The sequence below is a fragment of the Aphis gossypii genome, chromosome X, assembly GCF_020184175.1.
Source record: "Aphis gossypii isolate Hap1 chromosome X, ASM2018417v2, whole genome shotgun sequence".
Taxonomy (NCBI): Eukaryota; Metazoa; Arthropoda; class Insecta; order Hemiptera; family Aphididae; genus Aphis; species Aphis gossypii.
Window position 1 is genome coordinate 36711680 of NC_065533.1, and position 72089 is coordinate 36783768.

Consider the following 72089-nt stretch of genomic DNA (forward strand, 5'->3'; position numbering starts at 1 on the left):
GTCTGTATACGGCATAATAATAAAAAAACAACAATAAATTGTAATCAAACGTTACATCCGAGATAAGGAGTACGTATCTTGTACGTGTCTTTTTTACCCCCATACAGATAAGGATAATGAATTAAAGTCGACAGCCGACTGATGCCGTATACCGCGGCGGCGTATCACCGACAACTGTTCGTAGTGTAAACGTAGTCGGGATCTCGTCAATAGCTTTATCGACATTTCAAGCAGTTATTACTCACCTTTGCACTTCGTTCACAGTGGCATGACGTGTATGTGATAATGGGATCGGCTGCGGTAATTCTAAATCGTGATGGTTCATCGCCGCCAGAGTTAAGTTTTGAGGAACTTCTGCCGTGTTTATATCAAACATTTTTCGGGCTCACGGTTAGCATCTATCGTAGTCGCGTTTTTTTTTTTCGTTTTCGCACTGAACTTCTCCTGTGTTTCAGGTGCTGTGTGTAATATACATAAACTGGATGTTGTACTACAGGCGTTCCCCTTGCGCGCATGAGTATAGGGCTGACAATGAAAAACATTTCACGGACGAAAAAGGCAAGCAAGTGCCGTTTCCTAGTCTGAGTGATGAAAGCACTTTGGATTTGTCGGTCATAGTGCCTGCGTACAATGAACAGGACAGGAGTAAGCTAAATTTAATCATCTATTTATTTTATTTGTTTTAAAACTTTGTGTTTAGTAAGGCCTATGCTCGATTCATGCTTAAATTTTTTGACGGACGTCAGTCGAAAATGGACGTTTGAAGTGATTGTTGTTAGTGATGGGAGTACTGACGGGACATGTGATGTAGTTATGGAATATGTGCGGCAGTATGGTTCAGATCAGATACGTCTTTTAAAGTTATATGAAAATCGTGGAAAGGGAGGAGCAGTTTCCTTGGTGAGTAAAATAATTGAATTTTTACTAATAAATTAGATATTCCAATTATAAAGTTATTAAAATATGTCATTCTCACAGGGAATGCATAGTGCACGTGGACGTACTTTGTTATTTGCTGATGCTGATGGTGCAACAAGTTTTCAAGATTTAGAACAATTAGAATCAGCATTACTCCTCTTAGCATCAAGTAATAATATAAAAATATATAAGATATACTTTGCACTTAGTAACTAAAAACATAAATAAACACTTCATCAATTATTTCTTCAGTTATAAAATCAAGGTTTTATTTGTACATTTGTTGGCATTTTTGAGAAAACTATATGGCTAAGTTTTGTTACTCGTCTAAAATAAATAGTTAAAATATCTAAGGAATAATGAATAAAACATAATCAAAATATAATTTTTTAAATTACTTTTCCATTAATTTAATGTATTCATTTATTCATTTAGACAATTTAGAAGTCATTAGTGTGACAGTAGATTTATAAATATAAATTCAAATTATAACACAAATAGAAAAAGAAAGTCTAAGAATCAAGTTAAAAGTTTAATGTGTCTGATTGATTTACTATGATTTACTATGCTAGTGATTATATATAATTATATGTCCATTGTATTTTTAGATATGTAAAAGTTGAAGTATGAAATGATATTATTTTATGAAATATGTAGATACTTTATACACTAATCAAATTCATTCCACAAACCTTTTAATTTATAACTTAACTAGATATTTTATAAATTTTTCTCTGAATTTATTTAGATTAAAATTAAATTTATGTGGCCTGTGAACTAGTTTGTGTTGTTTTCGTTATCAACAACTTTATGACTATTAAGTTGGTTATTTTATTAAACAATAAATAATAATAATAATGATTCATACGATCAGATAGGTACTTCAACTATTGAAAATATACATTGTTACATATAACTTATAAACATTGATCTCGCTTCTATTTGCATCCACAATACTATTTGTTATTACACTTTATGTATTATTTACATTTTAGATAAAAAAAAAAAAAAAAAAAATGGAAATGGTCAGGATATTTTAAGTGTTGGTGTACTAATACTATGAACTGATGTGTTGTAAAAATTGTATGTATTATAATTCAAAATATCTCTGAAATTAATCTTCTAATAATAAATATGTATTCCACATTTTTAACATAGGTAAATAATAAATGAAATTTTAAATTTAAAAAATTTTATTAACAAGTTAAATAGACTTTGTATGAAATATGTTTATACAGTAGTCACCGCTTCTGGTAGTTCTAGAGTACTTTGATCACTATAACCGGAAATCACTATAAGCGGTGACTAGAAAAACAGGTAGAAAATAACGTAAAAATAATTAAATATTTAAATTTTATTTATTATTATTTTTTATTTATTATATCTTAATATTTTTAATAATTTTTTGAACACTTTATTTTGTACACAACATTCAATATACTTTGTAACATGTAAAAATAGTAAACACATACATGATTTAACAAACTTAGATTTTTTCAAAAAATTTATGAAACATGTACGATATGAAGTATCGCTCATTACGTGGGTTACATTAGATAAGATTAACTCGATTTAAGTTCACGATAATGATAATTGTCATTCGTATTCGTTTATCCTGTACACAAGGTACCTAATATTACTGTAAATAATTACTTATTTATGTTTTATATTTCTGACATGATTATTTCTGATCACAATAACCGAAAACCTAAATACTGTAAATGACAAAAAATGCACGTTTAACGGTTGTTTCTTCCGTTCCTGAGATTTTTTATCACTATAAATGGCAACCACTGTATTATATTGTTTATATTTTTATGTATTTATATAAAAATTGTCATTTTTTTAATTTCTATTTCCATTTTGATAAAATTATTTATGGAAAATAAGTAATAAGTATATTATTTCTCCTGAAAGTAATCAATATTTTTTAATATCAAAATAATGATTTTATATCTACTATACTTAAACTGTTCTTAATTGAAGATTATATAGAAGAACTATTATTCCATACAATTTTTATTGTAGATATTGTTTTTTTAAGTCAGTAGCGACATACGGTACTTGCTGTATTACACCAATTAACTGAATTCATTCGGATAATCTCTACTCTGAATGAGTTTTGGGTGGGTGAGTGGTAACCCCCCCCCCCCCCCCCCCCCCAAAAAAAAGAGTTTACCTCAGTGATTTAAAAACAGTTTCATGTCACTGCTTAAAGTTGTTCCTATTCTAATTTATAAGTATAGTATTAATTTAATTTTTATGTAAATAATTAAACTAATGAATTATGTACAATTTTACTTGTATTTAATGTATCATTTGTTAACACACAATGAGTTGAAATACTGTGTTAATTTACATAAGGTATTATTTTAATTTTTTTTAATACTTTATCCATTTTTATGTTTAACTAGATGATATGACTGAGTGTGCTAAAAAGTTACATGCAGTTGTGTGTGGCTCGCGTGCTCATTTAGAAACAGAATCTATGGCTCAAAGAAGTATATTTCGTACTTTTTTGATGGTGTGCTTTCATTTTCATGTCTGGTTATTTGGTGTACGTAGTATCAAAGATACACAATGTGGCTTTAAATTATTCACTCGGCCAGCTGCAAGAATTTTGTTTAATAATTTACATGTTAAAGGATGGTATATAATTAAATATATTTCTATAACTTAAATTTTTCTTACAAATGTTTGTTTGGTAATTTATTAGGGCTTTTGATGTAGAAATGCTATACGTTGCTGAAGAGTTGAAATTTAAATTAGTTGAAGTACCAGTTCATTGGACAGAGATTGAAGGTAAATATATAGTAATATAATATTTAATTTCTTAGATATTTTCATTGTTCGTTTTTTTTATAGGTTCTAAAATAGTTCCTGTATGGAGTTGGCTTGAAATGGGTTATGATGTCTTAAAAATATGGTTCAAATACCGCATTGGATCATGGGTGATACGCAAATAAAGGACAAATCTGCTAACATATTTGTATTATTTGCTTTTCTTTTAAGTTATTTGAATAGTATGTAAATTACATACTTTGTTCTGTGTAAAAATTTAGCAAATATTTTATCAAAAGAATTTTTATGGAACTACATAATAATTATTTCTTTGGCAGATTATCAATTGTGATAGTTGATAAAAAAACTCTTTATAAAGTGAACTATTAATACATTTTATTATTGATTTTTATTTTAAGAAACATTTTTTATTGAGATTTAATTTTAATTATTAGATTCTTAGAAGAAGTTTCTTATAATATTTGCTTTATAAAACAGAGTTAAACTAATCGTACAAAATGTATGAAAATAAACTTGATAAAATATTTGATAATAATATATATTAAGTTTAAAATAACGGGACAAATATATTTAAAACTGCATTCCATATTTATACTACAAAAAATGTTTTTATTAATGAATAATATTAATACTGTAATGTTTCCTATTTGATTATTACTTATTAGTGTATTATATTTACTTTTATCTAAATACACAAAAATAATTTTTGTTAAATAAATAATTAAGTATTGATTTTTCTTATTATATACTCATCTTCACTATACACTATATAAAATTAATATACTACAGCTTTATATAGACACATTTAAACAAAATGTATAAAAATTATAGGTTTTCAAGATTATTATTATTTTTAAGTAAATACAATTAGCGCATTTATAGTAATTAAAATACATGTGTGCATATAAATAAGTTCTTATTATTCATATAAATTTGCTGTCCATCTATTAATACTATTGATGTGTGGGTTTTTAATATTGATTGATTTTTACCTTTGATTCTCAACAGTAATATTAGTACTTATTTTTACAAATTTCTGAAATCTGTTTAGATTTAGATTTGTGAAATTGATATTTAAAACACTGGCATTTTTATCTATTAAATAATTAAGTTATATTTAACATACCTAAATAGATTATTCTAAATGTCTAAATAACTATTGTTTTTTAACTACAAGTTTATTTAAGAATTGTGTGAGAATTGATGTTTTCTAAGTTAAACTATTTTATAGTCCTAACATTGTAATTGATAAAATATTACTTATGATAAATATTATGCAAGTAAACAAACTAGTCAAAATTAATTGAATTTAAAAATACTTATTATTTTGAAGAATGAGGATTGTGTTTGTTATTTAATATGAAATTTATTTTATTGAATTCTGATGTACTATGTAGTATTATTTTGGGCGAATTCAAATTATGTTTTATATACATTATTTATTTTAAAACTAAAATAAATGTATTATTACTGATATCTAAAATGAAAGCTTATAGGTACATGATTGTGTAATAACAAACTTATTAATTTTATTTAAATAATGAAATGATTTTAATTTGTTTATTTATTTATTTTTTAAAAAGTTTTAAAGTTCCACAACTAATTTATTTGCATGTAAAAAATGAATAATCATCTTTTAAAAATTGTTTAAAAAATTATGAATTCATAATAAGCAAAATATTTTATTGTACAATTAATTTTAGTTTATTATAAATTGAATCTTGTTTATTATTTAACAAAACTTAAAATATTGTAATTTATATACTATTATTTTTTTTTTACTTGATATTTGATTTGTATATCTTATAAAAGTATGTATTTAATTTTCACTGATTGATATAATGTCTATTAAACTGGTTATAGATTTAATACTTAATATAATATATACATACTGCCGTCATAAGCGAAAACGCCGTAGGTCACCGAAAAACGATTTTGAAAAAAACGCGTTTTTGTATTTTGTATTTTCATAAAATCATAACACCTTGTACATTCTAATTATTTAAATATGATATATGGTTTCTTATGTAATTTTACCCAACGAATGCAATGAAACAATAATAAATATGATTAAATTAATAATTAACAAGATATTTTACTTTACTCGTTGTACCTTAGTATTGGTATAAACTTTTGCTACACTATTCAAAAGCAAGAATGCCGTAACTCGTAATTAACAATTTCTGATATGATAAAATTATTTATACATTTTAATTTTAAAGAATTCACAAAACAAAAATATTATTTTTAAGTCAATTTATAAATAAAAAAAAATACTTTATAATACATAATTTTTATAATAATTAGCATGTTGGAATATTTTCCCAAAAAATTTTTCTGTTGGCTGGGAGAACTTGAGACAGATTTTGTAGGATACTATCGCGTTTTTCTTGTAAAACCCCTCGTGGTTTCATTAATGAGATTGGATGCGGCATTCCATTGATTTTCATAACATTTTTTCTTAAAAAGTCTAATTCTAAATATTCTTCATCGTAATCGCTTTTAGTGAACAATATAAATTTCCCACGTTTAACTTGAACAGATACTACATCTTTGAGTAAAATACGATTTGTTGATTTGGTCAATTTTTGCTGAGCTTTATAATCCTTCCATAAAAAAAAATCCGAGTGTTCCATTTTTTTTACAACAACTTTAGATTTATTTGCGTTGCCAATAGCAATGGCAAAATCATCAAAGTCATACGTTTTCTTTTGGTGTTTCAGTGACAGCTCGACCTGATGGTGAAAGTGATCCGCTGACATAAAAGTATGGCCCGGCTCAAAATAATTTAAAATTATTTCATTAGCACAGATTTCTTCGGAATTTATAATGTAAATAAGAAAACTAAATAAGCACCAATTTTTATTTTGGCTGCTACAATTGTCAAGCCAAATCGTCACTGTATTTGCATCTCGATTACTTAATAGAAACGCATAAAATGTGCTTATCAAATCTTCTTTATTGCGACCATTAATGCCTTCGTGCCAAATACAAGCGAATGGAAATAATTTAGATTTTTTCCCCAAAGGTACGAAACTTTCATGATACGCAACAATTCGTTTTGTGAATATAACCTTTTTAAAAGAATCGACACGAGGTAACATAATTACTTTCTGTAAGTCAACGGACAAATAAATATTTGTTTCGTCGAATTCCATGTCTGCTTGTTTTTTGTATAAATCTCTAGCTTTTTTAGTTTTGTTTATATGAGTTGTATAAATTGTACAAACATCACATTCGGGCAAAATTTGAGTTTTGTGTTCATGAATATTAAAGCTTTCGCAAAGTTCACATTCTTCATGACCTAACTGCGCGAATGAAATATTTTTTTCTTTTACCTTGCATCGATAATATTCATACGAAATATAATTACGGTCTAATTCAGGGAACTTTTCTATAAAATGTTGGTGCATAAAAGTTATTGTGACATCACTTGGTAAATAACGAATGTTTGGTGCGTGTTCACGGCGATAATGTGAAATTGTTGGATTAAATGATTCAATGTGATCCATAACTAAGGTTTCATATTTAAATTTATTAATTGCTGGATGTTTACTCCGTTTATCAGAAGTCGGTGTAATTTGACCTTTGGGGGTTGAAACAAGAACATTAAGCACATGATCATTAGTCTTCTTAAATCCTAAAGTAGTTAAAAAAAAAGGCTTACAAACTTGCATTCGCACATCAAATTCATCATATAAAAATAATTTCAAACTATTTAGTCTTTTACAATTTTCATTATTTTTATGTGATTTTACGTCAAAACGTTCGCAAGTATTTAAAATATAAGATTTTCTTTCCGACCAATTCATTTCCCAATACTGTTTATTTATTTCTATTCTGCGATTTTCCGTTATTTTTTGTGTACATTTGTTTCTACATTTATCATGTTCACACCCAGGTAAAATAGTATGTTTATATTTCATAAGTTGTATTTTTTTTTCTTTACGAGTTTTAGGAGACGTGTTATATTTCTTACGTTTTCTTATTTGGCCACGTTTGGTATAGGACTCATTTTCGGAATTGTTCGAAGTTGATGTATTGTCGTGAGCTGGATCGACATTTTCAATTACGAATCCGTCATCAAAGTGTATGGGCAACGCTGCAATATCAATTATTTCATCAAGGTCATCTAATGTTTCAGTTGAATCTGTAATTGTATTAAGGAAGATGATATATTTCTGAAAGTTTGATTTGAAATATTAAAAAACATAATTATAACCGATGCTTACTTGGTGAGGCAGGTACAACCAGAAGATTTGGATCGTAAAAAAAAGGTTCATCATTTTCATTATTCATTTTAAAAATTTAAAAATTATTACATTTTAACGTGGCAACGATACAATGTAAACTAAACTCCACCGTAGAAAAATAATTAAATATCGAATAAGTTTATTATAAATAAAATGTTCCGATAGTGACTTGCTTTGCGATAAGTAAACTAGTCCGTGTTACTAAGCCAAAATGCCGCCAATTAAAATTTGTACTATGTACCAAGATAAAACGCCGTATCTTCAATATTACTTACTGCGTTAATGCTTAGTATGGTGATTTTACGGCGTTATTACCTAGTACCCATAAATTTTTCTACGGTTTACGGAGTTTAAGTTATTTGATTTTTGATTGTATTATATGTTTGGAGTAATATTTCAGACATACGGCATATTCATCTACACAAGCCGAATTTCACAATAATTTTTTGTTTATAACCTCATTTTTTATTTTTTTGGGACTTACGGCATTTTCGCTTATGACGGCAGCGATACATGTGTGTGTGTGTGTTTGGCTATTCTTAATATGTATAAGTTTACTTTTTTTTATTTATAAATTAAGGCATTATTGATTTTTTAATGAAAATGTTCTGTGTATACTCTCAAATCTCCCTTAAAAATAAGTTCAAATAATAAAAACATTCTACCTTCTTCTTTACCATATTAACTTTACCCAGTTGTCTTCTCTTTATTGATAAGAACCATTGAATGATATTATAGGGTGAGGTAGTGGCGTAACTTCATGGTTGCATAGGTGTGCATTGCACTGAGGCCCGGGGCCTAAAAGGTCCAAAAGGGGGCCCATGAATTTTGATACTTTGTTTAAAATATGTATATTAAAATTTGATATTTTGTTAATAATTTTAAACTATTTTATAATAAATAATAAATTACAAAGTTACAATATTTTATATTACAAAAAATGTTATCTATAAATGTTATACTATTATTTGGTCATATATATTACAATATTATTCCCGTGTAGAGTATAAAAATAAATCTTCCATGAAACAGGTAGAAATATTGTCATCAGAACATATTTTATCATTTACATCATAAATTGGATGTGTATTTTTTTAATTTTATTCAAAAAAATAAAATGATATTGCACATGGGCTAGAATTTTATAGTTACGCCACTGGGGAGAGGCTAAGCTTTTAAATGGCTTGTTTAATTTAAGTGCCTAAATTTACTATTTTAATCTTGTATGAAAATATTTCCAAGTTAACAAAGTTAAAATGTGTTGATTGTAATTCGTAAAAGACATTTTAACCTTGTGGTAAAAAATATTTGTCAAATTCTATAGACTTAAAATGAGTGTTATAAATCTAATTTACTCTACTAAAAACAGGCATTATTCTTTCTTGGTTAAAAGAAATGTAAATAATAAAAAAATATTAAAGTTGTTATTTCAGTATAGATTTATAAATCTGCCTGTCATAACTATATAAAAAAAAAATCGAATGTTTTAAATATTAAATATAATATATATTAAATGATCTTACTCAATCAGAATATTTTTATTATCATTATCATTATAATATATGTGTATAAAGTTGCCTATATTATTTGAATTTTTAAATTTCTGTGTTCTAATTAAGTTATTTAATAATTCTTTTTGGTGATGTATTCATTAATAAATATATTTTTACTTGTGTTACTTTTTAAAAAAGGTAGGTCCTTTTTTAATTTTAAAAGGGTATTCTAATTTTTAACGACATAATCTTTGATTGTAGCCTTCAAATTTAAAACAAAAATGGCTAAAGCATTAATTATTTTTTACTCGAAATTCACTACTGCAATTGCACTATAAATCATTTTTCAAAAAACCTAATCTAATACTTATTTTTTGTATAATATAATCCATGAAAATCAACATCAATAATATTTATATAAAACAAACAAATATTTTAATAATATTATTAGTTCCTATGTATAATATTATAACTTGTTATTTTACTCTAAACTAGTAGGCGCACATCAAGCACAATGTTCAATACTGCTTAACCACTGAGTGTTCTCAGGACTTAACTTTATGTGTGGAGTATGGACACAGAAAACTTTCTTAAAAGATGGCATATTATGCCAATATATTTAGCTTTTTTTTTCGTTTTTAAAGCTTAAGTTGGTACTTATTAATTTTATATTTTTTACTGTATGAACCTTCTTATAAGGAGCATTAATTAGACTTTATTGATACTATATAGATTTGAATTATGTACTAACTGAACACATTTTAATAATTATTTTAAATTAAATCTCAATCAACAAAAGTGTAATGAGTAGATGAGTAATTGATGGTAGTATGAAACGTTAATTATTTCTAACTTCTAGAGCAGGTAGGTACTTGTAAACTATTTTTGTACATTAACTAAAGCATGATTAACCAATAGGCTGAGTAGGCTACAGCTTAGGACGCTAATCGGCCAATAGTTAAATTGGGGGCGCCACAAAATAATTTGTTTTACGAATATAGAACGTGGGTGCGCTAAATCAACCTTAGCCTACTGGCGACCAGCTCCTTAATTAGGTATTGACATTAACTATCGAGTATAAATTTTACAGATGTGGGATGTTATTTTATTTTTTTTTATAAAAACGTTTTAGCCGTTTCAAAACGTAATGGGTACCTGCATTCGGGATAAATTTCGGCTGTTAGGGTCAACACGAATGCGCGTTATAAATATAAATACAAAAACGATTTTGACGTTAAAGCCGATTATATAATATAAATATATTGACAACAATAATAGACTCGCGATTGGAAGGTTCGCGGAAACTTTCCGACCATAAGTGGTAGGTACTTATCCATCGCGTCGGGTGGCGGGAAAACGGAAAATTCACTTCACCCACCAAATCGTGCGTGGGGCGAGCGCAACGAAAACGAAACGCGCGAAATCCCGAGACAGCGCGACCAGACGACGGCGAGCTGTCATTGGCCCGGAACTACAACGGGGAGCCGGTGTGATTCGAAATTTCGCGCCGTGCGGACCCGACGCCCGTTCATTTCGTTTCCCGTCGCCGGTCCGCTGACTCCGTCGTCCGTTCGATACGAATTTATCGTCCATAGCCACGACTTTGGGCACATCGTACAGTCGTGCAGTTGGTCTGCAGCTATTTTCCAAAAGCCTAATATAAATCCGTGGATAGTGGGATCGATTTAATTCGGAGACGACACAATAACAGGTTAGTTCGCAGTATAGGTATATATTATTATAATATTATAAGTACGGGCAATACAGTGTTGAGAACGTGGTTAAAAGTATTAAGCTATTATGATAGTCGTTTTCTATATTTCACAACGCGCTATTAGAAGAAAACAATATATATTATTCTCAGAATTCGGAAAAGATATAGGTAGGTTCAAGTGTGAAATCCCAGCTATATGTTATACGTTTAATAGTAGTGATAATCATTTGGTTTTTTTTTGGTTGTGATTAGTCACTACTACTCACTAGTCAGTGGGCGAGTAATAAAGAATGGCACTTCAAAATTTGCTATCACAATTAATAAGGAAAATTTATTGTCATGATAGGTGACCTATATAGTCTTTTATATGAATTAACGTAATACTCCGATATCTGTAACGGCAGTATATATAGCTATAGCTAGACGATAGGTAGGTACTTACCATGATAGCAAATAAATAAATACTTTGACTACCAACCGTTTTGTTGAAAATTCAATTGCATATTACAGTTTTGTTCCGTAAACTGTGTAGCTCTGCATTATAGTCGAAATACCTATAAATTCTAATGTGCAATATGATATTATATAAAATTTTTAATACACCTACGTTGGCTACGTACAATTTATGGAACAAATTAATTGAATTCGTACATAGCATTGACTATTCGTTAATTTGCATTTGTTTTTAATTTTAAATATTTAGGTATTTATCCAATTTAATTTAAATTAACTATTTTTGAAAAATTAGGCTTAAAAATTGATTTATTTATTATCTAACGAAAAATTTAAAAATATAATACTTTAAGTAGGTAAACCTATTCATGTAGAATAGCATATTGTTATTATTGTATATTTTTAGATGACACCTAAGTACAAACGGTAGGTATACCCAAGTATAATACTAAAATATATAAATATATTTGATACATAGATAAACATTTAAAATTAAATATTAACATATTTTTATAATCAAAATTACTATATTATTATTAGTAGTAGTAGTAGTACTTAGGTGTTGCCGGTGTTGGGTACCGTTAACTATAGGCACAAACAAAATGTTTAATGTAGCAGGTTTCTGAGGTACTTACCAATGTAATGGTAGGTATATTATTTGTTAATATATATCTGTAATCTGTGACTAAAAAGATTAAAAATATTAAATTATAATTGTATTTAAGGTAAGTGGTTTCATTTAAAATTTTAAAATTATTGTTTTATTAGCCAAGTGCCTATACTGTGAAATCATAGGCAGTACTTACCTACCTACAGCCACTATATAATATACCTATGTATTAATATTTCTATATTTTATGTAAGATAAAGAAATAATAATATAACTATGATACGATTTCGTAGGTAGGTATGTATAATGTATTTATATACAAAAAATGTACACTAAAAATATTTAAAATAAATTGATCTTTGTTTTGTTTTCTGTGTTAGAATATATGTATCATTGTTAATTTTATGGCGCAACAATATATAGGGTAGGTATATTATTTATCAATTAACCATAGTCAGCCATTAATGTAGGGTAGTATATAAAATAAATATTATACGTTAGTAAACTATTACACGATTTGTTTCAAATTTTTCAAACTTTTGTTAAACAATTTGGTGTTTTCTATTGTGTTTCATTTTCATACTGCAGTCTGCAGTGTTTGTTCTTTCAAAAAGTTTTTTAAATATAAATATTCCTTTGAAATACGGCCATTTCAAAACTTTAACTTATTAAAACTATTAACTGTATTTTAAAGTATATTTAAAAACTCAATTGTAACGTGGGAAGTAGGATGTTTTGTTTCAATCTTGAAATATACGTTCTGTAAACATTTTTTATTAATTATATATTTTATGGTTTACTCTGAATAGCGTAAAAAAAAACATATAATTGTAAAATCATTGCATTCATTACTTCATTCAGAATCTAAAAGTAAAAAAAAAATAATAATAATAAAAAATAGTGTTAAAATAATAGTGCGTTTTGTACTAATCAAGAAACGGTGTTTTTTTTAAACAGTTAATTAAACATAAGAATACCCAGTACCTACGTTTTAAGTTTTTAACAATATGACTATAATATATGTCTATATCTGACCATTATGTTTCCTGTAATGTTTAGTATTTATTATCAGACTTGGTGTATAACTCGATATTAATATTTTTGATATTAAGTAGGTAGGTAAGTACGTTTTGTACTTCATCCCTATTTCCTCAATTAGAAAGAATTTTTCTTACCCGATTTACAATCGTAGCAACTAATTTAATGATAGTGGTAGTTTAAATTTAAAGAGATTGTCACCATGAGGACAATATTATTTTACGTTTAATGTCAACAATGTTACAATATCAAATGTTTACATTGAATAGTTTTAAAATTTAACCAATATTATTTGATTTTGAAATAATATCATAATAATTATGTCATAAAACATTTGATTTATAAAATTAATAGAAAAAAGTCGGAAAAGTGGGAACATAAGGTTATTTAATTTTTATCTGTGAGCAACAGTACCTATACCATTGCTAACAAAAACAATTCTGAGTGAAGTTCGGTGGATAGCATTACATTAGCTAGTTTAAGTTTTTACGAATGTTTTTAACCGAATTACAACAATAAAACTTTCAAAATTAAAATTTCTATAAATAGCTCAAAAATTGCTAAAAATTTCCGAACTTCAAATCACGAGAAACAAAATCTCAAATAAAACAAATAAGTTCTTTTGTCATTTTTCATTTGAAGCAATATTTCTTGTAGAAAACGTTGTCCGTAATTATTTAATATTATAATATCGTGAAATCGTTCGTTTTTTCTCCTTTAACCGCTTTTATTTCAATAACCATTACGAAAATCGAAAAATGACCTGTTCAAAGTTCTAGCTCAAGAACATTACCTTTCAGAAAAGATGCTACACTTGATACTTTTGAGCAAGTTTAGGAGGAGAAAAAGTATTTTCAGAATAAAAAAAAAGAAAAAGAAATAAACATCATTGTAAAACCAATACATTCCTCGTTTCACTCAGAATCTAAAATATGATTTATTTTTGTAAATTTACCAAGTTGTTTAAGAGAACATCAGGTCAACAGTGGAAAGCGCTACATCGAGAGCTTTTAAATACTGTTTCTGGTACTAAACTTTTTTTTTTGGTTAATCGCAATACAATAATCTTAATATTGTTTTATAATATTTTATTAAGAAAAACAAAACACAATTTAAATTTTTATGATAAAGTTACCAATGAATTTATAAAAAAAGATAGACGAATGGATTTTATCTATATATACTATACATTATAAAAAAACTATTTTTTATTTACTTAAATAATTAATAATTTACCTTAATAAGTAACGGATTTTTTGGCGTTTACCCAGCTTTTAATACTACCACACACGGCTGGATGTAACATAAAATATTTGAAAATATTATTTTTTATTTATTTTATTGTTTATAAAATTATAATAATAAATTACAATACAATATAAATTAATTTATGCATAAAATACATAATTATGTATAATATATTAATTTTATATTTTATTGAATTGATGAGCTTAGTTCCTTATAAGATTTATAGCAGGTTTTTTCAATACATCGAATATAAGTAATGTCTTAGAGACATGTATTGAAAACAGTTATTCAGATGTTAATGTAAAAATACTAATAAGACTGTGTTCCACGCGTTGAGTCCAGAAATACAATGCTGTCCACGATTTTGGACACGAGCACGTGATTTTGCGCAATTTAGAAACTTTCGTGCGAAGTTTATGGCAAATTTATGTGTAGTAAAAAAAGACATTAGGTATTAATCTCTTTAATTTCAGTTAGGGTATACTGTTTGTTATATAGTTTATATAGTTAATTTTTTCTAATTTCATCTGTGTGGTCAAGAAGTTTTTCTATTAAAAATAATTTTTACTATAAGGAGTAAAGAAATGTTTTCATCAATAAATTGTATAAAAATATGTCCATGTTTTCATTTTATCACATTATATTATGCAGAGTAGTATTTACTCCTAAGCGAGAAAATTTTGTAAGAAGTGGAAAAAAAATCATATAAATATTTACTACATTTTTTTTCTTGGGGTAGATATATTTAAAAAGGTCTAGGGCGGCATCTGTTCTAAATTTGCCACTGATTATAAATATTTTTATTTACCTTTCTCTTGATTAAACTTTTGATACGTCTTTATGTGAGATGTGCATTGGTTATTAAATAAAACAATACATTCAATAATAATTGATTAGGTACATACCTAAACAAAATTGCATTGTATTTAGGTAGATAGGTACATTAAATTTAATAAACTATAGTACTATGCCATAGTTCACTATACAATAATTTAGTAAAAATTAAGTAGGTACCTATAAAATAAAAAATGAAAATTTAATTTTATATTTGTATATATAATTATATGCATGGAAAAATATTTCATATATATACGTATGCCAATGGTTTCAATAAGTGTTAAATCCAGACAATTTCTCTAGGAGGGGGGGGGGTTAATTTTTTTTCATTGGTGAATGGTGATACAGTCAGTAGATAGTTTCTATACTGGCAATACGATATAAAAACATTGGTATTAATAAATTAATATATTTTATTGAACGCCATTAGATGCTGTAATCGTAACGAGTATTTTGCATGTATTGTGAAAGTTGTATTTGTTAGGGGTGCGAAAGAAATTTATAGTATACCTGGATTCAACACTGGTTTCAATATGTAAATCAATATTTAATAAAAATAAAAAGTTTAAAACTAGGTAATGTAAAATATAATGTAGGTATGAGTTAATAATATGCAGTCATACTATAAAGACGATAAAATACGTGGGTAGATACTTTGTTAAAGAGTAAAAAGATAAGGATAGAAGTGACGACCATGACGAAAATAATATTTTCAATCAGATTTTGTTAAAATAACTAGGTACCTACGGAAAACATTTTTTTTCTTAGTAAACGTATTATTAAAAAAAAAAAAATTATAAAAATATTTTAAAATTAAGAATTTGCATTTTTGATAAAAACTATTGAAATAAACTCATGAAATTTCGTCTTTTTGAATTATAATAATTAGTATGGAAATAATTTGAAACTAAATTTGCTATAAATGAAGCTTATTTAAAATCACGAAAATATTTCAAGTTCCAAGTTCTACTCGTACCTATGTGTATAAAATTTACAATAAACAGACATTACGTTAGGTACTGCAGAAAAACATTCATGAAATATTATACTACTGCTGCAATGATTTTATTACAAATAATGAAATCAATTACATTTTAATGCATTATACATATTGCATAATCATCAATCATCATATTTAATAAATGATATGATGAATCAATGTTTTACTTTTTGGCTCAGTGTTCCAATCAGTAAAAACTTACTCAAGTATATGAAAAAAAAACCTTGAATGTATTTGATTCATCCATCCAAATAATAAAATAACTATGAATTTCTATTTTTTACGTATGCTGCATGCAACATATAAACTGTTAATATTCGACGGACTGTATTTATTAGTTTCAATAAATATTATCCGAGGGACTGCCAAGTTATTATTTTTTAAACGGTTTTAATTATGACAGGAATAACTATGTTTTAAAATGATATACAGGTAATATTAGCTAGTAGGTATTTGGTAGTGATGAAGTGTTTATAATTTCAAAACATACAGTTATATTATTTATGGAAGTATAAAACTTTAAAAGTGTATGATTATAAAGCAACTTTGTGAATTAAACTTGTTAAATGCACACAATTAGTGATCTTCCTTGTTGAGAGTGTTTGAATGTCAAATTGTATAAAAATAACATACATCATTGTTATGTAATATTAAGCTTTACTTAGAAATACTACATTTTTTTTTTGAAATACTTAAAGTGTACAGTTTTCAATGTATTTGCCATTTGGTACGAGTAACTGATCAGAGTCTTTTGAAATAACAGAAGCTATTTTTACTTTTCTGTTAAAATCCGAATTTTACCTTCGTTTAACAAAATATTCAAAGAAATAATGTTATATAAATATTTTACTTTTCCGTCTTTTTTCATTTTGATTGACACTGTTCCAATCAAATAATTTTAGTTTAATATTTTTCTTATTACCCCCGTGTATATTGTTCCAACAAAAATATATTTTGGATGAATGGCGATTTTTAAAAGTAATTGCTTTTATCAGTACATAACAACGTTTAAAATAAATTAAAATTTTAGTATAATAACTAATCAATAATCAATGATAAATAAATTTTAACGTCACGATTATTTAATATAATAAATTGTTTACAGTAAAAATCTGCAATTATGCTTGAAACTCATATTTGATGTAGTCAATTTATTATTGGCCTCGGGATACCGAGACGAAGGCAGAGTACGGTTGACGCGAGCTGGTCGGTCAATACTACGCGCGGTGTGGAATAACGTGCCGCAACACGTCTGGCGTTTCTACGCGAAGAACGCGCACTACTGTCACGTGGACGCGGACGGCGCGAGGAGCCGCTGGTCACGGGCTGCCTATCGCTGGTCGGCTGCTTGATGGGCTCCACGACGGAAGAGCACCTGCGGCCCCCTGAGCACTTCCTGAATAGTCACATTTTATTTATCGTCATAACAATTTTTATACAGAAATAATATATTATATTTTTAAGCCAAAAAACAGTATGTTGGAAATAATAAAATAAAATATTAAATTCATACTTCAAATAAATATTTGAAAGCTTAATAGCTTGCCACTGATTAATGCTTAAAAAAAAAACTGAAAAAATTGTAAACAATTTAAAAAATGCTGAGATGCATTATTTCAATTATTACCAACCATACATAATAAAACCAAAAACAATTACGTAGGTATCTAATGTCTAAATCTTTACTACCAAAACATTGAAGTTTTTAGTCTTGTACATATACTTTTAGTATATTATATATTACAATAATATTTTGAAGCAGTCAAATTGTGGTAACAGTGCCTAAATAACACTAATACCTTACCCAATTTGACAATAAATTTTTCCTAACTTTCAAAAACATATACTATGGTAAATTTGAAGTGTTTTAAAAAATCCCTTTTTTTAAGTTAAAAATAATATTTTAATTTATTCAAATAGGTATTACTTTGAAAAACATAAATTAATGTTTAATAATCTAAACAAAATCATTAAAAAAAAAAAAAAAAAAAAAAAAAATTAATAATAATACTTTAATTTTAATATTTAGATAATATATCCAAATTATAATAAGCAAAATATTTTCGAAAATATTTTAATCCATAAATTCAATATATAAGTAACATATTACATATAATTTGAATATCTTCAGGTATTCAATTCAACATAATATATTGTGCATTTGTGCTTTATTAACCCTTCTTATGCGCGCTTATGGCTAGCTAGGATGCCTTTGTGTATTATCCTTTTAATATTTACATAAGTTTCTATAGATTTTCTAGAAAAATACTATAACTATATACATTATAAAGTTCTAATTCATGTCCCTATGAATAATATTTTTGAATTATAAAAATAACGAGTATCGTTGTTCATTTTCTTGCAGAACTATATACATAGATACCTAAGTATATAATTTTTTTTAAATATGAACATAAAATAAGTGTCTAAAATAATTGTATTCATATATTTTTTTATATATTTCAGTTTCAGATTTTCAATATGAAAGACTTTTCAGAAATAGTTTATTAAATTTTCAAGCTCTAACTATAAAAAGTTGTAAATTTTATAAATTTTCAACTGCAAAACAACTTGACAAATTTTCATAATTTTCATACATTTTATCAAAATTTGATCTTCAAATACTTATAAAAATAAATAACGCATGTGTATTTTAAATATTTTATTATATTTAAACGAATAACTTATGTGAGGTACGAAATTTTCAAGCTTTTTGACCAAATTAAAAACTTATTATAAACATTTATAAAAATTCAACTAAAAATAATAAAAATTGTATTTCATATAGAAAATTATCATATAAAGATTTGGTGAAAATTCCATGTAACTACCTTTCGACGATTATCAATTGTTTTTTAATTACAATTTCAATCAAAAATCATTTAAGGAGATATAGGTAACTACCTATTATGTATACTCCGCTGTAAACTAACTAGTTTACAGTGGAGTATACAATATCGTAACATTTAAAAAATTTAAACTTCAAATGCTTATAAAAAATTAATTTGAAACTCATTTGGTTGAAACTTTTTTTTAATAAAAGTTGAAAAAAACTCACGAGCTATCTAGTATATATTTTCCAATTTAGGTAAAGTAATATTAAAAATTTTGAGATTTTATGAGTTTTGTTGGGATTTTAAATTTAAATGTCCTTAAAAAATATGTTGACTATACTTTTAATGATTTTCAAATATCTATAAATAGTTCAAAAATAATTAAAATATTTTTATATTATATTATAAAATATATTATTACTTACACACTTCGGTATTTTAAATATTTTGGCATCTTATTGTACGCGCTCTAGTACCCAATTTATATCTTTATTATCGTGACTTAATGGTACATACCCAAAATATTGAAAGTTTGTGGTGCCCGTTGAGGCTAAATATTGTGAAAAATATGTGTGGTAAAAATTACTCCAGACTTACTTCCATGGTATAATATAATAAAATTATAAATTATATATATCTTAGACCATGCGGAAAGTTAGTTTTGGGGTAGCCTGTTTGAAAACTACTTAGTATTTTTCCAAGTAGCATGCTATTTTTCAGGCTTATTGCATACAAGTTAACTGCAATTAGGCCATTTTAATAATTTTATTCTAAGGGTTATTTATAATGACACAGTATATTATTATTCTGTCAAGCGCATCATTATTTGTTTTGCACGGTGTTTTTCACATGTAACATATAAACTTAACTATTATATTACATAGTATATTATAGGTACATTATTTTTGTATACAACTTTGCACAATATTATATTATCTAATGGTCCACGATCTACTTTATATTAATAAGATTATATTACGTGTGTCTAAAGAATGATCTTATTCACATTTGATAAGCAAAGTATTTTAATTATTAACGGTTATTAATGTTCAAGTCACACAAAAAAAAAACAAAATCAATTTTGTCATAAACTGGATTTGCGAAAAAAATTCTCATTTTTCTTCTATTAATGTTTTTTTGGTTAATCTGAAAAATAATTAGAATTTTTAATTTTAATATCTTAAAAGTACAAACTAGACCCGATTTTTTCTAAAACTACTCTTAAAGTTCAAGTACCTAATTATCGTGTATACATGCATAAAAATACACGTATCAGTATAAAATTAATACATTTATTGATCCGTTCAGTTTAAAATAGAAAAATTATTGAAAATTATATACAAATAACACTTCAAAACTAAAATGGCATTAAGCTATATCATAATAATAATAAAAGTTAATGCATATTAATTGATAAAGTAATTACTTATAATATTAAAAATAAAATAATAATACCATTAAACAGTGAATTTCGTTTAGTCAGATAAGCCTATTTATATAAGAGATCAAACTTATATATTATACTTATTATAGATTATAGGTGCCCGTATGGTTTTTAATTATTATGGAAAATATATATTTAACGAAAAATATAAAATAATTGTTATTAAGTAATGGAAGTCCTGTCAGAGTATCTTTTTAGTGTATCGAGTATCATTTGTTAAAATAATTTTTTGAAACGCTCGATACGCATAGATTAAAAAAGTATCACGATGCTAGATACTCGATACTTTACTGAAAAGATAGTGTCGTGATAAAATATATATATATAATATTGCATTACTGCATTACTGTCTACCCCTGATAAATACCTGATTATACCTACCTATAATATTATTATTTTTTTAATTAAGCGAGTATCTTATCAATGTAAATTAATATAAGACGTTCATTTACGTATTCTTATTTATTTGTATGAAAATAGAGGTTATGTTAAGTTAGATTTGAGAGATAATGGCAAGTTTTTGGGTGCAAAAAATCTGTACCTGTCTCCAGATGTCAAATATTATAGTTATAAAGGACCATATTGTGTTTGCAATATTATATCATTATAACGGTATAACTTTTATAACACCTTTATCACGGATCGAATCGTAAGCACTTATTCACAGAAATGAACAACGACCAACTATATTATTCATTACACAGTGATAAAGCAAGTTGATCGCGTCATTATGGCCATTCAACCACGTCGATTTTATGTCATGGTAATTTCAAAATTTAAATAACTCGAAAGATTCCTCAAGCTCTTGACGCAGGAAGTTTGATGATCTTGAATTGATTCTCGAGGTAGGTTGCATATTATAATACAAACTTATTGAATGTGTAATATTATCCAAACACGCATCATGTGAGTATTGAGTAATGTATATATTTGTTATATATTGTTTTTATTAATTTAAACTATAGGCAAACAATTGCGCTTGTGAATAATTAAGTATTATAAGACAATATAAATTGTAATTACCTATTTAATTTGTCGTATCAATAAATGGCTGCTTAAAATAAATAATCTGTTAAGAAATGTTCAGTCTTAAAACTATAGTTGGTAGGAACACACCTATCTGCATTATTGTTTTACTTTTATTGAAGACAACGCATATCGATTTACAGGTTTTGCATAACGTGTGTTAAACGATGTCGTATTGTATTATGAAAACGGTAACTGTTCTATACATTGATAATTGTATTCTAAACTCTAAATACAAAAAGTTCCCATCCATTTTGTGTAAACTTAATTGAATGGGTTTCATCGTGTTTTACACTTTATTATAATTACACAACATTAAGCTTATTATAGTGTTCTGCCCCACTACAAATGGTTTTGCAGTATAAGAACGCAGAGATTACGCAATATAGCAATACATAAAAATGGTACCAATATGGGATTACTCGTGAATTTATTTACGAATAGAACGAAACATCTTTCAAGCTTTCGATTATATCACTTATCCTGATTTAGTTCCAGTAAACTCCTATACAAAATATCTTAAAAATAGTTGCACCACGCATTAACAATAATGATTGACTGTTGCTGCAGTAGTGTACATACGTATATAGGTTTAGACACGTATTCCATACCATTATAGTAATAGTAACATAGTAGTCATAATATAATAATGCCACTGCAATCATTGTAGATCGTAGATGAATAATTATTAAATAAAACTAGGTATATTAAGTATCCGAAATTAAAAATTTCAGCATGAAAATAATTCAAAAGTTAAAACGTTTTTATTTTGTATATGGTTATGTTATTACATTTTATATTGTCGTTGAAAAATATATTTAAATCAATTCCATGCTGTAATATAGTTACGAGGTCTACTACCCGTATAATATTCTTATTATCATCACTTTTTTTTACCCATGTTAATACGCACAACGCTCATCAAGAGCTTCTTTGCACCATAAAACCTTCTGGTTATACTTAAACATGTTTGTATTAATTTATTAATTTTGAATCATTACTATTTTCAGAAATAAATTAAAAGTTTTCAGTCTTTTAAATTATTATCAAAAATTTTATTTTTTCATTTTTATTATACCAACAAAATATTATTTAAAGAAAACGGCGTAAAAAGTTTTACCCGTAAGCTGGTGGAGGGAAGGGAGTAATAATGTGTGTTAAGATTTTTCTTTGGGTGCGGGGGTTATTATTTCTGAAGACCTATTGAACAACCATCTGTTGATATATAAAATTAAACTCGGTGAAACAATAAAAAAAAAGTAACTGCTTTGATGTACATAAAGTAGGTATTGAGAATACCTTGTCATTGAGAAGTCATTGAATTTTTTTGTTAAATTTGAATTCAATAATAAATTTAAAATGATTGAATACGAAAAATAATTCTGAGCGAAGACGCGTGCAGGTCTATCAGTCTATGTTACTAAATTTAAAATACCGTAATATAGTAATACGGTATAGGTATAGTAATAGAAATAGTAATACAGTATAGGTTGAATACATTTTTACAATAAACGTAACATTTATTATACTATTAGTATATATTTAGTATATTACTTAGTATTATTAGTATATTATTTTTGAATCAATACCGACTTGCCATTTAACGGCGTGTATTCGGTATAGGTTTATATAATATAAATAGATGATAGAAATTTTCAAGCTTTAATATGTGATAGGTATGCAGTTGTATTTAAAGTACAAAACTTTTAAGTATAAAAGAAGAAATAAATAGATAATCATATTTTTTTTAACTATAAAAGTATAGAATCAACTATGGTCTTAGTAAGCATCTCAAAAAATGATATCTTAACATTACTACAGATATTACATATAATTCACATAGGTACCATTTGTTTGTACGATAATACTTATTAAGATGTTGACATTTTCAACACAATAGTTATATAAGTACTTTGGTGTACGTTATGAGACACTGTTAGATTTTCTTAACGTCCTTGTCAAAATTATTTTTTTCGTGGTACCTCTTATTTATTTTTTGATGCAACGTTGTCTCTTTTGAAACAAATAAATAAATATTGTAAGACGATTCTTCAAATAGAATGTATATGTATTTACAAAAGTTACGACAGCCTTTGGCTAATGGGGCGGTACATTCAATTGAACATTATTTATAAAGAAAATATGTCATAATGTATTACTATAAAGTCATAAAAGGGAAATTGTCAATTTAAATTATTATTATATATAGGTACATGCAGTATTATATTATGCATTATGTTAGTCATTCAAAATTGTTTTTTCTTTTTCTTTTATATATTAACACAAGACACAACAATGGTAAATGTTACGATATTTTTTTTCAAAAGAATAAGGGTAAAAATTTCAGAAAAAAAATAAGCCAATATAAATATAGACTTATTGGAAATAAGAATAACTATATGTTTTCTAAAATTTGATACATTAGTACTACAGCAATAGCTGTTTATATATAGTTCAATTAGGAAGTAAATACTACAATAATTCATGTTCTAAATTTAAAAGCACATTTTTGAAATGATTTTTCTGAACAAAGTTACCTATATGATTTTTGATCTTCAGTATAAATTTTCTTAAAGTAAACCTCTAAAATAAGAGCCTTATATAAATTCTAAGAAATGATATGTAAAAAAGATATTTTTTTTTAACTGATGTGTACTCTGTACAGCGCTGTATATTGATACTTATAATACTGTTTACTTAAAAACTACCAATAAGTTATTTTATAAAACGGTCAATTATTATTATTTAATACATATACCTGTAGTTTATATTCTTAAAAATAAATATGTTCTTTCTCCCAATGGCCACAATACTGAGGGTTATCTTTAATAAAAAATAAAATGAAAAACGGTCAATTACTTTAAGTTTATAAGTCATAATTTATAATTTGTTGATTCAAAATTTTACGATACTGGCAAGCGACAGGACGTGCATCCAATTGATGTAGTTAATCGGGATTTACACCGGGTAGTGATATAACTAATGATAGCTATGGAATCTCAATTACCATATATCTCGTATGTATTTATTTGTTTTTCATTAAAAAAAACACTGGGTGATAACTAACTGCTATAGATGCTCAATACTACCATTTTAGTATGTATTTAGAAGAAAAGCATCGGCTAGACGATGGACACAATTTTACATAAGATGATGCTTGACTGCTAGACACTCAAATACGACAATTTAATTTACCCTATTTCTGTAGATGACCGATTTCTAGACAATTTCTAGTGAAATAATTTTCACTTTTCCCACCCCAATAAATGCAAAACCCAAATTTTCATTCTAGTTACACGCCTTAGTTATTTTATAAAACAGCTGATTTTTATTAGTAATAATTTGTAATTTGTTAATTTAAAATTTAACAATGATCATCTAGTATTTTATTTTACTTTTTATAATTTGTAATTTCATATACTTTAATCGAAATAGTATTTTATGAACTTATATTTACAGCGTAATCATAAATCATAATAATTGTTAATAATAATTTCAGTCGAAAGAAAAATAATCTAAATCCAATATAGTTAACATAGATAGGTAATAAACGGCACGGTGCATAAATTACATAGTTTTATAATATCGCTGGTAGGTAACAATTATTTCGTTTGAAATATGTATTGATGGATCGTAAAAGTTTTGTTTTATTGTGGACCTTTGTTTATTTGTTTCTAGTATAATTTGTGACATTACCACGGATGATCTTGTAGGCAGTGAAGAATGGGGGAAATGATACCGGTCACTGATTTTGGTTCCTAAAAAAAAGTATACCTAATACTTTGACGTAACCAACGCTTTGGTTTAATAAATGATGATATTATTATAGTATATAATTTGATATCATAATGTTTATTATATGATTTTCCCCTGTCAAATTTTTACGATTTTAATATTTAAATCTAGTGTACTATGATCTAAAATAAAACATATTTATATTCCAACTAGTTATAAATAAGTACTATTTAATAATTGTCTATAATAATATAGTTATTATTATTTTTGTAAAAACAGTTAAGAGAGGGATAACACCAATTAATTTTTAAGAAGAAATACTGACCATATAATTCTAATGTGTGGTTGTATAACCTCATCGTAAACTTGTATATGTATAATAACGTACAAGTGATACTCAGAACAATCGAAATAAATTATGATACATGATACATAGAACATTTTAAAATCATAATTAAAAACATTGTAACTAAATCATATAGGTAGTTATTTAATTTGTATTTTGTAGTTACCTATCACAATACATATTATTATTGAAAATAATATAAACGAGTAATGCAATAATTATTAACTTAGAAATTATGAAGTTAAATGAAGTAAATTTTTAAGCATTAATTATATTAATATTGATTTATTTTATAATAATATAGGTACAATAATGTTGAGTTATCTATTAGTTTTAGATCTTGGATGAAGCGATGAGTGTATTGATTTTATATCGATGTTTTTTTTTTTATGTATGGAGACACTTTTTACAGCAGAAAAATACTTCAATTTAAATACCTTTTCTAGTGAGAAAATTAATCTAATTGGAGGTCAAAAATTGTAATGTTATTAGATCGCGTTAATCAAGAGTAAACCTTAAATAAACAGGCAAGCCAGAATAATGACAGCACTTAAGAATGGCTTAATGTATCTTTATAAGGTCTTTAAGTTGATAAGACTTCAACCATAAAAACTCTAAGTCTAAAGGATTTGTCTAAAAGACACAATCATGATTAATAATTTTTTTTCTATCATTCAATTGTGATTGGTTAATATAATCTTGTTTAAAATACCTATTATGTTTACAAAAATCAGTTTTTATTATATAATTGAATATTCTTACTTCAGTAAGTCAATAAATATACTATTAATTCAAAATTCAAATAAATAAAATAATAATGTTTTTGTTGTTGTTATTTAAGGAAATTTAACAGATAAATTTATACATTTAACATATGATACGGTTAAATTTAATTAAATAAATATCTATAAAAAAAATAATTAGTAAACTTTTTTCTTTTTAGTAAGAATCTTAAATAAGTAATAATACCTTTTCAATATCGGAATAAATAAATGAAAAGTTCATGTTACAGAATGTACCTAATTCAGGTTTCATCATTTACTAGTTCATACTGTAACTAAAATATACGTATACGGTATACCTAATATATACTTAATATTTAAATACTTTTTTTTGAAACATTTAAAGTTCAATGAAGAATAGAAATTTTAATTTCTCATCTTTTGTAGTTTGAAAATATTTGACGTAACTTAAGACTTTTACGTACCTATAGGTGAAAAGTTTTACCCTGGTCCCTGACCCAAGAGAAATACCAATATTTTAAATATTTTTAATTATCAGTCTTCTGTACCTATTTTAAACTTAGTCATTACCAATGGCGGCGCTAGTCGTGGGCGGTGTGGGCACCTCAAAGGGCCTCACGTTCTTTGTTACTTAAATAATGTTTACTAAAAAAAAATTTAAAAAAGGGCCTCTTTAAGTCTACTTCGCCCACATATAAATTTTACCTCGCCCCGCCACTGGTCATTACTCTCAGCTAATATGTTAATGCTTCAATTTTTAACACACATTTTAAATATTAAAAAGATAATTTTTTAATTTGCATGAGGTAATTTGTAGTTTAATTTAGACTGCTTATAGGAAAATTCGACAAATAATTAGAAATAGAAAAATTTTCAAAAGAACAAATGAACGATTGTGGTAAATAGATATAGTGATGAATGTTGATAGACACACACACTCAAAAAATCACATCATTGAAACTTACAAGAGTAATAATAAGACCAATATGTTCAATCGTTGTTATCAAAATCTATTATTTAAAATTATTTATTTTTAATGTAAATCACTTGTTGTTTACTCACTGAGTCTCTATATACGAACGGGAAAAAAAAATATATAAACTAACTGAATCCCGAGTACAAAAGGAACATATAACTACTAATTGAGTCTTGAGGTTAGGAAACTAATAGTATACGAATCGAGTCCAAGAATTATTTCGAGTAAAATATAAAATCAACCGTCTGGAGTCCAGACGCAGCGGAAATTATGCCGCACAGCATTAAATTATATGTTATTCTCACACTTATGCCGCACGCAGCCACGCCGTGCCCATCATGCGTCAAAAGCCGCTTCGTCTGGACGTGTCTTATAATATTAAACGTATGGTCGTATGGATACGTGATTCGCGAATACTTAATAGAATAATTGGATTTGAATACATACAATGTTTATCCCAAATATTTTTACCAATATAAAAAATGTTATATTCTATCACCAATGCACCTAAATCTATCATTTTTTTAAATTTAATAATAAAACATTTTGAATATAATATTATACTATTAATTTTTTTTTAAATATTGTTATAAAATATTTTTTAAATAAATATGAACTTCTTGGACAAAAAATATAACTAAAATATTTCTTAATTATTTACGCAATTTCTTAACAACAATAAAAAACATTTTGACAACTATATTATATATTGACAATTATATAAGCTAGTAGCTATATAATTTTCCTGAAAATATTTTTCCATAATTAAAAAATATTTTTATGCCGTGTGGGAATGGGAGGGAAAAAGTTTTTTTTTTACTTGTCGACACTCAGTATTAGAACACAAACTTAATTAGTAATATACTAAACATTTCATGGGACTCCATTGGTACCTATATACAGGGTGATATTTTTTTTATCAAACAACAAAAAGTATTGAATTTTTTCAAATTTTTTTTTTTAAATTTAAGATCCATACTGTTCTTGAATTGTAGAACCCTTCCATATTTTCATCTTTATATTTATTAGGTAAGCCACTATCAAATTTTGATTTACAAATTACAATATATACTTAAAATTTCGTAAATTAACAAGGCTATTTTTTTTATGAATTATCACATTCAAATCTTCATTTTTCGTTAATCCGTTGATGAGAAATAGCTTCTCAAAGTTGTGTAGTTTTGGGAAGTGTTTATTGAATGTAAATGTGTTAAACTCGTCAATAGATAAGTAGTAATAAGTACCTAGTATAGCAGTAATATTAGTCCAATTAATTATAACTATATGATAATTTATTGATAAAAGTTATGGCAAGTAGTAACAGCCACAAATATTATTACCATTCTTCGCTACACCATGATGTTGACGATATCGAATTCATCACTATTATAGCTACTGGACTTCAAAAATGAAATTAACAGTTCTGAATAATTATAGTACTGATGTATAACACCTAAAATCTTTCTAAAACAAACTAACTTTGAGCAGCTATAACTCGCCGACGGATCAACGAAAGTTAAAAATTTTAACGTGAAAATTCATGAAAAAAAATGGCTTAATTAATGTATATAATTATTTATATAGGTTGCCATTTAAAAGTCAAAAGTGGATAGTTTTTTTACTATTAAATATAAGAGTAAAAAAAAATTAAAAATGTATACAGTTGTAGAAAAACGTGTATTTAAAACTTTGAAAAAAAAAATTAGAAAACAATCTATATTTTTGAAATAATGAGTGTTTTTGATAAAAAAATCACCCTGTATACTTTAAAACAACCTGGGACACAATTCGTCAAAAAATTATATTGGTACTCAGTTTGTATGCAGCCAAATTAAGTACTATAAAGTGTGCAAATTATTATTAATATATTATTAAATAATAATATAATAATTAAAATCTATTACAATTATATTAAGTCCGATGACAGGAAAGTACACGTTTATTCTTTATAATTTGAACAATCGCGTGGATTCAAAATTTAAAAAGTATTGTCGATACTCTATACGCAAATATTTAATTATCTTATTTAATTTTCACACTGAACTATATTGCATATAATACTAAAACGATAAAATATTATTCCATGTATTATATTATCATTGATTGTATAGTCTATAGTTCCTATATTTATATTAAATTATATAAATTAAAATATAGTCCTGAAAATTAATTTTAATAATCTAAAATACGTTGAAAAACTAGGAGACTATGGATAAAGGTATAAAACCATAAGCCTTATAAATCTGTATAAGCGCTACTTTTTAATATGACGTGAACGACAACCATCAACTATAATTTGAATGTTTCAAAAAAAAAAATTTAAAGTACAGAGGAAAAATATTGTTGATCGCCATGATATACCTAGGACTTTACAATACAAATATTCATATATGATTATTAAATAATGAAAAAACGAAAACTTTTTTATAATGTTTTGTCTGTATTGCAATTACAAACAACTGTTTTATTATTCGTAGGTATTTTAAAAGCAAAATGTAATATTAATTTAATACTGACAAATGGCCACTACATAATATATTGACATTGAAGTAGCTACATAAAACCTCAGTTAACGATTGCTTACTAAATTAGTGTATTTTATTTATTTAGTAAAATAAAATTGTAAAATAATTATAAGAAAAGAACCATTCAGTTATGATGATATTATTTTTTTAATAACCGTGTGCGCATATTCATCAAGCTTGGATTTACGGGAGTAGGGGAGATTTATATATGTGATCTAACCAAATCAAAAATTTTAAAAATAGTTATATGGAAAAAAATTACTTAATTTACATTGTCTTAAAATAAATAAATGGTATTGTTTGGAGTAAACATTAACCTAATTTTTCAAGCCTGAAAAATAAGATTTTATCCTAAAGAATTTGTTATTAAATTGCTCAAAAGTTTGAAATAACCTATCATGCATAACAATACAGTACCTATACAAACTATGTTATTGGCGTTATTGCCAGCAATCATTCAATAACTTGTTAGGTATATTATCTTATCTGTATTAAATGTAACCACTGCTCTTATGTTATACGTTATAATATTATATGTTCATTTCTTATTCTGATACTTGTTCGTTAACACCTGTCCTGTAATCCTGTTCCAGTGATATACTGGCTGTTTCATTATAGTAAGTATCTTTTCAATAATTAATGGATTGTTTTAGTACCTAATAAATAAGCAAACTTTTAATAATATAAAGATAATGTTGTATGCTATTATACGCTGTGTTAAATAAAATAGATACTACCGTTTACTGATACTACTAGATACTTATAACCGTGTCAGTGTGGTCAGTAGATTTATAATAGTGTTGAGTAAATTCCGTTTGAAAATATTTTAGCTCTCCTTCATTTCAGATATACCTTACCTTATTCGTTTTATTATAAAGTAAAAAATTGGTACCAAAGTAATAAGTACTGAACTAACTTAACTAAACCTATGCTAATTAAGTTAGGTTAAGTACCTATATTGAAGTATTTAAATGTAATGTGTTAATATTATGTATACTATAGGATAACCGGATTAAATTGAATGAAAACTATTATATAAACCAATTTTAAATGAACCTACGGCCTACAATACCCTAGCAATTGTATTAAGTACTTCATCTGACCATTTTTTAATTTTAAAATTTATTAAATGTATATATTATTCATGTGTGATATTTGTCATTGAACAAAAATAATCGATAAACATTTATTAATATTTTTTTATCGAGTTAAATACCGGGACATTTTATACTCATTATTATGATATCAGTAATGCTTATAAGTTATAACTCGGTACCGTAGCATGGGGTCAAGTGGGCCAATTTCTGGTATATTTTTTAAGATTCCGAAGAATCTATTTGTTAAAAACAATTGAAACTTGAAATTTATAATCTATACATATAAATATTTAACAGTTGATGAATTTTTTTTTTTACTTTTGCTTGTTTATACTTTTTTTTGTGTTAAAAAATGGTCCACTTTACCTGTATATGTGAGGTCAAGTATAAACCAGGCATTTGATTTTCATTAAAAACCACTTACATATTGATACTAGTTTTGAAGTGGACCACTAAATTACATTTTTAAAAAATAACTAGACAACATTTTGAGCATTAACAATTGTTTTACCATGTTTATCCATAAATTATAAGCAATTATTCAATTTATAACAGAAAATATTGAAAAAAACTTTTCTGATGTTTTTCGAAATGAAAGTTGTTTCAATTTAACAGCTTTGATTGCCAATGTTAAACTTTCTTGGTTGTACTTTAAATTATATTATATAGCGACAAGTATAATTTTTCTTATGACATCTCCCCATAAACCCCCCTATTTTGAGATGGTCCGCTTTACACGAAGTTATCAAAATTTTTGACCTTCTATTATTTCTAAGTATGAAAATAATAACAAATGTCTTATTATTAGTAAGTTAAAAGGTTAACAAGAACCTATTAAACACTTTTAAAAGTATGAAAAATAATCCTAGTCTTAGGTACTTACTTTTGAATCAACCAAAAAAAAAAAAAAACCCATAATTTTGTGTAAAACAAAAAGATAAGTATTGGTAATGATCGTTTTTTACGGTTGTAATAACTAGTATCAAAAATTGTTCATTATCATCACGGACGTGAAATCGTAAAATTGACTAAACTAATTTTGATAAAACCATTTTAATGTTATGCTGATAAACATTCAAAAAATGAGAATGGACCCCTTCACGCATTACCTGAAGGTCCACTACACCCCGTTCTACGGTAACAATACTAAGTCTCGAAAAACTTATTTTGTACACGTGTTCCTTGTCCAGTAATGCTCTGAAAAATCCGAATCAAAATACTGAAATTTATTTTTATGAATATGTATTTTCAAGTTACCTATACGGTTTTAATGATTAACTTTATTGTATTTTCAAACGTTATTTAAATTTGACCACAACTGATCGAGTTTTCGTTTTTGTCCTTTATTAAACTTACGAGTTCCATAACCAAGCTAGGTAGGTACACATTGTTAATCATCGTGTTTCAAAATGTTCGTAAAAACTCGTAAACAGTTTAGCTTTAAACACGGCAGTTCAGCACAGAAGCTCAATATGACAGCATGGGTCAGTTTTGAATAACAAACTTTTGTACTTTAAACAGGGAAAATAAAAATGGCCAGTATTTCTTAAATAACTGAGAAAATTTAAAATTGAATTAAGATAAGATGAGAGTTATTACGCGTATTAAGTTGGTTAAGTGAAAATACTGTAAAACTTAACACAATACTTCTCATAAGCTTGTTAATTTTAATTTAAAAACTATTGAGAATTTATAGTCACAATATTTTTTAACGATTATTTAAATTTAAAATTACAACAAATTTGTAAATGGAAATTTTAAAATTATTTTGTAGTTAAGAAAATCATAAACAATTTTCTTTTTATATTTAAGACATGAAAAGTTAATACAAGGTTTTTTCAATCTATGTTAAAAAATGTTTTTACCAGAAAATCTATTACATTTTCTATGAACGTTTGAAGTTTAAATTTATTGTGTATTTAACCATAAAATAACTTATAACAATTTCTCCTTTATTGATTTTTGATATTTGTTGTAATTAAAAAATGAATAACCTACAATACTTAAAATTTTCATCAAGTGTTTATATAATTTTCTATATTATGTAATATAATTTTCAAAATATTCCAATTCTTTATTAGTTTTTTATAGCTATTTAAATTCTGATGATTGTAATTGAGGATTTTAAATTTTCTTATTCATTCTGCAAATGTACGATCGCGCGTGCAAAGTGCAACACACTTAATTAATGAATAGGTACTTATTGTAAATAACTATGATACAGTCTGAGTTAATGAACAGGTGTATGATAGACATCATAGGTTAAGGTATCTATTGGCTACAATTATATTTTTACTACCAATTGTTATTTTATTTACGAGATATCCCTATAAGGACCAAGTTAATAATATAAAACGAAGTTCACAAAAGTTTGACGTTTTATATATTTATATAGATTAAATGAATTTATATTACATTATAATATAATAATGTTTAAAATGATTTAAGCTATATTTCGTATACGCTAAACTCTAATAATAAAACTTTAAACTTCTAATCTGCGCCTTGCATTTTGTAATTTTCTATACAACCACTGTTATAGCAGTGGTCAGAAATTCGATTCTAAATCTAAAAAATAGAGGGTGTCAAAAGTAAAATTGACTACATTTCTTAGTGTACTTATTTATGTTACGTTATTGCGAAAAAAAAGTCAGAAAAACAAATTACTGTAGGTACTATATAGATTTTTACTAACTACCTACTAAGTGTTTTTATATAATATTTATATTTTTTGTACCTACGTGGTATAATATTTAAAAGATTTTAATTGCTTTTAAGCTATTTATGTGGCTAAGTCGTTAAAAAAAATTTCTTTGGTCAAATAACTTGACATTTTAATCCTTCATAATTTGTTATTCAAGTTATTTAAAAATATAAAAGATACAAAGCACTACTTTTTATTAAAATCACATTTAAACTATAAATTTAGTAGGATATAGGTACTAATTTTAATTATTTTGTGTAATTCAATGAGGTTACGGTAGGTTTTATTTTCACATATTCAAAACAAGTGTAGGTATCTTATCTAACTTATTTAAATACAGGAAAACATTGCAATACATCTTTTCCACATAACTATTCAATTTATATGGTAAAAGAAAAAATAGCGTTTTATAGTCCTATCTCGATAGCGACAAAAATTATAAAATTATCTTAAGACAAAAGAGTAGGACGAACCGAAAATAATAAAAAATGTATACCAGAGGTGATATAAATTAAAATTTAAAACTTCATTGGCGGTAAGGCCCGAGTATTTTTCATTAAGTTCAACTTCAGAGTAAAATTTCTTTGAAAAGACGCTTCTGTCTGAACAGATGACAAAAGTTATCAAAATGCATTAAACGTTATAAATAAACTGCATGTTGTAATTGATGTCGTAAAAGAATGATCGATAGACACTGCATAGTGGAAAATAAAACTCTTATATTAGTGAAATCGTTATAATTATTTATAAACGCATTAATAAACGAAGAAATCAAAGAACGAAACCGTCTGTTTAACAATATACAATATTGGTCCAAACTATAAAGAAATAACTTTAAAAAAAAGTTTTAAATGAAAATAGTAGGTACATTTATTATTTTAGAGTAACGAATAGATTTATTGTTTTTCCTTGAGAAATTTATCCAGGAGAGCTCCTACAAAAGAAGACTTAAAAAAAAATGGATAGTAGCAAAGCAATATATCGTTGAAAATTAATTTAACTTATTACCTACAGTACCTACATTTATTTTTACTTTTAGGTTTAGAATATTTTTAATATCTAATATTAATTATACTTAAGAATAATTATATTATGGTTTATATTAATTAGATACCTACTATAATATTACATTATGAGGTTCGCGGAAAGAACTAAATACATTTTCGTTCTTCCTGGCAGTACCTAATTCAAAAACAATCAGGTTACAGCTTCATCTTTAGACTGACAAACAATTTTAAGTGGACGATATTTATTAGTAGATACCTATTTTATTAAGACATATTTGTCTAGCTTGTAATTTTGCGGTAATAAATATTAAAATTTCAGTCAAATAGATTGCCATCAAGAACACGGTTAGCAATGGCAGACAGTAGGCGATTCCGGTACCTATGTCTTAAATTATTACATTGAACACTCATTTTTTAATTTAATAGGTACATAATTCACAAAAAAGGATATACATTTTTTTTAGGTACTTACATAGAATGTACTTATATACAAAATGTTATGTCAGACATGTTCAGATAATTCCATGATTTAAAAGCTTAAATATGTTGCAAAAAATGTAGGTAATATCGAGAATATAATTTAAATAGGCACTTAAGTAATAATGTAAAAAGCTTAAGTTCATAATTGACAACATTGTGTGTCAATATATAAAGAATAATTAACAAAATATAACATAATTAATTGTAGCTAACATTTAATCAATATAAAAGAAATATCATTATCACGAAAAATAAAAAAATAAATAATTTATATGTGATTTTTTTGCAGCAAGCCCTTCAATTAACATCTGTAGATTAATATTTATAAGGAAAGTATACTATTGAGATGACACTTAAGTACCTACATTGTATGGATGTGACAATATAATATTGTCATATTATATTTATTATTATTCAAGGTATTAAAATTTATTTATTAATTTAACTTAAACGTGGCTGGATTATTTTAATAATCTCTCCCACTCAACACTCAACCTAGTTAGGTTACCTGAAATTACAATTTTGTATTAACTTAATTACGGAGTATATAATTTTTTTTATTTTTCATTTAAAATGATTGTGAATACAGCATGATTAAATTTAAGATTTAAAGTGAATTTCTACCTTCGTGAATGGTATACCTACTTTTAATCGGCACCTACACATCCGTACACACAAGTTTTTAATGAATATTATACTGTAATTATAATCACTAAATGATAGTGACTAATTCAGTCCTCTCAAAATGATATAAGATAATATTGCCTGACAACAGGTAACATATTTTTGTTCAATAATGTTTCAATATAAAAGAAAAAAAATATAGTAACCAAATTCCTTCATTTTTGTGGGACAATTATTAGGTCTAAATAGGCACAATATTTTTTTGCATCTTAACATATATAATACAATCCATAACTGAATTTCTTTAATAAATTAACAATATTATTTTGTATCTACATACTATAAGAACGATAATATCAATTTATTTAAATTTACAGTTTTAAATCCAGAATACTCAAAAAATGGAATACAAATAATCAAAATTAGTACGAATTTTTTTCATTGTTAATATCAAAAAGATATATTATTATTATTCAGTTATGTGGTTTTATTTCATCATACTTTTTTTTTTAAATATTGAAAATTTTCAATTCATTTTTAATTTTAATTATTTATTTTTAGGAAACCAAATAATATAAATATTTATTTTGATCTACCCAACATACAAATTCAAAACAGTTTCTTATTCTTCTGACAATTATCAACATTTTGAATTCAATGACTAAGCAATAATATAGACTATATTATTACTTATGTATGTATTGGGTATAGTAATAAAATTTCGGCAAGTATTATCATCACCTTGAGTTTTTTTTAATTGTAATTCTTTGGATACAAGATACAACCATGACGTCATGACCAAATATTTATATTTCTGTTAAAATATTATATTTTTTTCAAGACATACTAGTATTATTATCAATGAAAATCTTAAATAATAATAGGTACATCATAACTTAATTTCAATATACTAGGTGGGGTGGTCAATAATACAATTTATTGGTGATTAATTTTATAAACAAAAAAAAAAAAAAAAATGAATAATAATATCAAATTATTTTTCATTCCTTGATGTATTAAGTTAAAATTAATTTATGTTAAGTACCAAATACGAGTTCAGTTAGAATGTTACTTTAAAAGTAACTTTTTAGCTAGTTAATGCCCAGCTCTAGGTTAATTTAAGTATTTAAATGTTGTTCGTATAGATTACTTATTTATTTGACTTTTTTTTCATTGTTTTCAATTTTTATTGCATTATAACATTTTTCAAAGATATTTTACAATTATTGTTTATGGATAGTAAATAATTAAATATAATAAGTAATAATAATTATTATTATAATTATAATATATATCAAAACAATAATATTATCCTGACGTAAATATAAATACAAATAGTTTTATTAATTAAAAAACATAGATACAAGTATTATATACACATAATTTAATCAATTTCCTGAATGTGACGCTTCATATATTTAAAATAATAATATGATAAATATGATAATTACACAGCATTATGCATTTAAATTTTCAATTCAACTCCACAGATAAAACAATAAGACTAAAACGATATTATTTTATTAAATTATATCATACAATACAATAGACCCAAGGCAATACATAGCTCCTTCTGGCTATTCAACTATTAACAAATAAATAATCAGAAAAATATTCACAGTTTAATACTAGGATACATTTCTAAAAAAGAAATAAAAATTCAAAATGCACCTTGTTTCGTTTATATATCATACACAATGTACATTTTTTCTTTTTAGTCAAAAGTTGGTTAAGTCTTGGAATCAAAAATGTCGGCTTGATGCAATAATAAAATACTAAAATTATTGTTACAATATGCTATGAATAGCATATCATAACAATACAAATAGTATTTTTGTTTAACTGATTTTTGTTAATAAGATTAATAATATACACAAAATTATGAATTATTGTATGCATATATATTAGGAAATTGCTTGACCATTAGGTAACTATGGTTAATTTCGAGTTCATAATTTCACATGAGATACATATTTGTAACTGGACATTAAAACTTTTATTAGGTAATACAAGGGGAGATATCTGTTCTAAATATGTTATATGTATTTAGTGTTAAATCATATGAAATTATTAAAATTAAAATAATTATATTAATGTCTAAACTTAAAAAAATTGAGTATGGATAATAGTTACAATGTGAAATATATAAATATTTATAATAGTATTAAACACATACTTATTTTGAAATGAAACGTTGTACATACATCTTAAAAGGATAAAATAAAAATGAGATTTCAAATAGGAGTATGTTTAGTGTTTCACAGTGATTATTTCTCAAGTTTTTTGTCTATATTATTAATCTTTGCTTTTTATTTGAATTTCATAAGTACATAAAATTAGTATAAATATGAAAAAAAAATGAATGAAATTGTATAATTTGATCTTACTTTATTTATTTATTAGATAAATAATTTAATTATTTTAGAAAAAGCATTGTTTTTTGCTACATAAATCATAGATTTGTTTTATTAATTCATTTAACACATTGGAAATGACTATGTATAGAAATTAAAATTATATATGATAAAAAAATGAATATTTATAATTATGAAATTCTGATTAAAAATCAGTCAATTCATTTTTACACAGTTACAAATAAATTAAATCGATCTGTTATAATTTATTTTATTTTATTTAGTGCAATTGTTGTATGATCTTTATTATATCTGTATTCATAAAAACAAAAATGTCTGAAGTGATTTTTAGTAACAAAAAGATATGTTAGTTGTGTGTAATAATTTTAGATTTTTGCAAAGTTATATTATGTTATTTAATGATGAATAGTTTGCCATTTTAGTCCCCATAAGTTATAATTTTACACAAAAATAGCTAAATGTAGAGTAACAAACATTTGAAAAAAAAAACAATTTTAACAACATAACTATTGAAATAATACATTGAATGAATTAACACTAACAAGGTTTAAAAAAAAATACTATGGGTATGCAAGTCAAAAAACAATAACAAAATAAGACAATCTAATGAACCCTAAAACATTGACCAAATACACGCGCACACAAGATAAAAATAAGGAACGAAATTGAGCCAAATCACATCATAATATTAGTTGTATACAATTTGTGTGTTATCCTTTGGCACGTTTTGTTCTAAGCTTAAAGTATGTCTTACAGATTTTATTAAATGTACTGTAACATTATTAACCCTGTTACAGAGAATAATATTACAGTACACATATATTATATTACTTATATGAAAGTCAAAAGAGAACTGGGAGAAATAATTGAAACAAATATGTATTATTCATTTTAAATAATATAGATAGGAATTATTGTATTAAAGATGGTATAATGCATTGTTTTTACGTATTAAACATAAAATTCAACAAAAAAAAAATTTATAGGGATCATATATTCATAAAATTGTAAAATTAAAATTCAATAATTATTAAAAAACAAACAAAAAATAATTGTAACATATTTTAAGAGCTATTGAAATAATTGGTATAATAATAATAATCATAATAATAAAAACAAATTAAATATAATTTAACTACAAAGCAAATTATAATATCAAGTCTACTCTCGTAAATGTTTCTTTAAATAATTAAATACATATATATAGTAAGTATGTATATATATTATATAAGTATAACAAAGAACAAAGAAAGAATATAATAGGGATTGTAATGTTATTTTCGCAAAATGGTAACGGAGAAAATAATAAATGAATAGAGATTAGAGAAGTTTCATTTTGATATTAATATAAATGTACATTGAATATTGTTTATCCTTCATTAAATTTGACACATTAATATGGTCTAACAATTTTTATTTTTTTTATAACATTTAGTTCTAATGAAGATTTTATATATATGAAAACAAAGAAAAAATTAATAAATGTATTAATAATTAGATAAATAGAACTGAAAATCTGATTGAATTTTTTTTTTATCAATCAATTTGTAAAATCAAGTTTTTAAAAATTCACAATTTTTAATTTAGATGGATAAAAATTTTAGGGGGAGGGGGCTAAGATTCCCACAGGGCGGTGGATAAGTCCCCAAAGCCCCCTATATACACTCATACATCATACTCTCATTTTAATATAGACATTTTTTAGAAGTCATTAATAATTTGGTTTTAAATACAAACACTATATTTTAACAAAATCTTTAAAAATTCAATAGAAAAATGGGTATTATTTTTCATTTTAGCACATTTAAAATCAAATTATGTTCATTCAATAAGCAAAATGTCTTCTCTCATTACAGATTGTATATATAATACTTTTACTATGCTATTATATTTGCTCATCTTATGTTATTAATTAATTTTTATTATATAATATACACTTAAAATTCTACTAATGGTGTAAACTAAAACATAGAAATCGAATGAAAAAGTGTTAAATAAATAATAACTGACATACATGATCTATGCAGTTTCAGAATGCGAATATAGAACATTATACTTATTAATTAAATATAGATCTTAGAAGTTGTTATTTTCCTAAGTTAATTAAATAATATAGTTACAATAAAGTGTGATCTTTTTAGAGTTTCGCAATAATATTATCAGATGAAATTGGATATTTGCTGGGAGGTAAAACCATTGTTTTGAAATAAAATAATTCTTGTACATTACAAAATTATTAAAAGTGAAACAGTTGTGAAACACAGTGATTTTTGTATCAAATTTTTATTATGATTTATTACATACATTTATCAACTTTAAAAGTTCCTTTTTTTTTTTTTTTTTGGAATGTCCAATCTAAGTCAAATTTATCAATTTGATATATTCTATCTCTATAACATTTTATTATTTATATATATTATCATGAATTTGGCGGTTCTTGACCAATTTAATCTATACGAACCGGAGGTAACTGATTTAATTGCACAAACCCAGTCAAAATGTATATAATAATCACAATACTTTCGGACACATCATAAATCAACTGATAGGAACCCACGAACCATTTGAACAAATAAAATACCAATGTACACGAAAACAAAAAATACTTAGGAGGATAAATATTGGTAACGTGAAAATATTGTATTACTCTAATAATATAACAATAATATTGGTTGAGCAAAAAGATGACATTGAACAAATTCGAGTTAAAATCGCAAAATTACGATATCGCCGAACAAATAGAGAATAGTTTTATTAACAGATTATTTTTTTTTAAAGGTAGAATTTTCATAAAAAGAGAAAAATATAATTTATAATAAGATTCTAATGTGCCATTGTATACGAAGTTAGTAAATTTAATACTCTGTGGTAACTTCGGCGTATTATTTTACTCAAATTTATTAAATAAAAATTTTAAAGTAAACTATGAGTATTTACAATTTATTAAATCGAATTCAGGATATGAAGAAAAGTAATATGATTGATAAAAGATAAATATCATGAGAGAAAATAACTCAAACTATTCTCATAGTTGCATACAAGTTGTCAATGAACCGTTCCCTGAATATATAACCAAGTATTATAATATTTACAAATAATATTATTATAAACAATTGATAAAAGAGATTAATACAATGCGATGGTTGAAAAAATATCAGAGAAAATATCGCAGTCTTTTTACAGCGTTTCCGCGAGTTTAATAGTTACCACCACCATATCCAATATCCATTCGGTTAACAGACAAATACCCACCACTAGATTGAATATAAGGTGAAACTCCATTACCACTATTGTTATTACCATATGACATGGAGTTTTGAGGGGGGTAAGGGAAATTTGGAGTTGGCATGTGTATGTTATGTGTGTTGTGTGAATATCCATTTCCAGGTGGTCCTAATCCCCCATTAAATTGCATTGAGCTGGCATACTGATTGTTGTATGGCTGTTGGTACTGTTGTTGTAGTCTATCCATGTCCATCATAACACCACCAGAATGATGATGATTATAATTTATTGTAGGCGGTGGTGGTGGGTACGATGAAGATGTAAGGTTGCTAACGGAAAATGTTGATGGTTGAGACATTGTTGCTTGTTGATGATGATGATTTGCCCCATTTGTTAATGAACTTACTGAAAAGTTGTTCATATTTCCTTGGGGTGCACAAGGTGATGACGAATAAGAATAATTTAATGAGGGAGAACATGAGTAATCATTAGGCATGTAACCTGAGTTTGATTCATCCATATATTGATGATGATGATGATGATGTCCACTATGCTGTACATCACTATCATTCATATTAGGAATTTGTTCAACTAAAGATTCCAAACCTGATAAGCTTTTTGCTGTAACATCTTGATTATTTGTTAACTTTTGTTGATGTGGATGTTGTTGTTGTTGTTGCTGCTGCTGCTGTTGCTGCTGTTGTTGTTGTGGATATCCAGTTGGTGGTGGAGGATAAACTGGAGATTCTGCTGGAGGATAGGCCGGAGACCCTGCTACAGACTCTACATTGCCTGAATATTCATCATATCCATGTGATTGAGGATAATGATGCATATCCATCTTTGTATTAGTTTTTTGTGGTTGCTGAGGCCCACCGACGGAATTATTAAACTGGCATTCCATTTGAGAAGGTCTAGAATGTTGGTCAACTCCAATAAGATCTTCTTTGGTTACACCACCACTGTGCTGACTACTGTGAGGACTATTATCTTCGGCCAGCAGGCTAGCTGGTGGCTCGAAATCAGGTGGACCCAAACTAGGTGAGGCTGGAGATCGTGATCCTAAATTATGTTCTGAAGAGATAGCTGCACTGATTTCTGAGGACAAATCAGAATGTGTGAAGGATGGAGCTTGTGGTGATTGAGAATACCTATGTTGTTGCGATTGAATAGGCGAACGGTGATGGTGAAAATTTGGATTGTTATTTCCACCACTACTGCCTCCACCACCACCACTTCCACCACCACCCCCACTGTTTGATATAGGTGAATGAGAAGAGCTTTGGTTGTTATATATATTATTTATAACATTATTTCCTCCATATAACTGTGATAAGTTCATTGGAGACTGAATTGGCGGAGAGAAACAATTTGATAATTGTGTTGATGGGTTACTGTGTTCACAAGATAAAACTGGTGGCACAACATTATTTGTTGGTGGTAATTGATTTGGATCAGGCTTAATTTTTTTCGGTCTGCCTCTTTTCTTTTTAGGCATGCCTTCTCGTTCATCCACTACTTGAGGTTTAGGACGCTTAACTTTCACTTCTTCGGGTGCTCCATCTTTAGTTTTTATTTTCTTCGGTCGCCCTCGTTTCTTCTTTTGTACCACAGGTGGTTCATCCTTGATATCAGCAATATTTTCTATTGTTTCTTGGTTTTCAACAACAGAATTATAATTATTGAAATACACAGATGGCACTTCATCTTTAGGTTCTTCTTTGATATCTGGCTCATAATAATTTTTTAATTTAGTAAATGAGAAAACCACTTCACTGTCATCAATTTCAGCCACCAGACCATTTAAATAATCTCGAAACTTCTTTAATGCAGCATAAAATGGAACTTTATCAGCTGCTCGTGGTAATTGTGCACATCGGGCACTAGATGATGGCATTACCCACATATACTATAAAAATTGTAAAAAAAAAATATTAATTGATGCATGACATAAAATATATTCATAATATGTAATATTATTAAATTTTAAATTATTTAAGTTTACTTCCATAAATAAAATTACAATCTTCATGGTCGTGTTAATGAAAATATGTTTTTGTTAAGTATTGGTGAAAATTATTTTAACGATTGATTTTACCTATGACATGAAACAATTAAAGAACTTTATCCACAATACATATGGTTAACTTAAACACTTAGTACATAATATAATAACAATGTGGACATCACCAATGCTAATATCTATGTCCAGTACTGATGATGTGACATACAAAGTTACTAAAATAAGAAGTATCTATTTATTTATTTTTTTAAACTAGTATTAAATTACGTCTTCAGTACTACAAAAGAATATTTTAGTTATAAATATGAAGGTATGATGCACAATAGAAGTATCCTTGAGCTAGCATAACTTAATGAATTGAAAATTAATTAATTCAGGAAAATAAATTGAAAAAATAATATTAAAAAATATATATATATATATATTGAAAATAAAGTTAGCAAAGTCAGGATATAAATACTAAACACTATTAATAAATAAATAAGTTTACCGTATTTGTTCCATCAACAAGTTCTGGTTGACGACCAAATGTAAAATCTTTTTTCCCGGAAAACACTTCAAAAATAAGTTTTCCGTTAAATACTGCAATTTTTGGTTTAAATCGTTGTAGCTTTTCTAGAAGAATTTGACTTCCTAAAGTGAAAAAAAAAAATTATAAATTGTTAAATTCAGTTATAGAATATTTTCATTCTTGTTTAATTTCTACTATTTGTTATTGAAGAAGTAGATAAAAACTGTAGATACATAAAAAAAAATGTGAATGAAAATAAATAATTTTTGATTAATGAACATAATACTAATAGTTTAATAAGTTGATTTAGTATGCTGTGGATCAAAAATAATGTTTTAAATTTTTATTTACTTTACAATAAAATTTTTGTGAAATACCCATCTACAATTTTTGACATTTTAATTTTAGAAAAAAAAATAAAGTTTATTATTAACTTTGCCAATAACATTTCTAATACGGATGATTTTATAAACATGAATGTATACATACATTTAATATAATTTTTAATTGAAAAGTAAACATATAGAATAAATTGATTTGTATTATTTTCAAGAGATACTTATGAAGGTTAAATTTAGTTACTTGCAATTATAAAATATATAAGTATTGGGTGCTACCTATATTTCTAATTAAAAAAAAAATAGTAGAAAATGTTGTATGTTAGTTGAGATAATATCATAATGTATAGTACATTGGAACTCACTATATTGAATATTTACAAAATTTAAAATGATGCATTTAAATAAATATAGAAAACAAACCTTCTTTAATTTCTTTTCTTGTGAGATCAGCACTACCCTTTGTAGCTCGCTCTACCATATTGGTAAAACCTATACCATTTTGAAGTAGTTTATAATCATCATCAGCAGTCATAGGTTCTGGTGTAAGACCAGATAGGTATAAACATTTCCCTATAAATGTAAAATAAAATAAGTTAGCCATATGATATACAAAACTGTCAATAAATTAAGTACAGTACCCATAATTTATTGTGTATAAAATCAAACTTATTTAAAATAATATGTATTTACTAACAGAAATGATTTCCAGGACCTGCATAATGATGACCTTTATAAGCAGCAAATAAACCAGGATTGATACCAATCTAAAAAAAAAATTAAAGTTCAATAAGGTAATTAACTTAACATTTTATTCTTGTATAAAAAAAGTAATTAAATATTTTTAAGTTTATAAAACATACAACAGTAATTAGACTTAAAATGTAAAAAGACAAGATGATATTAATAATAATATTATATATAGGTACAATTTTTAATAATCTAATGCCGATATGAAAAATTTGATATATCTCATCACAAAATAGAATATATAAAGTAACAGTAGTCAAAATTTATTATACTCACAATCACAATATCCAAATTATTAGTAAGATGGTCAGGTAAAGTGCGCTTTGATACCTCTTCTTCAGGCATGCCATTAAAACGGTCATGTTTTTTTCTTTCTTTGTATACTTTGGAAGGATTTGTCAACAATTTATCTTTTGGCAACATATGTTGCATTAACCCAAATGCTTGATCAGGGTTTAAGCATTGCAAACTAAACATAAATTATGTGTCTTAAATATACATTTGATAATGACAAATAATAATAATAATAGATTAGTTTACCTCATCTGATCTTCGGGTTTAAATTTTTTCTTCCTGCCTCGCTTCTTTGGCATGTGTTGTAAAATCATTTCTTCAGTATATTGCAAGTTTTGTTGGCTATGATGCTGCATTTCTTCATCAACAAAACTGTATGGATCATCCGGCATATCATACTTAATTTGGTGTTGTTGCATGTTGTTCATTTGATGATGATGATGAGCATGACCATGGTGATGTGGATGCATGTGTGTATTCATATGTTGTTGTTGATGATGATGCATTGGAGGTAACTGATTCATAATATTATTATGATGCTGAGCTGCTGCGGCTGCAGCTGCAGCAGTAGCTGCTGCAACGGCTACTGCGGCGGAATGTTTAGCTGCAGCTTGTTCAGCATCAGTACCACCGCCACTTGTTTCATATCCATCATCCGCACACGCAGATTCTTGTTTTACAGAAGATGCTGGCTGAGGTCCATTGTTAACAACATCACAATTACCATAATTGTTAGACCTGCACATATTTTAAAATAAACCAATTAATAACATTAATCGGTCAATGATAAATAAAAAAGAAGAAAAAATGAATTGTTTACAAGAGTCAACTCGAGAGTCAAGTAAGTCAATAGAACTAGTATGTTGAATTGATATGATTATTTTTAGTTAAAATTTAATGGTAAGTCATACATTCAAAAAATAGGCTAGAATAGGAATTGGTTACTTGGTATAAATTCTACTAGTTTAAAAAAAAAAATTAAACATAAACATAAAATAATGTTTTACTGAAGTGTGATTAAAGGTTAATTTAATATCAAGTACCTATGTTAAATTGTTAGTTTTTCAAGAAACACTTTTGCTATAGCTAATAATTTACAAAAATTAATATCATAGAAAAATAACAAAATTGTTGTGTAGAATATTTTTTAAATTTAAATTAACAATAATATGACGTATTACATAATATGTTATACCTACTGCAAAGACTGAGTTATAAATACAAGCATCCAATTATTTTGTACCTACATCTAGAAATAGTTTTAATACATCGAGAACATCATAAACTAGGTTTAACCTAACAAATTCAAGTTACAACCTATATACCTGCACTCTAATAATGTTATGTAATAGCACATAACGACAAAAACTAATAATACGACACATCCGCATTGAATTCAATCCTTCATTATTATAGAAATTATTTTATAAGAATCTTGATGATATTGTTGTCTACACTCAAATATTGAATATTAAATTTAGTGCTTACGCCACACCAATACAACCAAAACAAAAGTATTAAGAAACGGAATTTCTGCATTAAAAAGGGACGAATTAAATATTGAAACAAAACTCATTGAATAAATAATAAGACGAAGAAATACGGTCGATTTGAAAACGAGAATTTATTGAACACATTATTGCGGGTAGGTAGGTGTTGACCGTGTGTTATATTATTTCCGAGAACATTTTGACGGAGGAACGTGTAATAATATGCGTCGTACTACTCAGACGCCCAGAGAACGTACCTAACAACGATTATCATAAACACGCATTAAGTAGTTTTTTTTATTCAAAAGTTCATACCCACGGACGATTATATAACATTATGGAATGGACTCTACCCCAGCAATAGTATTACAGTAGAATGATAGCTTTCCGTTCACACGTCGATAGATAACTTTCACGTTATAGGTCATGGGGAAAAAATGAATAATTTTTTTAATATTTCACATTAGATATTTGATGGATAATAGTAAAACATATAGACTCGCATCAAAATAAGTGAATTAATATTTATTATATTTTATTATACAATAATATTCTATGAATCGAGTAGAATAATGAACGACTCAAATTCCAAATACAGTATTGCTGGTGCATGTATAGTGAGAGGATTTCGTACGATAGACTGATGTTCCTATCCGCGGTTTTGTTATACACTACATCAATATCTATGATAATAATACGCATAAGTTATGGCGTAAGCTCTTGAAACCCGACCGACATAAGCACTGTACAATATTATTTTCTTTCCCATTTTTTACATTCAGATCTATCGTCCGAAACTTATAACTAAATCGATAAAATATTGTCAACAAAACAGTTCTCGACTTAACGACTTGACGGAGATATTATATCGTACTAGGACTATTCTATCTGGTTTTGTTTGATCAAAAGTTCGGTACTGGTTCCGACGTTAAACGAGTTAGTTTTGCACACACGAGAGTACGGGACATCTGTGTGATGGTGGGAGTGGTTAGGGAATGAGGGGAAGAGCTGTGCCGAAGTGGTGAGGAGAGGCGGCGTCGGGTATATGATGGGTCGAAGGGTTGGCGGGTGTGTAGGGGGGAATAAGAAAGAGGGAGATTAGCGAACTGGGTGGTGGCGGCGGCGCACGCGGCAGGGTGTATTGATTTATGATTCCGGCCAACACAACAGGCAACCTGGTCAGGATACGTGCACAGGGTTGCAGGAACAGAGGTCGTAGAGAACTGAACGCCACCGGGGATTAATGGTCGTTGAACTTATTATTTAGCGGGGTATGGGGTTTTTTCAAAAAAATAAAAATAAAAATTTGTCAGAGTGCATTCCAAACGGTACACACTCAAAACGGAATATTTAGTTGTGCCTATTTCGCTGTCTAGTGAAGAAAATAAAAATAATTTAATGATATTTGATAACGAATACACACAATCGAGTCGGCTGTTTATTACGATATTATTAGGTACACAATACATGATATTATACATTTATACGTCAAACTGAAACAACCGTTAGAAATACTGTAAAGAGTTTTATTGGTACACCGTGTTGCAACTTGCAAGTAAAGTTTTCAAAGTGAAAAAGTTTTTTAAACGCACCTATACAGATATATAAGCAATAAAGTACCTCGGATTGTTATACACACCGCGTTTTCTTATTATTAATACCCACTGTGAGTAAACTACTAACCAGACTAAACTTGTTTCGGTTTTTAAATAAATAACAAGCAATTAAGGGCTAACTCGATATTCATAAAAAAGTATGATGTACAATTGAAACGTCAATAATTTAATAACAAACCCAATAAATAACCGCCATCCTGAATAATATGGATTTGATACCTAATAAAATAAAATAAGTTTTCAGTACTTACAGAAAATTGGTTAACTAATTCTAAAAATCTAGTAGATGGTATAATTGGAAACAATTATTTTGAAATGATTAAAACTTGTACCTTGTAACTTGTATAATATAAACCTAACCTAACATTGAATATTGTTTGTATATTATATTACTAAAGACTACATAGAGATAAAAATGTTTTACAATCGTTATGAGCTAGGGACTATATCAATATATAGATATATTATACTTTTATAGTTTATTAGAAAAAACAAAGAACCTATTTATTAATTGTAATAATATCGGGAATGATTAGGGCCAAGAGGTTTTACAAGCACATATAGGTAAATTGTTTTTTTTCATGCAATTAACTACATAAGTATATAATCGGTACAAGCCAACAGGCTCAATTACAGACAGACGACACGATGACAACACATATATTTATTACAATGTATTTTTATTATAACCGAAAACGTAATACATGCGTGTATCGCGAATGTGTAGTTTAAATCATCCCTGCTGGTGAGTGGTGTAGTGACGGGGGCGGTGGTGGTGGTGGTGTATAATCGAGGAAGTTTATTGATTAATTTTTTTTTTTTTTTGAAAGCTGTGTGTATATGATGGTGGTATCCTACGGCGTCCGGGAGCTCTTTTCGGTGGCGGGGTGATGGAGTTTCCATAGTCCCCGCCACTTGAAAATCCGGAACACCGAGGGACATACGCACATCCTGTACAAGCATTTCGCGTTTCGCCGTCGACAAGAGACGCTGACATTTTGCACACACCCAAAAACCCCGTTGTCACGCGTTAAGAATATTATAGCATCGTCAACATATTATTCTTATTATTAGAACCAACGCATACACGTTCTCTATATAGCAAACCGAATCTGCTACAATCACTTTTATTACTAATCGATTTTTAAACCACTCGACGGACTAGTACATTATTACTGCTGTAGCATAAAATTTTTAAAGAGGCACGGTGTAAGACAACAATGACAACAACAAGAACAACAGCAGAAGCAACATCGGCAACAACATAATAACAAAAATAATATATACATTAGGTTAAGCCTCTCTGTACAGATAACGAGAGAGATGAAATTGAAAAGGGGGAACACGGTTAAACAAAACGGAAGGTAATGAAGATATTATTATTCTCCGAGCGAAGATGACATAATAATAATAATGATAAATTATGTACATAGCGATGCGACGAAGAATACATAATAATATTATTATATCGTATAAGAACGGGTCACCACGTCTCGAGTACATGTCGAAACTACAATAATAATTATGCGACGACAGAAATTGGTAAAAAGGACGAATTTATGACTATATAATAGGAGGCAGCGATGACGATAACCGAAGGGATATTTTGTCTTTATCAATGTCTCCTCTGATGAGGAGTATAAAAAACTAACCAAGAAACGTTGCACGTTTCGTACAGATAATGATATTACGTGATATGTGTGTGTGTTTGTTTTTTAATCGACGGCCTCTGGTTTGGTTCGGTAACGAATCATCAACGAGAGAAATAGCGTCGAAAGCGGACAAAATTAATGTTGTGGCGATATCGTAGCCATATGACGTGTAAACGATAATAATTAGTGTGCGTGTATGCCCGCCGATGTAGTAGCCCCCAACTTGCGCTACGCCACGGCCAATGTGTACACGCGCACGCGCACGACCGTGTCGGTCGATGCGGGCACACCACATTCGATCGCATGAAACATTTTTTAGGAACGCAATAATAATATTATAATAGGTACTATTATTATTATTTGGATGATAAAATAATATATTATTATGACTGTTGTGTATTAAACGCGATAAGAATTTCTAAAAAACGTAGAATTGTTCACATATCAGATAGGTAGAGGTATTTTTATTCGGCACGGAGTCGGTTCGAAAACGGAAAGTCGGAGCTATATTACACCATACCTGTGTCTAGCATCAATTCATTACGCTACAACTCGCCTCCTCCAACCGTAACCGCGATCGGGCAAGTCGATCCAACCCGTTTTGAAAAATAAAATGTACAGACGAAAGATAAAAAACATGGAACCCGTTTTTGGAAATCTAGTCACACGTACACTCAGTATATATACATAGGTACTCTTCGTATACAATAACGTAGAAAAGTGAATAAATTGAAACGCTTAATATTGACTACTTTTTTTTGACTAATCTATAATAACTCAAATTAAGTACAGCATTTTTAAATACTTGCCATAAAATAATACTAAAACTTTTCCTATTTACATGCATAAATAATTTACTACCTATAAATCTAATCACATTTAATAAAATGCAAAAGCTTCATCATTGGCCTGTATACTATATTTAATCTTATTATAGTATATAATATTAAAACACTATTTTAAATAATACTTATATTTGTAAATTTATTTTTACTTCATGAATTATAATTAACATAAAGTTTTAAATAACTGCATATAAAAGTCAATATTTGAACAAATAGAAATGTCAATTTTTTTTGGTAAATAAATATTTGATATACCTGATCTTTTAATTATTTTGAAAACTTTAATATGATTTAACTATTTTCAAATAGAATAACACATAGCTGAAAGTATTGTAGTAAGTTATCTTTTTTTAATAATAATATAGTAAAATTGATTATTAACAATATACCTATGGGTAATAAATATAAAAATCTTACTGAATGTTTTTTTAAATAACATCAACTACTGGATTACATATTATATTTTTAATTTAAATTACTTCAAAAAAGTATATTCATACTATTATATATACCTAATATTGATCTTAAAAATGCTTTTTTTTTTAAACTACTTGTGTGTTTAAGTTTTACTTTATAATCTGAATGAATTGATTTATATATATATAAATAAGGAATTAGTCAATGTCTTAATTAGGTACAATAAAAATTAAATCTGTAAATAAATAATATTTTATCAATGAACTTGTAATTCACTTTATTTAAAACATCTAAATAAAAAGTGATTTTCAGCTACCCAATTTAATTTGTGTTTTTATTTAATTTACTTAAGTAGCTTAAAATTATCATTAATAATCCCAGCTTCAAGTATTTAACATTTAGTTAAATATTATAGGTGTCAATATTTACATAGGTAATGATTATGATAAAATGTCTCTTTAAGTGACATATAAATGTAACCTATAGAAACTACTTATTTATTTATATTTATTCAATTTGCTTATTTAAATAGTTATAATTTTACAAATATTTTGAAAAAAAATCAAGTAGGCACTTTACTCATAACTTATAAGGTACTTACATAATATTGTATTAATTAAATCTAATTTTGTCAAATATATATATTTATGTATAATATATTTTTGTATTGTAAACATATTTAATTTATTATGTGCAAAATTTATTGTAGTTAGGTTAAGTTGAGCTCTAACATACTTAAAACTTATTAAAATAAAACATAGGTAACTATTAGTTATTAAAAAATTTTCAAGAATTTGTGTACTTTCATATTAAATTATAAGTAGGTAATTACCTAAATAAAAGTTATTAAGTAAAATAAATTGTATTGTTGTTAAGGTAAAACCATATATTAAACAATTGCAATTATTTAATAACAGTAAAGCTTATTTAAACATAAACTGTAGAACAAAAGATACATTTAAATCAATGTGATACATTTAAATTGAATGAAATTTATCAACTATTTAAGATTAAACTTTTTTCTTAACTCAATAAACTGTAGTTGGTATAATAATTAGGTATAGTGAAATGCATTTTGCTAACACAAATTAAATAACTACTACTTGGACTGACTGATACAGATATAAATTGGAATTTATTTAATATTCAATAATTACAACTAATAAACATTTTTTTTTAAGACTATAAGATAAAAAACCACGAAGTTTAGAAGAAAATTAGCAAGCAGGGCCAGCCTAATGCAATAACAAAATAAAGGTGGCAAATTTTGAACGAGGCAATGTAAATTAAAAATTGTCTATGGTGGCAAAATACATAAGGCTGACCCTGTGAATAATTATTTTGAGAATTGAAATTTGTTATTAAGATACATTATGTCTGAATGTGTTGAAGGTCCAAAATATAAGCTACTGTTCTTTAAAGTAATTTGTTTCCTTTTTTTTTTTTTTTTTTATTAATACCTACTTAAACAAAATATTTAACAAAATGTGATATAATTTATGCAAAATAAGTAAAATCCAAAAAAATGGTAAACATCCATTAATAGGTGTAAACAAAAAATTCAGCTTAAACTTTGTCATTAAAAAAATAAAAAAGAAACACTATTATATTATATTGAATAAACAAAAACAAATTAAATATTAATATCAATATTTACATTTTCCTTGTTAATAGATATCTCTCAAAAATTATATCATTAAACTACATTAATGAATGGGATATTTAATTAAAACAAATTATGATAATTTGACAAATATCTAATCTATGGTTATCAGCTCATTTTATCTTTCTTGGTAAATAATTAATATTAGCTGGAGAAATTATTATCAATATAATTAATAAAATGTTCCATAAAATATATAATAGTTATTTAAATAATGGATTTTTAATTATCTTAATATATATATATAAGTAGTAATATATAATAATAAAAATAAAAAGATTGTAACACTTGTTATACTAAATGATCTACCTACTTAGTTTAAATAAGGGAAATGCTACACAATATAATAGATTTGTTTGTTTAATTTATTACCCATCAAAATTCTATAATAAATCACTCAATGGTTGTATTAAACATCAGTACAATGTTTTCATTAACAGATAAACATTAAAGCATTCAATTCATTAATTTACTATTTACAAAAAATCTTATAGATTAGCAAAAAGTATATGTATAGGTATACAATAAGTTACTTTTCTTTCACAACCATGAACTAAAGATATTAGACTTATCAGTTATTTAAACAAATACTTACAATGGATTTACATTTTAATGCTCATCATTAAAATAAACATAAATATGTTGACATTTACACCAATTACATAATATTCACTTTCAAACCAAATATTTTGAATTCAAAGTAGATTAAATTATGAACTATAAATGGAATCTATTTACATTTCTAAAATTGAATTAAATAAAAGCAGGCACAATGTTAAAACAATAGAACCTAATAAGAGATATGTGCAGGTACTTGGTATTTGTTTCATTAAGGTATTTGTTGAGATGTCTATAATTTAATAAAATAAAATAAAACAATTATAGGTACTTAATTAATTAAAGATATTTTTGAATTATAGGAAAATTTTTTGATTATGCCAGTTGAATTTAAGTTAGTTTTAACAAATTTGATTTAATTCTGAACATAGGTACCTATCTACCAATAATGATTTTTTTTTGTAAATAATGATGTTTTAATTATTGTAGTTTTGATTCTGTGAGTACTTAAAGGTAATGATCCAAAAGTCAAAATCAAAATATGTACTAAGACAGTATTGTTACTGGTTCAATCAATTAAAAAAAGAAACTGTTTAATACTTATTCAAGGAGATAGTTTGGAAATTCAAAAAATATGCTCTAAAAATTTCAGTTAGGTATAAGAATTGTAAATTTAGCTAGTTAGAGACTTTCCACTTCAATACTTTACCTAATTCAAGGTTACTCTTACATAGGTTCCTATTTATTAACAATAAGTTTAATACAATACTCAAATAATCAAAACTAAAATATTACTAAATTAAGAGTAGTTAGTAATTATTAAATTATATATATATATATATATACATTATACATACATACATTATAGTAAATTTATCTCCACAACTGATTGTGTGTTTCAAATATGATATGAACTCACTGCATATGGCTTGTTTTAATTTGTGAGACTAACCAGAAAATGTAAAGGATTTTAGAGTTATGTTAATATTCTTTTGGGTACTTAAAATAATGCTTCAAAACACTTATTTCGATTATTCAAACAGTTAAGGGTATATAATTTGAATATACTATTTAGTATTTAAGTACCTACATCAAAATGAACAGTTATTTTTACTGTTTTAAACAAATAGATTCTAAATAATTGATATAATGTTGTTAAGTAAATATTTAAAGTTGAATTGTTTTATTCAATGTTAAAAAGTATCCTACTTATTGCGTTTAAACTTTAATCAAGTAAAACATTAACAATTAAACAGGCAAAAAGCGTGAACCACAATCTAAAAATGACATAACAGGAATGGGTAGAGTTAGTGTGTATGTACATGTATATATATATATATCTAATTTAACAGCTATGGTATAATTAAAACACTGATATTATATTTAAGTGCCTTCCAATATTTATAGTAATATTGTTACACATTGTATAGGTAACTTGATTTAGTAGGAATGGTGTGCTGAAATACATAAATAATTATTTATGAAGATAAGATACACCAATCTGACATAATGTTATACACTGATAACGAAACACGAGTTTCTTTTTTTTACATGGTTACCAAACACCGTAGTGAAAAAAAGGCATAAAACATACCTACCGAGATTTTGCAACATCGACAACGTCTACTCTCAGGCGCAGGTAAGAAACCAGTGGCGGCGCTGAGCCTACGCAGAGGCGACCGACGAGGAAAGTTTTGTGCTCACCTCAAAAACAAAAGACTAGACGCACTCTGAAATCCGTGCCGAGAGTGCTAGCGGCTTTCGCGACGAACCGTCGTCCGGCTAAAGTGCGACCCGACCGATTACTATATTATAGCTCACACATATTATTACTATTATTATTATAACTTTAGACGGCGGTACACGATAATACTACGAGTAGAAGTCGGCCAAAGACGTTATTATAACTGCGTTACCCGGGTACGATATTATTATTATTATTATTATTTATGCGTATAATTTAGTACTCTACCTGCCTCGGTGGGTCGTCGATTACGACGTGTGCGTGCGGGTAAATCGCAGGTAACAGTGTACATTATAATAGTCGTCGCGTTATGTTTTTCACACACACACACACACACATTCACACTCGCTAGTCACAGACATTCACTCATACAACAGTCACACACACACACACCGACAAACGGCCGTGTATAATCGGGCGGCTGGCGCGTGTGCTTTGCAGTTTGCACACACACGACACGTTCACGTCCACACACGCACACGGCACACGGACGGGCGCACAAACACACACACACGTACCGTTTGCACGCATACACGACAAGCCGAAGAGCCGTATCCGGTGGGAAAAAAAAAAAAAGTAATATGCATATAATATATTTATATAATAATATTATATTATTGTTATTAAAAACGGCAAAAAATAAACTACACACGCCAACACCGACGACGACCGCACAACTATCGGTCTCGAGTGCCCACAACGTATACGTATATTATTATACACAGTACACACACCCCCGTCAAGAGCTCGATCCCCCTACCCACACACACACACACACACACACACACACATACACACGTCGGCTCGGAAAAACGGAAAACCGTGTAGGTAACCAGTCTTTGTCTTCGTCTCCTCCTCGTCCACCGCCACCTCCCCCCGGGCCGGGGGCGGGGGCGTTCTAGCGTGTAGTACTACGAGAGAGTTGTTATAATACGCGTATCACGACGGCCGCGTCGTCCCCTCCCCCTGCGTGTGTGTTGATAATAAACCGATGACGATGATAAAAATAATGATTATGATGATGATGATGATGGTTGACCGTGAGGTGTGATAATAATATACGCGGAAAAATATAAAAAAAAAAAAAAAAAGGTAATATCGTGAGAAAAACGATGAGACGGGATAGTGACAAAAAAAAAAAAAAAAAAAATAGAAAAATATTTAAAAAACCGTAAAGCTCGACGCTTACTGTTGTTGTTGTTGTTGCTGCTGCTGCTGTTGCTGTTGCTGCTGCTGCTGCTGTTGCTGTTGCTGTTGTTGCTGCTGTTGCTTCAGAGAGGGCGAATTGCTGTCCGTCGACGAACCGGGTTCCATAGCGGCACCGAGTAGAGTAGCCGACTCGCGGAACAAAGTGGCCACCTGCATCTAACAGCAGCCGCTCCAATCTGCTGCTGCTGCTGCTGCCGCGGCGACCGTGTGGAGGTGCTGCTGCTGCACTGCCGCCGTCGTCGTTATTGTTATTACGTTATCCGGTACGCACGATTGCTATATTATTATTGCGAGCGGCTCTCACCCAAGGCGCGTCGCGTTCGTACGAACGCCGCCGTCGCACACACACACACACACACTGACGCGCACACACACCGACACACACTGCGGCGCGGGCGCACACCGTCGGCGGCGGCGCACACACACACACACGCACGCACACTGCCTACGCACGCGCGGCACACGTACGCACGCACGCACACGCACACACGCGGACGCACTACGACCGTCGCCGCCGCAGCGTTTCCACAACGGCGCCGTTCGTACGCGCCGGCCGCCACGGCATTTTTCGCGATGATAATAAAAAATATTATTATTCGCCACCGGCTCTCGCGTCGTGTCGGCGAAACGAAAGTCTGTAGTGGCGAGCTTTTGCGGTGTCGTCGTCGTCGTCCCTCAAAACGGTTCGGCCGGCGCACACACCGAACGTATTAAATATTAATATAATATAATATAATATAATATTGTACTACGATATTGCGCTTACGACGCGCGAAATATTTTTTAATACCGCGACACGAACGTCGTGGTCCGTGCGAAATCGTTTCAGATTTTTATTATTATTATTATTATTTTTTTTTTTAACCTATCGATATAATATTATAACGCTATTGTTATTATTATCATAGATCTCTAGGTGTTCTAGTCGTGCAATGCGAACGTACCCGGCGTAGAACGGGCATTGTCGGTAGTATTAGTGTTGCAGTTGCAGTCGGTCTAGTCGCGATTGCGCGTCTGTGTGTGTGTGTACGATTTTTTTTTTTTTTTTATTTTATTATTATTCTGATTACGTGCGCGCGTACGCGTTTTTCAAAAACGTAAAATAAAAAAAAAAATTGTTAACAAAACGACGCGTTATCGGCGTCCGCCACGGAGGAGTACGCGATAAATTCCGCCGAGATCGGACGTGCGGTGCCTGCGCGCGCGTTCACGAACGTCGCGCGACCCCCCCACTGCCGGCGGCGCTCACGTTCAGGCGCAGATGAGCGAGCGTGCGGCGGGGTGTGCGGGGCTAGCTGGCTGGCGGGGTTGACGGGGGTCTGGTGGATGTAGCGAGAGCGAGAAGAGACGGGAGAGCGCACACGCACGCGAGGAGCGAGCGAGCGAGCGGGGAGAAACGTGAACGCGCACTACAACAACACACGGTCGTCGTCGCCGTAACGCTCGCACACGCACACTGCCGCGCGCCGGTGCACTCGCGCGCGCGCGCACGCACGGCCTCGCGGCGCGCTCGAGCGTTCGGTACGCGCACGCTCGGCACACCGGTGTACGGCGGCGGCGTCGTCTGCGGTGCGGTGACGGACGGCGAGCGTCGGGGAAAATGTCAGCTCATTGGTCGAGACGAAATATGACCTGGAAAATAATCAATATGGTACGCAGCGGCGGCGGCAACTGCAGCAGCGGCCAGCGATCCGCCGCCGACGCCGCGCGACAGTGTTGCCGGCTTACCGTAAAAAATATACCGCCGTCACCGGTCTCGGAGATGCGGTTTCTACCGTGCACAGGTGCCCCCCTAGCGTTCCCCCCCCCACCGCCGACGCCGAACACCTCGGCCGCGGTGTGGATTTCCGAGCCAGACCAGACCACCAGCTGCTGCTGCAGCTCGTCTCGTAACCGTACCTACCCACCGACAATGTCGTTTTTTATACGATCGTGTATGTAATAATATTGTCTGGGGCTAATGCGGTGGTATATTATAATATTATTACTATTATTATTATGCGGGAGACGGTGGGTGGGTGGAAAACGCTCGCCGAACAACCCACCCCTCTCGCACGCTCACTCTGTCTCTCTCGAGCAAAAGTTTACGTGCAAAAGTTTGGTCGGGTCGGCGGGCAACGCCGCCGCCGCCGCCTTTTCTCCGGCCGTAGACGGCAATAATAATAATAATATAACGATAATATTATTACGACATTAAGATCGTGATTATTATTATCGTTGTCGTTGTTTTTGTTGTGGACGAAATCGCAGGCGTCACTAGAATTTAGTGTACATTCATACAGCCCCTGCAGGCGCTAAAGTTCTGGAAAACCAAAGTACAAAATAAGCCGGAGTCAAAGGCGGCCCTCCATCTCATCATCGTTAAGAAATTCTTCGAAAATCAAATACAAACAATAACAAAAGTCGAGTAGTCGACACCTATACATAGTGTATAGAGTTTACCTTTAATACGTAATACGGCGAGATTCCGAGTATTTTGTGATACGGGGGAGTTGATATAACTACGTTTAAATTCTCTTCGTAATACAATGTAAAAAGATCTATACTTAACCAAACTATATTATAAACAGACGTGTGTCGCTATTTTGTCTTGGCGAAATCTGAAATGACCAACATTCTATAGGTATATATATATTATCGTGTTACAGTAATATATATACCCAGTATATTGGCACGACGAAAAGTTATTAATCATCGCGCTCGTCGAACTGAACACGACAGAGTTATTTTTTTCTCCCACACCCTGGTTAAATGTCAAGTGGCTAGGGGGGTTGGGGGCTAAAAACGTCTAATTGCGAGGGACAGGCCCCTATTCTCCCTGCCCGCACGTTACGCCGACGCGTTTCGGGAGCTTTGTGCTTTGGGACCGTCGCCGTCGGGTTAAGGGTTTTTGTCGGGACACGGTACACACTTATATACATGTAATAATATACGGTCGACTAGTACGCACAATGTAGCCGGCGGCGGCAGCAGCCACCGAGCCACCGCCGCCGACACACTAATACAAACGTAGGTAATCAATAATAATATGCCGTCGGTTACGACGTGTTATTATTATTATTATTTTTTTTTTTTCATAAATATATATATATAATAATATATTTTTCCCGCCAATAATTTCGCCACACTCGACAGGAAATGAAAAAATAACAAACAAATCTCGTGTTTTTATCACAATAATATCGTGTCGGTGTCGGGTAACGCACACGTTTTGAAATCGAATTATAGAGTCGGCATTATGATATTATAGCATATACGCGCGGACAATTAATGGGAGGTACTTGCGACGTCCTGACGACGAGCCACAACACTATATACGCGACACGTGTATGTGTATATTGTAAAATATAAAACGCGTTGTTTATTGTTACTCGAATTCCGCGTGTGCATACTTCTAATGTTATTTATTTTAAATATTAAAATGCACGAGTATTACAGCAGACGTTTAATAATAATAATAATAATAATAATATATATATATATACACACACACACGCTGATAATATTCAATATCGCGCGCAGAAAACCAGATCATTTCCCGGAAAATCGGAAACGTTATTAATATTCTATAACCTAAAAGACTAAAAACGACATTATATTGTTGCCACAGGCTGGTGTTGGAATGCTTACGAATATCGGAGAAGTTAAATTGAAATGAACCGCATGAGTTCTGGACAGAACTTTTAAATACGTTTTTATTATGAAAGACTCAAAAAAGCGGGGTATCTATATAGTGGTTGCAGACAACATAGAATTTATTGTTTTTAATAAAATATTCCGTCACAAAATGTAGGTTAGATAAATCTTCAAGTCCAAGAGATACATGGTGATTTATGTATTAATAATAATAATAGATTTGAATTATATTATCTGTTGTTAGAATGTCGTATTGATAGCGTACTTAAATAAACTATATATACATTATTTATTTCATTTCATTCAGCGCTGATGTTTGAAAACCAAAACCGCAATAATTGTTTGCGATTCTAGTAATTTTGACTTGTGATCAAGACTCGAGTTGTTAATATGTAAGTTTGTTGATATACATATGAATATACAAAGATATAACATGTATACATCTATAGTAATAGGAACAACAGTCTTGTAAAAGACATAGTTTTTAAAATGTATTTAATATTTATATATAAATAGGTGTATACTTAGGTACTTACAAAATATATACACTTTCAATTTTTCAAAGTAATTTTAAACTCAAGTTTTTGGCATTTTCTTGTTATCTTTACAAGTATTTATAGGTAGGTACATTATTTTTTTGTTAAGTATTTTATACCGCGTCAATTGGTCTAATTATAAATTATTGTATTCGTTTACTTTGTTTGAAAGTTCGATTGAAACAAAAAAAATAATTATAATAAAAAATTTCAATCGAGGGAAAGAACATTAGAAGTATTTATCTCTATTACACTGCAGTCTGCAGGTATTTGGAATGAAATTAATGATTTGTGCCTCTGAAAATGATTATCTGTAAATTGTTAACCATGTATACAAATTAAACAAAGTTACTATCAAATTTGTATTATTGTTTATATAATATTATATTTTATGATTTACAAGTTACAAATTACAAACGTATCGATTTTTCTTCCTTTTTTAATGTGACCGAATTGAAAATAATAAATAAATAAAATAAGAGAAAATAATTTGAAAATCAGTGTTTGATTTAAAGACAGATATAAGTACGTATTATACATAGGTACTTTGAGAAAATATTTAAAATAGATATACCTATTATGTTCAAAAATTTGTTTTCAATAGTATTTAAAATACATGCTTAGTTATGTAGGTTCTTTAAACAAGTTACATTAATTGAATACATAAAAAGCATTAGCAATTTGAATACTATTACCTATATACATATATTTTACAAGATTGAATGAAATTAGTATATAAAATTAATTTATTATGTATTTTATAATTTATTATCTAATAATAATTAGAAGTAGGTATGTCATTTTTACCTTTAATAAAACTTTTATTTTATAACAACATTTTAAACTCCACCAACATCACGTACTTAAATCAAAACTGTTATAAAAAAAATTTATTTTTGCGACAACGTTTAACTTAATTGTTATCATATTTATCATAATAATATATTAATTATGACTTGCGGAGTATTATATTGAAATAATTGCAATTTTGTATACACAGAAATTGCAGCTTAAACAATATAATTTGTTATTACACTATAGTATTAGAAATATATTCCATTCGTGTGTTATACAATTTTTTTACTTATATAGTATTTTAAATACTAAAAAAATCTTAAGTTTTAATATCGTTGACTATAGTGGAAACTTATATAAGTAGGTACCTATATAACTTGGCATATCAGAATAAAAACTAATTTAAAGAATAATTATATCTAATCGAATCAAAAAAAAAAATACAAAGCAATAATATTAAACATAATATTTTATACTTCTGTAAGTATTTATAATGTAAGTGCTTTTAATATGCTATATATTTATTATTATTATTAGTTATATATTAAAATGTGTTTTTACGTTTCAGTGTAATCTGTAGAATTTTACATATGGCCTCCCGCCCATTAAAAACACCAGATAATTAATTATGCAGAATATTATGGTAGTATTAATTGTGAATCCAGTTTCTAAAACTTCAACAATATAATTAATTCCACATAATAATTTTAACTTAAAAAGTTAATCAACAAAGACAAAATAATTAAAATTTCAAACATTTGTATTTTTATTAGACAAAGTTAAACATTCATTACTTATTTCCTATATTATTTTTATGTCTTTGTAATTGATTTATTATTTAGTACCATAAGTTCAAAATATTTTGAAAATGTTATGTTGTAATTTTAAAATATAATGTTTAATATTATATAATTGTAAATTATCATACTACAAGTCTACAAATATATAACTATCAGCGAAAATTAAAAAAATTAACATAGGATTTTTTTTTGGTAGAATAATCATCAAAAACCGGGATCAATATTTTCAAGAACAAGTGTTCTGCAATTGTCAACATTCTATTATATGATGTACATTAGTAATTTTTTGCAGTTTTCCTGCATTACTGTAAATTGTAATATCTACCAATTTTTACCAAAATATTAACTAGTTAGGACGTCATGGGTACCTACTATTGTACCAGTGTATATCATCATCATTAGACTTTTTGTTAAAACTTAAAACACTGAATAATAAATTACTACTTATTAGTTATAATGTGTTATTATTATATAGAATTTTGTTATCTTATATGTTTTTAAAATTAAAAAAAATATGTATACATAAATACATAGTAGATAATTTTATTTTAATATTAGAAAATGTAACTGTCATAGAACTGCGAAAGTATAGGTATATAATAAGAAAATACACCTATTGGCTATCGTTACTTGCTATATGTAACTAGTATAATATAGAAGTTAAAATCGATAAACGTATTAAATAAAAAATGTAAAGCACGTTCAGGAAAAAAAACCAATAGTGCTCTGGAAAGGCGTGATACTAATAATGCTGCAGTATAATACTAGTATACACGTTCAAAAATTAATATTTAGTGGGCACGTGTTATTATAAGTACACCCTATATAAAGTTACTTTAAATAATATATAGTTTATAATCTACACGGAAACATAGCTACGTAGATGATAAGTCTTAAACTAATTTTTATTTTAGGTTATTTAGGTACATTATAATAATAAATTTAGATCCAGACTAGATATAGGTATGTCCACGACATATCTAAGAATGATATTTTATAAATTATATATATATTATGTATATTTATATTTATAGGTTATTAATTTTCTTTTAAAAACAAAGCCGTATCATCGATTGTATTGTCCTAGAATTGTTCATTTCTTATAAGTATTGAGGTAGTCCAGAGTTTTTTTTTTCTTAAACGATAAACATGCCGTAAAACTTTATCGTTAAAAGTTTACTCAAAGCCCAAAGGACAGGCGCAGACAGAGACGGTGCGGGGCCGCCATGCATACGCATGACGCTTTGCCTTTCGTTGAGCTTTATTTATGTACAGCGAAGTTTTAACATACAAGGTACAATCATATTCAAATTCGGCAATTATGATTATAAATATTTAGTTTCATATTTTGACGATGTTTAATCAGTTTTAAATATAAAAAAAGCTATTGTATTTCTAAGAATAATAAAAAATTCAAATGAAGAATATATTTATAATATAGATGTATAAATAATTATATGAGATTTTAAAAAACGTAATATTATTTAAATTTAATCACACCCGGTCCTTCCTTTATCTTGATATATAATTGTAACTTGTATGTAGATTATATATAAGAATATAGTTGATTATATTAATATCTTTTTATTTGTATATTGTGCGTGTAGTAAATCGTAAATTTGTATATAGAGTCTAAAATAAACCATATAACTTTTCGGATTCCTTTGATTTTCATTACCTCCCGTGTCACTTTATACTACCAACGATTTAACTGCTTTCAACTCTTTTTCCTGATGTTGATATAGGTATTATAAATAATTATACTTATGTTTGATGTGAATTAAAATTAGTTTCAAAGTGGAATTTGTGAAACACAATAAACAAAAACATTGTTTAATTATTTTTTTTTTTACATAAAAGCGTGTGCTTATTGTTAAACTAAAACGTTATATTATATCAACTATCTATATTCTATACCTATTATATATTACTTGTGCAGGAAGTTACATTTCAATAATAGCATTATAGTCTAAGTCTATAAGACTCCAATATTCAATAGTTATCGGAATTAAAGTAGGCATATAACTATATAAGTGCTGCATAGTTGCAATGTTAAACATGCATTAGGTTAACAACTTATTAATTACAATATAATATAATTTTGTCTGCACTTAATATAATATATACCTGCTAAATATATATTATTAAATCGACTTTTACTTTGTGTCCTTGTAACATTGGTGTATAATAACAATTTACTAAACTATGAGTTGAAAAATAAAATAATTTTTAAAATATATTTCGAGAAGTCAAAACCTACAATATTGTAATAATAAACAGCCGCCTATAACTCAATATAGATAAACACATTATATTATACGTCGTTTGTTGTGGTCTGTATATAAGAGTGCGATCATTCATTTTGTATAGCGCGTATTGTTATTGTTAAAATATATTTTCTATTTTAATATATTCAATGTTTAATGGTAAATATGGTTGACATGTTACATGCACGATCTAATGCATTATTATATATGTTATATATTATGCATATAAATCGCACGTAAGTTAAATTATTGAGATATGCAAAAATATGCATAATTCAATTTCGTTTTTGAACTCGTCGTTAAATGAAATTAGTTTTTGACTTTGCATGTCTTCTACAAATCGGAAACATCAAAACAGGCAAATCCTACAACTTCCGCGAGCTAAATGCATTATACAATTATCAATGTGTGATTAAATTATAATGTCAGAAACTAAAAGTTAAAAGTATGGGTGAATTCTCCATGAAATGTTAATGTCCCTATAGTTAAAAAGAGTTAAGAGTGTGCAAGTGGTGACGTAATTCATAAGTGCGAACTATGTATATACATGTATATTACATGTTTATATACATATATAATATTTATATTTTACTGGTAAAAGCGCACTTGAGTACATATTATATTATATACTGTACAATTCAATAAATTTTCTTCTGTGAAAATGTGAAGAAAAAAAGCTCATTCAAAATCGTTTAAATTGCAAATAATATATAACATTATATTTTGTATAGTATGATCACAAGAAGTTATGTCTAGTACCCACTTATTTACGCATAATACAATCGCCTAATTGGTTTATTCGGAATTTCAACTTTTGAATATGAAGTGAGTAAAATGCATTATTATGTTGATTTTACAATCATGTTTTTTTTTATCTATGAACGGGTTTTCAAGCCGTATATTTATTGATTTGTACGGTCCCTATCTATTAATTTAAAATCGAGTCTATTAGATGGCACTTTGAATAGGTATTTAGTTAATTTCTCAATATTACTTTAGTAGTTGTTTAAGTGCACGAGTATATTATTTAAAAATTACCAACGATCGTTGAAAAGTGCAACATTTTAGTACGCGACCCATCGATTACTCTTATAAGTAATGGTTATTTTACCCCAATTATTATATTAAAACATTGTTTCCGAACTCGTGTAACTATTAAATAATAATAACATTATCCTGCGTCGAAACAAACAAAGTATAAAGACACCCAGTCTCAGCGTGTTCATTTTTAAACAAATTTATGTATACAATAGAGCGCATTATGTAACGAAAGTTTTAGCAATAATGGGTTTACGATATTTTATTATTAATATTTATTAAATTTATTAATTTTAAGTTTGAACACATTTTGCAGTTTTTGTTATGGATGTAAAATTTAATATAATCCGATAACGTTTAATTTAATTAGTATACTTGTTTGTAACTACAAAAATAATAGAAATGCGTTTAACCTTTGTGCGTTAAGGACGTTGGTTCCTCTACTGTTTGTGGCAGATCTCTACCTATGTTGAAATTACCATGGACATAGGCGTAATTAAGTTAGATCTGAATGAGGGACTGAGTTAAAATAAAGCCACATTAACATCCCTTTCCGAAATAATATAAAACAATGACGGAAATTATATAATTAAAGTATTATGATTGTTCTGTAAAAATAATTGTTATATCACTCAATAACATAAAAAAAGTTTTCAAAATATTATTTTGTCTTTTATAAAATAAATGCCAAATAATCAAAATAAATAAGTACCTATAATGGTTTAAAACTTAAAAAAAAATAACAATTATGAGTATTTGATTATAAAAATAATCTTTGATAGAATATTTGAAGGGATTGGCAAACGAAGTAAATCTATAAAGTAGTTATATTATATAATACAGTGAAACTTCTTTAAAAAAAAATATTTTTGGGAACCACAATCAAATTAGAATCAAATATATGCAATTCTATTTAAGGAATTTCTCTACAATAAGAATTTTTTCGTTGCCTATGAGTGTTCGTAATATTATATGGAAATTTTACTGTATAGTAATTTCCATTTGGTTTATCACTTTTTGTCGTATAAAAAACATTTATACTCAATCATTTATTAATACAAAGTTAGTCATTCACCTTTTTAAATTCTTTCAGACCATGTAACAAGAATTGAACTTTTTTTGTAGAATAATTATTAAAAATACGTTTTTATTTTACATTACCAATAATAACGTACCTTTACGTATTATTTGTATATTAATGGACATCAGTCAGTCAAATGTAATTTATATTAAATTTTGTTATATTTATTTCATATTCAGATTTTTTAGTCTAGACAAAAACCAATCAATAAGGATATTGTTTCCAAAAATAAACGAAATGAAATCGTACCAGTACTACCAGTTTTGTTCTTTGTCAAATAAAATATTCACCTATACATTAACAATAATAATTTTTCTGTCTGTTCCTTTGTAATGAAATAAATAATAATACACACTTATATTGCAGAGTTATACTTTACAGTTTTCAGTAATTTTATTAATATAGGTAGTTATATATTGATTCAGAATTATTTATAACGCTTTATTATACAATGTAATGCGTTTCTTTTTCAATTAAGTTACAATATAGTTTTCTTTTTGATTTTTTTTTTTATTACAATTATTTTTTTTCCGGTAATAATTGTTTGGATAGAATTTTCTCTCGCCTTGTATATTTTCGTATACAGCTAAAAATACCTATTTGAAATTAAAATGTTTTTCAAATTATTATAGTATAGGTGCTGTTGTAAAAGACTTTACTAAAAACTAAGGAGAAAATTGTCAAAAGTTGCATAAAACAGAGACATATTTGGTAAATAAATATATAAAAAAAAAAAAGGTTTATGCGTTGAAAACTGTAAGTAGAACGTTATTAAATATTCGCAAAGAAAACGTTGCTAAGACCGTTTGCAGGTTATAATGAAAATAATAAGTAGGTAGTCATTTCTACAGAGATGGCATTATTATTATTATTTTTCTAATAATATAAACCGCAAAACTACCGCAAACTGTAAAATACAACCGTTTACATTGAGCATAATATGTGTTCAGAGATATTCGGAACATATTATAATTAGTTATGATAATTGATATTACGATGAAAGAAGCCGTCGAGCGGCGACACTTTATAATATGCGACCGTAGCTGTATGTCTCGACGAGTTGTGCATTTTTTTTTAAAGCCGATCGGTTGATATTGATACAATAGAACGCTGCTCGAATGCCTACAGCTTATCATCAATATATTAATATATAGGATGAGATCTGTTCGAAATTGTTTTTTTTTCTCGAATGCTGTCGTGACAATAACAATATTGTTATCGTCACTTTTATGATATTCGTAAAAAAAAATATAATAATATGTACGACACCAAGTTATCACGACATATGCTTATTATTGCGTCCCATCCAAAACGGTGGCCTACTTTATTATGTAGAGTGGTCTATCTATATCTACACTCCACTATACTGCAGCAAAGGGCGCTCATGCAACGTCCCATATCGTAATAAGCTGCTGTGCACCGATTCAGTGTATGTTACATTATATTATATTGAACCATTACATATTATTATCATTATTTACGTTGTTTGAATTCGCTGGTGCTACAATAGAGTTCTAAAATCTTTTATTTTTTCGTGGTGAGAGGAGGAGTAGTGGAGCAGGTTATTATGGCCCCACTCCTCATATTTGAAATAAGGATTATTAATATAACTATATAATAAGTGTTTACGGGTTGAAAAAACATTAAGCGTATAAAAATTGACTCGACATAATTATATATAATATTATATACTTACGAATGTCGAGTCCCCGCCTACTTCTCAATAATAATCGTGTTTAAAATATATTTTGGACCATAATTTTCAATGAAACTATACGTAAAATGTTAAGTGCGTAACGTTTCTGATTACTATCCGATTGGCTATTGGAGAAACTGAGACGGTTTGAGCGGCCAAGCTCAATTAGAATTCACCCCAAATCCTTACAAAAAAAAAAATCTTTGTCATTCAATGTGAATAATTATTAATAATTACTTTAAATTTATTATAACATACTAATATTTAAGCTTATAGAAATAATTATTATCGGTTAATCCAGTTTTCGCAGGTTATAAAGGTACCTATTGATATTTTTTCAAATATTTGCTTTGAAATACTGCAGACGTATCACGTATTATATGATTATAAAATATTTAATGTGTTTATCGTAGAGACGTGAATAAAATGATATTATACTTCCTATTTTATTGTTCACGCATTTTGTTTTGAAGAATTATTCTTTTATGACCTTTATAGACTCTATGACTTTTTGAACTTTGATTTTCTAGGAATTTAGTCCATAGATACTACAATACTTTAGAAATCAAAAAATTATTGATTTCTACGAGTACCCAATTCGGTGGTGGATTTAAGAGAAAAGCTCTTTTCAGTAAACATTACAAAGAACCTAATAAAATAATTATTATTCAGGAATAGATCAATATTTTCGAATTATTAGATCAAATCATTTTGATTTCTGCTTTTGGTATATAATGAAAAACAAGTGATAAAAGGTTATACTCCAGAAACCCACGTTGGAAAGGATTCAGTCCTCAAATGTTCATTTCTGCTCAATTAAATTCACTACTGGTACTTATCAGGTATAACTGTATAACCAATTGACATATTATTAGTACCTAAATATTTATATTTTTTAAATAGGTCCTGTATGAATATTTTCCGGCTACTTCATATAATCGTATCTAATTATATCTATATTCCACAGTTCCATACAACATGTATTAAAACGGTACAAAGTATTAAAAATTAAAAAAAAAATCCAAAACAAGTGTCATTTTAAAACCTGTTCATTTTCTCACTCAGCTTAGAATCAAAAACAGCATTTTTAAAAACTTGTTGGTTGTAAGCTGGGTTATATCAAATACAGTTGTACATAGACCGTATACTATTTTCAATTAAATTACTCACCGTAGACCGACTACTGTTGCCTAGTGCCTACCTATTTTATTTAGGTACTTATAATGAATTCCAGGATAAGTGTAATATTGACAGTTATAAGTTAAAATATATTATTTATCATAAATATATTTGAATAATATTTTTATTTTGTCATCGTGTTTATTATATTTTAGATGGCTTCGTCTCAAAATTTTAAAATTCTTAAGTTTCTTTTTGGAGAAATTGATATATTTTAGATAGTAAAAACTCAAGTGACCGGGTAGACTGTAAGAACTCTTATTATAAAAAAGAGCATGAAACATAATATATGATGCAAAAATAATAGGTTTTTTTAAAAGTTTCTTAATCGGAGATTCGTGAACTATTTTGGATTATTTAGTATAATTTTTTGTCTGTAGATTTAAAAAAAGAGGTTTTTATTGTTTTTTAAATATTAAAAAAGCTATGTTCAAATGAATTTTTTAGACTTTTGATAAGTACCTCTGAACCTGTAAAACCTAGAGTCTAGACTTTGTTTTTTTTTTTTGTATTTATATAATTTTGCATAATTATTATCAATGATGTATTTATATATAATCTCACATTCTCACTTAAACTGTATCAAGTATAATTTTTACTTCCTTAACATGATTTAAGGAATAAGTTTATTTTTAATTGAAATTAATTTATCTTATATTAATTTTTTTGAAGAAAAATTAAGATTACATATTTTCATTGGCGTAAATATTGAAGTATAGGGGACTTAAGCTCCCAAAATAGTTATAAATAAAAATAATAAGTATCTTTTTTTAAATTTTTAAAATTAATAGAATAAAATAGATGTTATTGAAAAAAAAATATATTTACAATTTGATTTTTGTGGTACATTGATGTTTGATAAGCGATATAATCACTGATGAAAATAATTGTTTTGCGCTTCCGTTGAAATGCGGTAGAACATGTGGCGAAAGAATAATATGACCCTGTGACCAAATAGCGTGTACTATTTTATCATGGTGTGTTTTTCAGCTGTGTATTCAACTTCGTTTTGTAGATATAAAATATAAATTGAATTTAAATGTAATAATAATATTTGTCTTTGTAAGTTGATAACTATAGTTGGATTATGTGATGGCCTAGGGGTTACCTACGTGACACATGTTTTTTTTTTAATCAACATTTTAATCATATAAAATATATGAAGGACCCTGAAAAAAATTTGGTCTGGTATTATATTTGATATAATAATTACCAATATATAGGATAGCACAGTTATATAATATATGTGTTATGTATTTATATATACAAATATATAAATACATATATATTATATTATTGGCTTTAACCTTCGATCTGATCCCAATACGTGCGTTATAATATTATGTTTAAGGGAGCTAAGATTAAAATTAGGGATATTTGTTTTTTAATAATAACACTTAATATATTTTTTATTATTATTATTTTTTTAATGCAATTTATTATTGTGGATAAACTCTCTCTACACTACGTCCCATAATAATAATATTATTAAGCCACATGTTCTAGCAACTGCAACACATTGCTATAGACCATTTGCGTTCGTAAATCGTTGCAGTGATGTCATAAAACTATAAGAAAAATAAAAATAAAACCGATTACAACATTTCATATTAAGCTAATAAAGGTCAGGGAATACTGTGCGAAAATAGCGAATCAAACAAATTTGACCAAATGATTTGATTTTGCATTATTAAACCTTTAATAGAACATGGATGCTCGATGGAAAAATTACATAGTGTAACAACGGGTTGTTTTATATATGATTTCGTTTAAAGTATGAAATCTGTTTTTTTAAATTTAACTTACTGCACTAGTAAAAGTATTTAAATTCAAATTACACTATACTATATAATATGTATCGACATTTTATATAAGTATTAATTAGTTATTTTATACCGCTTCAGATTGAAAATAATTTAAATATAGAAATAACAAATTATATTCTTAATAGAAAATAAAAATATTGATTACATATTAAGTATAATAATATATTTTAGACTTGAGATATTTTTTAAATCTGGACAAAAATTAAAAATATTGATAATTTTAGTTTATTTAAATATATATTTACGATCCTACAATATAAAAAAATACTTTTACTACTAAAAACGGTTACAACAATAAATAATTTCCATTTAGTACTTAAGTATTGTTTAAAAAATTTTAAAAACTGAGTCAAATTATTAACTGCCTGTGTTTGAAATGTCAAATATCTTTTCGTTATTACAATATGATAAAAAATGTTAATACGATCGAACACGTAATAAGTAATAACTAATAAGTGTAAAAGTGGAGAGACGCAATAAAATGTATATTATAATAGTATTATACACATTATACTGATCAATCACGATATTTAGTTAGATTATAAATTATATGGTTTATCGCCTTAATTTGGTTAGTGCTTATATAGAATTTATATAATTTAAAATATTTACACAGTC

General features: G+C 27.6%; 3 protein-coding genes across 6 annotated transcripts; 1 reads left to right on the top strand and 2 right to left on the bottom strand.

Annotated features, from left to right (window-relative positions):
* The first annotated feature begins 131 nt into the window (after nt 1-131).
* On the top strand, nt 132-5802 carry LOC114132967 (dolichyl-phosphate beta-glucosyltransferase). The gene is made up of 7 exons (XM_027998577.2): nt 132-390; nt 456-645; nt 701-900; nt 979-1087; nt 3333-3567; nt 3635-3720; nt 3784-5802. Exons 1-7 carry the CDS (start codon nt 286-288, stop codon nt 3882-3884), a joined length of 1026 nt encoding a protein of 341 aa, XP_027854378.1. The 5' UTR covers nt 132-285; the 3' UTR covers nt 3885-5802.
* Nucleotides 5803-6023: 221 nt separating this feature from the next.
* LOC114132972 (uncharacterized) lies at nt 6024-8787 on the bottom strand. Its single transcript, XM_050207192.1, has 3 exons — nt 7953-8787; nt 6621-7870; nt 6024-6455 (listed from the first exon to the last, which is right to left on the bottom strand). The coding sequence occupies exons 1-3, from the start codon at nt 8017-8019 to the stop codon at nt 6024-6026; spliced, it is 1749 nt and encodes a 582-aa protein (XP_050063149.1). The 5' UTR covers nt 8020-8787.
* Nucleotides 8788-37230: 28443 nt separating this feature from the next.
* Nucleotides 37231-56891, bottom strand: LOC114132970 (GATA zinc finger domain-containing protein 5). 4 transcript variants are annotated; one of them, XM_050208044.1, is made up of 7 exons: nt 56598-56891; nt 45670-46161; nt 45406-45598; nt 45077-45146; nt 44803-44952; nt 44021-44163; nt 37231-43416 (listed from the first exon to the last, which is right to left on the bottom strand). In XM_050208044.1, exons 1-7 carry the CDS (start codon nt 56771-56773, stop codon nt 41479-41481), a joined length of 3162 nt encoding a protein of 1053 aa, XP_050064001.1. In that variant the 5' UTR covers nt 56774-56891; the 3' UTR covers nt 37231-41478. The 4 variants fall into 4 exon arrangements, with proteins under 4 accessions (XP_050064001.1, XP_050064003.1, XP_027854382.2 ...); XM_050208046.1 differs by lacking the exon at nt 56598-56891 and adding an exon at nt 55637-56521; XM_027998581.2 differs by lacking the exon at nt 56598-56891 and adding an exon at nt 55259-55618.
* Between the last annotated feature and the right edge of the window lie 15198 nt (nt 56892-72089).

Coding starts and splice junctions, on each gene's coding strand:
- LOC114132970 (XM_050208044.1), bottom strand. CDS start 56,773: ATGCAGGTGGCCACTTTGTTCCGCGAGTCGGCTACTCTACTCGGTGCC. Junction 46,162..56,597: donor CAGCAACAACAACAACAACA/GTAAGCGTCGAG, acceptor AAATATGTGCAG/GTCTAACAATTATGGTAATT. Junction 43,417..44,020: donor TTGTTGATGGAACAAATACG/GTAAACTTATTT, acceptor CAATTTTTATAG/TATATGTGGGTAATGCCATC.
- LOC114132967 (XM_027998577.2), top strand. CDS start 286: ATGGGATCGGCTGCGGTAATTCTAAATCGTGATGGTTCATCGCCGCCA. Junction 646..700: donor GTACAATGAACAGGACAGGA/GTAAGCTAAATT, acceptor CTTTGTGTTTAG/TAAGGCCTATGCTCGATTCA. Junction 1,088..3,332: donor ATTACTCCTCTTAGCATCAA/GTAATAATATAA, acceptor ATGTTTAACTAG/ATGATATGACTGAGTGTGCT.
- LOC114132972 (XM_050207192.1), bottom strand. CDS start 8,019: ATGAATAATGAAAATGATGAACCTTTTTTTTACGATCCAAATCTTCTG. Junction 7,871..7,952: donor GGTTGTACCTGCCTCACCAA/GTAAGCATCGGT, acceptor ATACAATTACAG/ATTCAACTGAAACATTAGAT. Junction 6,456..6,620: donor GTAATCGAGATGCAAATACA/GTGACGATTTGG, acceptor TTTCACCATCAG/GTCGAGCTGTCACTGAAACA.